The 69,079-nt window shown below is 49.2% G+C and overlaps 30 non-coding genes across 30 annotated transcripts; all 30 read left to right on the plus strand.

Annotated features, from left to right (window-relative positions):
- Window positions 1-1,581: 1,581 nt before the first annotated feature.
- On the plus strand, window positions 1,582-1,743 carry LOC124588060. The gene has a single exon (XR_006975699.1). It is a non-coding gene; the product is annotated as a U1 spliceosomal RNA (small nuclear RNA).
- Window positions 1,744-3,882: 2,139 nt separating this feature from the next.
- Window positions 3,883-4,044, plus strand: LOC124588061. The gene has a single exon (XR_006975700.1). It is a non-coding gene; the product is annotated as a U1 spliceosomal RNA (small nuclear RNA).
- Window positions 4,045-6,183: 2,139 nt separating this feature from the next.
- LOC124588062 lies at window positions 6,184-6,345 on the plus strand. Its single transcript, XR_006975701.1, has one exon. It is a non-coding gene; the product is annotated as a U1 spliceosomal RNA (small nuclear RNA).
- Window positions 6,346-8,484: 2,139 nt separating this feature from the next.
- Window positions 8,485-8,646, plus strand: LOC124588063. Its single transcript, XR_006975702.1, has one exon. It is a non-coding gene; the product is annotated as a U1 spliceosomal RNA (small nuclear RNA).
- A 2,139-nt stretch (window positions 8,647-10,785) lies between these two features.
- Window positions 10,786-10,947, plus strand: LOC124588065. Its single transcript, XR_006975704.1, has one exon. It is a non-coding gene; the product is annotated as a U1 spliceosomal RNA (small nuclear RNA).
- Window positions 10,948-13,086: 2,139 nt separating this feature from the next.
- Window positions 13,087-13,248, plus strand: LOC124588066. Its single transcript, XR_006975705.1, has one exon. It is a non-coding gene; the product is annotated as a U1 spliceosomal RNA (small nuclear RNA).
- A 2,139-nt stretch (window positions 13,249-15,387) lies between these two features.
- LOC124588067 lies at window positions 15,388-15,549 on the plus strand. The gene has a single exon (XR_006975706.1). It is a non-coding gene; the product is annotated as a U1 spliceosomal RNA (small nuclear RNA).
- Window positions 15,550-17,688: 2,139 nt separating this feature from the next.
- On the plus strand, window positions 17,689-17,850 carry LOC124588069. The gene has a single exon (XR_006975707.1). It is a non-coding gene; the product is annotated as a U1 spliceosomal RNA (small nuclear RNA).
- A 2,139-nt stretch (window positions 17,851-19,989) lies between these two features.
- On the plus strand, window positions 19,990-20,151 carry LOC124588070. Its single transcript, XR_006975708.1, has one exon. It is a non-coding gene; the product is annotated as a U1 spliceosomal RNA (small nuclear RNA).
- A 2,139-nt stretch (window positions 20,152-22,290) lies between these two features.
- LOC124588071 lies at window positions 22,291-22,452 on the plus strand. Its single transcript, XR_006975709.1, has one exon. It is a non-coding gene; the product is annotated as a U1 spliceosomal RNA (small nuclear RNA).
- A 2,139-nt stretch (window positions 22,453-24,591) lies between these two features.
- Window positions 24,592-24,753, plus strand: LOC124588072. The gene has a single exon (XR_006975710.1). It is a non-coding gene; the product is annotated as a U1 spliceosomal RNA (small nuclear RNA).
- A 2,139-nt stretch (window positions 24,754-26,892) lies between these two features.
- LOC124588073 lies at window positions 26,893-27,054 on the plus strand. Its single transcript, XR_006975711.1, has one exon. It is a non-coding gene; the product is annotated as a U1 spliceosomal RNA (small nuclear RNA).
- Window positions 27,055-29,193: 2,139 nt separating this feature from the next.
- On the plus strand, window positions 29,194-29,355 carry LOC124588074. The gene has a single exon (XR_006975712.1). It is a non-coding gene; the product is annotated as a U1 spliceosomal RNA (small nuclear RNA).
- Window positions 29,356-31,494: 2,139 nt separating this feature from the next.
- On the plus strand, window positions 31,495-31,656 carry LOC124588075. The gene has a single exon (XR_006975713.1). It is a non-coding gene; the product is annotated as a U1 spliceosomal RNA (small nuclear RNA).
- A 2,139-nt stretch (window positions 31,657-33,795) lies between these two features.
- LOC124588077 lies at window positions 33,796-33,957 on the plus strand. Its single transcript, XR_006975715.1, has one exon. It is a non-coding gene; the product is annotated as a U1 spliceosomal RNA (small nuclear RNA).
- A 2,139-nt stretch (window positions 33,958-36,096) lies between these two features.
- On the plus strand, window positions 36,097-36,258 carry LOC124588078. The gene has a single exon (XR_006975716.1). It is a non-coding gene; the product is annotated as a U1 spliceosomal RNA (small nuclear RNA).
- Window positions 36,259-38,397: 2,139 nt separating this feature from the next.
- Window positions 38,398-38,559, plus strand: LOC124588052. Its single transcript, XR_006975692.1, has one exon. It is a non-coding gene; the product is annotated as a U1 spliceosomal RNA (small nuclear RNA).
- A 2,139-nt stretch (window positions 38,560-40,698) lies between these two features.
- Window positions 40,699-40,860, plus strand: LOC124588064. The gene has a single exon (XR_006975703.1). It is a non-coding gene; the product is annotated as a U1 spliceosomal RNA (small nuclear RNA).
- A 2,139-nt stretch (window positions 40,861-42,999) lies between these two features.
- Window positions 43,000-43,161, plus strand: LOC124588076. The gene has a single exon (XR_006975714.1). It is a non-coding gene; the product is annotated as a U1 spliceosomal RNA (small nuclear RNA).
- Window positions 43,162-45,300: 2,139 nt separating this feature from the next.
- Window positions 45,301-45,462, plus strand: LOC124588086. Its single transcript, XR_006975723.1, has one exon. It is a non-coding gene; the product is annotated as a U1 spliceosomal RNA (small nuclear RNA).
- A 2,139-nt stretch (window positions 45,463-47,601) lies between these two features.
- Window positions 47,602-47,763, plus strand: LOC124588080. The gene has a single exon (XR_006975717.1). It is a non-coding gene; the product is annotated as a U1 spliceosomal RNA (small nuclear RNA).
- Window positions 47,764-49,902: 2,139 nt separating this feature from the next.
- On the plus strand, window positions 49,903-50,064 carry LOC124588081. The gene has a single exon (XR_006975718.1). It is a non-coding gene; the product is annotated as a U1 spliceosomal RNA (small nuclear RNA).
- A 2,139-nt stretch (window positions 50,065-52,203) lies between these two features.
- On the plus strand, window positions 52,204-52,365 carry LOC124588082. Its single transcript, XR_006975719.1, has one exon. It is a non-coding gene; the product is annotated as a U1 spliceosomal RNA (small nuclear RNA).
- Window positions 52,366-54,503: 2,138 nt separating this feature from the next.
- On the plus strand, window positions 54,504-54,665 carry LOC124588087. The gene has a single exon (XR_006975724.1). It is a non-coding gene; the product is annotated as a U1 spliceosomal RNA (small nuclear RNA).
- A 2,140-nt stretch (window positions 54,666-56,805) lies between these two features.
- Window positions 56,806-56,967, plus strand: LOC124588083. The gene has a single exon (XR_006975720.1). It is a non-coding gene; the product is annotated as a U1 spliceosomal RNA (small nuclear RNA).
- Window positions 56,968-59,106: 2,139 nt separating this feature from the next.
- Window positions 59,107-59,268, plus strand: LOC124588088. The gene has a single exon (XR_006975725.1). It is a non-coding gene; the product is annotated as a U1 spliceosomal RNA (small nuclear RNA).
- Window positions 59,269-61,407: 2,139 nt separating this feature from the next.
- Window positions 61,408-61,569, plus strand: LOC124588084. Its single transcript, XR_006975721.1, has one exon. It is a non-coding gene; the product is annotated as a U1 spliceosomal RNA (small nuclear RNA).
- Window positions 61,570-63,708: 2,139 nt separating this feature from the next.
- LOC124588053 lies at window positions 63,709-63,870 on the plus strand. Its single transcript, XR_006975693.1, has one exon. It is a non-coding gene; the product is annotated as a U1 spliceosomal RNA (small nuclear RNA).
- A 2,139-nt stretch (window positions 63,871-66,009) lies between these two features.
- On the plus strand, window positions 66,010-66,171 carry LOC124588054. Its single transcript, XR_006975694.1, has one exon. It is a non-coding gene; the product is annotated as a U1 spliceosomal RNA (small nuclear RNA).
- Window positions 66,172-68,310: 2,139 nt separating this feature from the next.
- LOC124588055 lies at window positions 68,311-68,472 on the plus strand. Its single transcript, XR_006975695.1, has one exon. It is a non-coding gene; the product is annotated as a U1 spliceosomal RNA (small nuclear RNA).
- Window positions 68,473-69,079: the final 607 nt, after the last annotated feature.

Consider the following 69,079-nt stretch of genomic DNA (forward strand, 5'->3'; position numbering starts at 1 on the left):
TGCTCCCAGGCGAGGCGGCCACCCATCCAAGCCCAACGTCGGTGATCGGACGAGAACCGGCGTATTTGCACCCTTTTCTTACCCCGTTGCCGTTGGCGAGTGAATGCTGCAACGTGTGCTGGCAAGTCAGCTTCGGATCCTCACTTAACTTCCACACACAGTGAATATCTTCCTGGCCACGACAGTTTCCCGCCGCAGTTGGCGTCTACCTGCTCCAAGGACTGGCCTTTCGTCGCAGTGGTTGTGTTTCATCTGACAACTTTGCAGGCAACCTAAAATAACGCTTGGAAATGAGCAATTTTTAAAGCACGAGGAGGACTGAAAACGACCGCATGAAATTATTAAGCTCGGTTTCGATTGCAACAATTCCAATGAAATACTCACGTACACTAATTGCAGAGATAGGTAGGAATAAATAAATAAATTCGTTGTTGAATCACTACATTCGGAGAAAAAAAAATTACACTGTATTATTTAATATCATTTCTTTACACTTCAGAACTGTTACTACTTCAAAAACAAGCAATTTAATTTATCCTTACTTACTCCATGTCCAAGCAAAGAGGCAGAGAGGGGTGAATGTAATGCCTGCAGCAGTTTCAAATGTTTGCACATATAAAACTACTCATAGCGTCACCATAGTCATAAGACATTAATCATTTATGAAATGCCGCAAAATTAATCTGCAGCAAGCTGTGTTGCCATTAGATGGCAATGGCATTGTTTTGACAGTGCTACCTAGTAGTGGTGCAGCCTAAACGAATTAATTACTTCCCCTAAACTTTTCCATCTAGCTTAAATAATGAAGCATTATACTTTCATATGCGTGAAGGAAATATCTCCACATTCTGAATTAAAGAGAACACAAATTTCGTCCGAGCTTTCCAGATCGTGCTCGAGATGAACAGAAAAAAGAAGTGTTACCTTACCTTCACGTGTCTTCTGTTCCATCAGCGTCCAATGGGGTAAGTTGCAGTTTTTGCTGATTATTGCCTGATGACGTGATGTTTGTCCCTCGTGTACAACACCCACGAGTGCATACAGCTTCCTTAGAACATCTGATAGTCTGAGCTTGGTCCTTCGGTTGCTCAGCGACAGACAAGGGCGATTGACAATGCTGCCGTATTTCCTAGCACTATGGGCTCCCACGGAGGGAGCAAAGGTAAGAGAAATAATTGATTTTGTGGCTTGCTCTGTGGCTGGAAGATACAGTCATTCAGCAAATCTCATTTGCCGTTTTGACACCGGCCGAGAAAGAGGGCGACTTTCAGGCGGAGAGGGTGGCTCGAAGGCGGTAACCCCGACATGGCCCGCCATCTCCCGGAGGGTGCAGTAACTTAACCCCAGCAACGGCCGGCGCCGCGAGTCGCGATGTCTTCCGCACGAAAACTGCATTGCTTTCTGCAGAAGGCCGTTATTGTGCCTGTCTGCTTGCTAACTCGACGGCCAACAGCGCGTTTCTAAGGAAGCAAGTACATTCACGGCACCATGCTCTTCGCCGAATGCGACAACGTCAAGAGTTCTCGTTCCACTACGATGGCGCGACGCATTACAAATATTCGCCTGAGGCCGAGGAGAAGCATACTTACCTGGCGTAGAGGATACCGTGATCATGAAGGCGGTTCCTCCGGGGTGAGGCTTGTCCATTGCACTTCGGTCGAGCTGACCCCCGCGATTACTCCAAATGCGAGTAACTCGGGCGCATAAATTTTGGTAGTCGGGACTGCGTTCGCGCTGTCCCGGTGCTAATCTCCACTACAATCAAAGCATCTCCTCGTGTTGGACGATAACTACTGTACTGTGAGTGATTTACCAGCTTCTCATAACCGATGATGCCTCCACTAGAAGCGACAAAATACACTAGGAAACGGCGTCGAAAGCTAGAGCCAGCGCACTGCTCTTCAACCGCGTGGCACGCGCGCTCGTAATAACAGCGGAAGCCGCGAGATGGCTCAGGCCACCTAACTTGGCTACGATTTCCGTATTAACGGTCGAACGGCCCCTTTTAGCATTCTCTGTCCATAAACGGATTGCGCGCCAAACGTTATTCGGCGGCGCGGCATTCCCTGCAAGCACAGTGACTGCTGTGGCGCGAGCGGGCGTACAGGGGCCATCGGCCAGCCGAACGCTTTGGTGCCTGTGGCATGGTACATGAGGGGCCGGAAGCAAGCGTCTAGCGTAGCGTCTCGGGACTTGCAGACTTGCGGCACTTGAGGAGCTTGTGGGGATGTGAATCGAAGGAAGTAACATGACGAGCTGCACCGAAAACGAGAAACATAGATTCTAGCCAACAGCGCCCTGTGCTCCCAGGCGAGGCGGCCACCCATCCAAGCCCAACGTCGGTGATCGGACGAGAACCGGCGTATTTGCACCCTTTTCTTACCCCGTTGCCGTTGGCGAGTGAATGCTGCAACGTGTGCTGGCAAGTCAGCTTCGGATCCTCACTTAACTTCCACACACAGTGAATATCTTCCTGGCCACGACAGTTTCCCGCCGCAGTTGGCGTCTACCTGCTCCAAGGACTGGCCTTTCGTCGCAGTGGTTGTGTTTCATCTGACAACTTTGCAGGCAACCTAAAATAACGCTTGGAAATGAGCAATTTTTAAAGCACGAGGAGGACTGAAAACGACCGCATGAAATTATTAAGCTCGGTTTCGATTGCAACAATTCCAATGAAATACTCACGTACACTAATTGCAGAGATAGGTAGGAATAAATAAATAAATTCGTTGTTGAATCACTACATTCGGAGAAAAAAAAATTACACTGTATTATTTAATATCATTTCTTTACACTTCAGAACTGTTACTACTTCAAAAACAAGCAATTTAATTTATCCTTACTTACTCCATGTCCAAGCAAAGAGGCAGAGAGGGGTGAATGTAATGCCTGCAGCAGTTTCAAATGTTTGCACATATAAAACTACTCATAGCGTCACCATAGTCATAAGACATTAATCATTTATGAAATGCCGCAAAATTAATCTGCAGCAAGCTGTGTTGCCATTAGATGGCAATGGCATTGTTTTGACAGTGCTACCTAGTAGTGGTGCAGCCTAAACGAATTAATTACTTCCCCTAAACTTTTCCATCTAGCTTAAATAATGAAGCATTATACTTTCATATGCGTGAAGGAAATATCTCCACATTCTGAATTAAAGAGAACACAAATTTCGTCCGAGCTTTCCAGATCGTGCTCGAGATGAACAGAAAAAAGAAGTGTTACCTTACCTTCACGTGTCTTCTGTTCCATCAGCGTCCAATGGGGTAAGTTGCAGTTTTTGCTGATTATTGCCTGATGACGTGATGTTTGTCCCTCGTGTACAACACCCACGAGTGCATACAGCTTCCTTAGAACATCTGATAGTCTGAGCTTGGTCCTTCGGTTGCTCAGCGACAGACAAGGGCGATTGACAATGCTGCCGTATTTCCTAGCACTATGGGCTCCCACGGAGGGAGCAAAGGTAAGAGAAATAATTGATTTTGTGGCTTGCTCTGTGGCTGGAAGATACAGTCATTCAGCAAATCTCATTTGCCGTTTTGACACCGGCCGAGAAAGAGGGCGACTTTCAGGCGGAGAGGGTGGCTCGAAGGCGGTAACCCCGACATGGCCCGCCATCTCCCGGAGGGTGCAGTAACTTAACCCCAGCAACGGCCGGCGCCGCGAGTCGCGATGTCTTCCGCACGAAAACTGCATTGCTTTCTGCAGAAGGCCGTTATTGTGCCTGTCTGCTTGCTAACTCGACGGCCAACAGCGCGTTTCTAAGGAAGCAAGTACATTCACGGCACCATGCTCTTCGCCGAATGCGACAACGTCAAGAGTTCTCGTTCCACTACGATGGCGCGACGCATTACAAATATTCGCCTGAGGCCGAGGAGAAGCATACTTACCTGGCGTAGAGGATACCGTGATCATGAAGGCGGTTCCTCCGGGGTGAGGCTTGTCCATTGCACTTCGGTCGAGCTGACCCCCGCGATTACTCCAAATGCGAGTAACTCGGGCGCATAAATTTTGGTAGTCGGGACTGCGTTCGCGCTGTCCCGGTGCTAATCTCCACTACAATCAAAGCATCTCCTCGTGTTGGACGATAACTACTGTACTGTGAGTGATTTACCAGCTTCTCATAACCGATGATGCCTCCACTAGAAGCGACAAAATACACTAGGAAACGGCGTCGAAAGCTAGAGCCAGCGCACTGCTCTTCAACCGCGTGGCACGCGCGCTCGTAATAACAGCGGAAGCCGCGAGATGGCTCAGGCCACCTAACTTGGCTACGATTTCCGTATTAACGGTCGAACGGCCCCTTTTAGCATTCTCTGTCCATAAACGGATTGCGCGCCAAACGTTATTCGGCGGCGCGGCATTCCCTGCAAGCACAGTGACTGCTGTGGCGCGAGCGGGCGTACAGGGGCCATCGGCCAGCCGAACGCTTTGGTGCCTGTGGCATGGTACATGAGGGGCCGGAAGCAAGCGTCTAGCGTAGCGTCTCGGGACTTGCAGACTTGCGGCACTTGAGGAGCTTGTGGGGATGTGAATCGAAGGAAGTAACATGACGAGCTGCACCGAAAACGAGAAACATAGATTCTAGCCAACAGCGCCCTGTGCTCCCAGGCGAGGCGGCCACCCATCCAAGCCCAACGTCGGTGATCGGACGAGAACCGGCGTATTTGCACCCTTTTCTTACCCCGTTGCCGTTGGCGAGTGAATGCTGCAACGTGTGCTGGCAAGTCAGCTTCGGATCCTCACTTAACTTCCACACACAGTGAATATCTTCCTGGCCACGACAGTTTCCCGCCGCAGTTGGCGTCTACCTGCTCCAAGGACTGGCCTTTCGTCGCAGTGGTTGTGTTTCATCTGACAACTTTGCAGGCAACCTAAAATAACGCTTGGAAATGAGCAATTTTTAAAGCACGAGGAGGACTGAAAACGACCGCATGAAATTATTAAGCTCGGTTTCGATTGCAACAATTCCAATGAAATACTCACGTACACTAATTGCAGAGATAGGTAGGAATAAATAAATAAATTCGTTGTTGAATCACTACATTCGGAGAAAAAAAAATTACACTGTATTATTTAATATCATTTCTTTACACTTCAGAACTGTTACTACTTCAAAAACAAGCAATTTAATTTATCCTTACTTACTCCATGTCCAAGCAAAGAGGCAGAGAGGGGTGAATGTAATGCCTGCAGCAGTTTCAAATGTTTGCACATATAAAACTACTCATAGCGTCACCATAGTCATAAGACATTAATCATTTATGAAATGCCGCAAAATTAATCTGCAGCAAGCTGTGTTGCCATTAGATGGCAATGGCATTGTTTTGACAGTGCTACCTAGTAGTGGTGCAGCCTAAACGAATTAATTACTTCCCCTAAACTTTTCCATCTAGCTTAAATAATGAAGCATTATACTTTCATATGCGTGAAGGAAATATCTCCACATTCTGAATTAAAGAGAACACAAATTTCGTCCGAGCTTTCCAGATCGTGCTCGAGATGAACAGAAAAAAGAAGTGTTACCTTACCTTCACGTGTCTTCTGTTCCATCAGCGTCCAATGGGGTAAGTTGCAGTTTTTGCTGATTATTGCCTGATGACGTGATGTTTGTCCCTCGTGTACAACACCCACGAGTGCATACAGCTTCCTTAGAACATCTGATAGTCTGAGCTTGGTCCTTCGGTTGCTCAGCGACAGACAAGGGCGATTGACAATGCTGCCGTATTTCCTAGCACTATGGGCTCCCACGGAGGGAGCAAAGGTAAGAGAAATAATTGATTTTGTGGCTTGCTCTGTGGCTGGAAGATACAGTCATTCAGCAAATCTCATTTGCCGTTTTGACACCGGCCGAGAAAGAGGGCGACTTTCAGGCGGAGAGGGTGGCTCGAAGGCGGTAACCCCGACATGGCCCGCCATCTCCCGGAGGGTGCAGTAACTTAACCCCAGCAACGGCCGGCGCCGCGAGTCGCGATGTCTTCCGCACGAAAACTGCATTGCTTTCTGCAGAAGGCCGTTATTGTGCCTGTCTGCTTGCTAACTCGACGGCCAACAGCGCGTTTCTAAGGAAGCAAGTACATTCACGGCACCATGCTCTTCGCCGAATGCGACAACGTCAAGAGTTCTCGTTCCACTACGATGGCGCGACGCATTACAAATATTCGCCTGAGGCCGAGGAGAAGCATACTTACCTGGCGTAGAGGATACCGTGATCATGAAGGCGGTTCCTCCGGGGTGAGGCTTGTCCATTGCACTTCGGTCGAGCTGACCCCCGCGATTACTCCAAATGCGAGTAACTCGGGCGCATAAATTTTGGTAGTCGGGACTGCGTTCGCGCTGTCCCGGTGCTAATCTCCACTACAATCAAAGCATCTCCTCGTGTTGGACGATAACTACTGTACTGTGAGTGATTTACCAGCTTCTCATAACCGATGATGCCTCCACTAGAAGCGACAAAATACACTAGGAAACGGCGTCGAAAGCTAGAGCCAGCGCACTGCTCTTCAACCGCGTGGCACGCGCGCTCGTAATAACAGCGGAAGCCGCGAGATGGCTCAGGCCACCTAACTTGGCTACGATTTCCGTATTAACGGTCGAACGGCCCCTTTTAGCATTCTCTGTCCATAAACGGATTGCGCGCCAAACGTTATTCGGCGGCGCGGCATTCCCTGCAAGCACAGTGACTGCTGTGGCGCGAGCGGGCGTACAGGGGCCATCGGCCAGCCGAACGCTTTGGTGCCTGTGGCATGGTACATGAGGGGCCGGAAGCAAGCGTCTAGCGTAGCGTCTCGGGACTTGCAGACTTGCGGCACTTGAGGAGCTTGTGGGGATGTGAATCGAAGGAAGTAACATGACGAGCTGCACCGAAAACGAGAAACATAGATTCTAGCCAACAGCGCCCTGTGCTCCCAGGCGAGGCGGCCACCCATCCAAGCCCAACGTCGGTGATCGGACGAGAACCGGCGTATTTGCACCCTTTTCTTACCCCGTTGCCGTTGGCGAGTGAATGCTGCAACGTGTGCTGGCAAGTCAGCTTCGGATCCTCACTTAACTTCCACACACAGTGAATATCTTCCTGGCCACGACAGTTTCCCGCCGCAGTTGGCGTCTACCTGCTCCAAGGACTGGCCTTTCGTCGCAGTGGTTGTGTTTCATCTGACAACTTTGCAGGCAACCTAAAATAACGCTTGGAAATGAGCAATTTTTAAAGCACGAGGAGGACTGAAAACGACCGCATGAAATTATTAAGCTCGGTTTCGATTGCAACAATTCCAATGAAATACTCACGTACACTAATTGCAGAGATAGGTAGGAATAAATAAATAAATTCGTTGTTGAATCACTACATTCGGAGAAAAAAAAATTACACTGTATTATTTAATATCATTTCTTTACACTTCAGAACTGTTACTACTTCAAAAACAAGCAATTTAATTTATCCTTACTTACTCCATGTCCAAGCAAAGAGGCAGAGAGGGGTGAATGTAATGCCTGCAGCAGTTTCAAATGTTTGCACATATAAAACTACTCATAGCGTCACCATAGTCATAAGACATTAATCATTTATGAAATGCCGCAAAATTAATCTGCAGCAAGCTGTGTTGCCATTAGATGGCAATGGCATTGTTTTGACAGTGCTACCTAGTAGTGGTGCAGCCTAAACGAATTAATTACTTCCCCTAAACTTTTCCATCTAGCTTAAATAATGAAGCATTATACTTTCATATGCGTGAAGGAAATATCTCCACATTCTGAATTAAAGAGAACACAAATTTCGTCCGAGCTTTCCAGATCGTGCTCGAGATGAACAGAAAAAAGAAGTGTTACCTTACCTTCACGTGTCTTCTGTTCCATCAGCGTCCAATGGGGTAAGTTGCAGTTTTTGCTGATTATTGCCTGATGACGTGATGTTTGTCCCTCGTGTACAACACCCACGAGTGCATACAGCTTCCTTAGAACATCTGATAGTCTGAGCTTGGTCCTTCGGTTGCTCAGCGACAGACAAGGGCGATTGACAATGCTGCCGTATTTCCTAGCACTATGGGCTCCCACGGAGGGAGCAAAGGTAAGAGAAATAATTGATTTTGTGGCTTGCTCTGTGGCTGGAAGATACAGTCATTCAGCAAATCTCATTTGCCGTTTTGACACCGGCCGAGAAAGAGGGCGACTTTCAGGCGGAGAGGGTGGCTCGAAGGCGGTAACCCCGACATGGCCCGCCATCTCCCGGAGGGTGCAGTAACTTAACCCCAGCAACGGCCGGCGCCGCGAGTCGCGATGTCTTCCGCACGAAAACTGCATTGCTTTCTGCAGAAGGCCGTTATTGTGCCTGTCTGCTTGCTAACTCGACGGCCAACAGCGCGTTTCTAAGGAAGCAAGTACATTCACGGCACCATGCTCTTCGCCGAATGCGACAACGTCAAGAGTTCTCGTTCCACTACGATGGCGCGACGCATTACAAATATTCGCCTGAGGCCGAGGAGAAGCATACTTACCTGGCGTAGAGGATACCGTGATCATGAAGGCGGTTCCTCCGGGGTGAGGCTTGTCCATTGCACTTCGGTCGAGCTGACCCCCGCGATTACTCCAAATGCGAGTAACTCGGGCGCATAAATTTTGGTAGTCGGGACTGCGTTCGCGCTGTCCCGGTGCTAATCTCCACTACAATCAAAGCATCTCCTCGTGTTGGACGATAACTACTGTACTGTGAGTGATTTACCAGCTTCTCATAACCGATGATGCCTCCACTAGAAGCGACAAAATACACTAGGAAACGGCGTCGAAAGCTAGAGCCAGCGCACTGCTCTTCAACCGCGTGGCACGCGCGCTCGTAATAACAGCGGAAGCCGCGAGATGGCTCAGGCCACCTAACTTGGCTACGATTTCCGTATTAACGGTCGAACGGCCCCTTTTAGCATTCTCTGTCCATAAACGGATTGCGCGCCAAACGTTATTCGGCGGCGCGGCATTCCCTGCAAGCACAGTGACTGCTGTGGCGCGAGCGGGCGTACAGGGGCCATCGGCCAGCCGAACGCTTTGGTGCCTGTGGCATGGTACATGAGGGGCCGGAAGCAAGCGTCTAGCGTAGCGTCTCGGGACTTGCAGACTTGCGGCACTTGAGGAGCTTGTGGGGATGTGAATCGAAGGAAGTAACATGACGAGCTGCACCGAAAACGAGAAACATAGATTCTAGCCAACAGCGCCCTGTGCTCCCAGGCGAGGCGGCCACCCATCCAAGCCCAACGTCGGTGATCGGACGAGAACCGGCGTATTTGCACCCTTTTCTTACCCCGTTGCCGTTGGCGAGTGAATGCTGCAACGTGTGCTGGCAAGTCAGCTTCGGATCCTCACTTAACTTCCACACACAGTGAATATCTTCCTGGCCACGACAGTTTCCCGCCGCAGTTGGCGTCTACCTGCTCCAAGGACTGGCCTTTCGTCGCAGTGGTTGTGTTTCATCTGACAACTTTGCAGGCAACCTAAAATAACGCTTGGAAATGAGCAATTTTTAAAGCACGAGGAGGACTGAAAACGACCGCATGAAATTATTAAGCTCGGTTTCGATTGCAACAATTCCAATGAAATACTCACGTACACTAATTGCAGAGATAGGTAGGAATAAATAAATAAATTCGTTGTTGAATCACTACATTCGGAGAAAAAAAAATTACACTGTATTATTTAATATCATTTCTTTACACTTCAGAACTGTTACTACTTCAAAAACAAGCAATTTAATTTATCCTTACTTACTCCATGTCCAAGCAAAGAGGCAGAGAGGGGTGAATGTAATGCCTGCAGCAGTTTCAAATGTTTGCACATATAAAACTACTCATAGCGTCACCATAGTCATAAGACATTAATCATTTATGAAATGCCGCAAAATTAATCTGCAGCAAGCTGTGTTGCCATTAGATGGCAATGGCATTGTTTTGACAGTGCTACCTAGTAGTGGTGCAGCCTAAACGAATTAATTACTTCCCCTAAACTTTTCCATCTAGCTTAAATAATGAAGCATTATACTTTCATATGCGTGAAGGAAATATCTCCACATTCTGAATTAAAGAGAACACAAATTTCGTCCGAGCTTTCCAGATCGTGCTCGAGATGAACAGAAAAAAGAAGTGTTACCTTACCTTCACGTGTCTTCTGTTCCATCAGCGTCCAATGGGGTAAGTTGCAGTTTTTGCTGATTATTGCCTGATGACGTGATGTTTGTCCCTCGTGTACAACACCCACGAGTGCATACAGCTTCCTTAGAACATCTGATAGTCTGAGCTTGGTCCTTCGGTTGCTCAGCGACAGACAAGGGCGATTGACAATGCTGCCGTATTTCCTAGCACTATGGGCTCCCACGGAGGGAGCAAAGGTAAGAGAAATAATTGATTTTGTGGCTTGCTCTGTGGCTGGAAGATACAGTCATTCAGCAAATCTCATTTGCCGTTTTGACACCGGCCGAGAAAGAGGGCGACTTTCAGGCGGAGAGGGTGGCTCGAAGGCGGTAACCCCGACATGGCCCGCCATCTCCCGGAGGGTGCAGTAACTTAACCCCAGCAACGGCCGGCGCCGCGAGTCGCGATGTCTTCCGCACGAAAACTGCATTGCTTTCTGCAGAAGGCCGTTATTGTGCCTGTCTGCTTGCTAACTCGACGGCCAACAGCGCGTTTCTAAGGAAGCAAGTACATTCACGGCACCATGCTCTTCGCCGAATGCGACAACGTCAAGAGTTCTCGTTCCACTACGATGGCGCGACGCATTACAAATATTCGCCTGAGGCCGAGGAGAAGCATACTTACCTGGCGTAGAGGATACCGTGATCATGAAGGCGGTTCCTCCGGGGTGAGGCTTGTCCATTGCACTTCGGTCGAGCTGACCCCCGCGATTACTCCAAATGCGAGTAACTCGGGCGCATAAATTTTGGTAGTCGGGACTGCGTTCGCGCTGTCCCGGTGCTAATCTCCACTACAATCAAAGCATCTCCTCGTGTTGGACGATAACTACTGTACTGTGAGTGATTTACCAGCTTCTCATAACCGATGATGCCTCCACTAGAAGCGACAAAATACACTAGGAAACGGCGTCGAAAGCTAGAGCCAGCGCACTGCTCTTCAACCGCGTGGCACGCGCGCTCGTAATAACAGCGGAAGCCGCGAGATGGCTCAGGCCACCTAACTTGGCTACGATTTCCGTATTAACGGTCGAACGGCCCCTTTTAGCATTCTCTGTCCATAAACGGATTGCGCGCCAAACGTTATTCGGCGGCGCGGCATTCCCTGCAAGCACAGTGACTGCTGTGGCGCGAGCGGGCGTACAGGGGCCATCGGCCAGCCGAACGCTTTGGTGCCTGTGGCATGGTACATGAGGGGCCGGAAGCAAGCGTCTAGCGTAGCGTCTCGGGACTTGCAGACTTGCGGCACTTGAGGAGCTTGTGGGGATGTGAATCGAAGGAAGTAACATGACGAGCTGCACCGAAAACGAGAAACATAGATTCTAGCCAACAGCGCCCTGTGCTCCCAGGCGAGGCGGCCACCCATCCAAGCCCAACGTCGGTGATCGGACGAGAACCGGCGTATTTGCACCCTTTTCTTACCCCGTTGCCGTTGGCGAGTGAATGCTGCAACGTGTGCTGGCAAGTCAGCTTCGGATCCTCACTTAACTTCCACACACAGTGAATATCTTCCTGGCCACGACAGTTTCCCGCCGCAGTTGGCGTCTACCTGCTCCAAGGACTGGCCTTTCGTCGCAGTGGTTGTGTTTCATCTGACAACTTTGCAGGCAACCTAAAATAACGCTTGGAAATGAGCAATTTTTAAAGCACGAGGAGGACTGAAAACGACCGCATGAAATTATTAAGCTCGGTTTCGATTGCAACAATTCCAATGAAATACTCACGTACACTAATTGCAGAGATAGGTAGGAATAAATAAATAAATTCGTTGTTGAATCACTACATTCGGAGAAAAAAAAATTACACTGTATTGTTTAATATCATTTCTTTACACTTCAGAACTGTTACTACTTCAAAAACAAGCAATTTAATTTATCCTTACTTACTCCATGTCCAAGCAAAGAGGCAGAGAGGGGTGAATGTAATGCCTGCAGCAGTTTCAAATGTTTGCACATATAAAACTACTCATAGCGTCACCATAGTCATAAGACATTAATCATTTATGAAATGCCGCAAAATTAATCTGCAGCAAGCTGTGTTGCCATTAGATGGCAATGGCATTGTTTTGACAGTGCTACCTAGTAGTGGTGCAGCCTAAACGAATTAATTACTTCCCCTAAACTTTTCCATCTAGCTTAAATAATGAAGCATTATACTTTCATATGCGTGAAGGAAATATCTCCACATTCTGAATTAAAGAGAACACAAATTTCGTCCGAGCTTTCCAGATCGTGCTCGAGATGAACAGAAAAAAGAAGTGTTACCTTACCTTCACGTGTCTTCTGTTCCATCAGCGTCCAATGGGGTAAGTTGCAGTTTTTGCTGATTATTGCCTGATGACGTGATGTTTGTCCCTCGTGTACAACACCCACGAGTGCATACAGCTTCCTTAGAACATCTGATAGTCTGAGCTTGGTCCTTCGGTTGCTCAGCGACAGACAAGGGCGATTGACAATGCTGCCGTATTTCCTAGCACTATGGGCTCCCACGGAGGGAGCAAAGGTAAGAGAAATAATTGATTTTGTGGCTTGCTCTGTGGCTGGAAGATACAGTCATTCAGCAAATCTCATTTGCCGTTTTGACACCGGCCGAGAAAGAGGGCGACTTTCAGGCGGAGAGGGTGGCTCGAAGGCGGTAACCCCGACATGGCCCGCCATCTCCCGGAGGGTGCAGTAACTTAACCCCAGCAACGGCCGGCGCCGCGAGTCGCGATGTCTTCCGCACGAAAACTGCATTGCTTTCTGCAGAAGGCCGTTATTGTGCCTGTCTGCTTGCTAACTCGACGGCCAACAGCGCGTTTCTAAGGAAGCAAGTACATTCACGGCACCATGCTCTTCGCCGAATGCGACAACGTCAAGAGTTCTCGTTCCACTACGATGGCGCGACGCATTACAAATATTCGCCTGAGGCCGAGGAGAAGCATACTTACCTGGCGTAGAGGATACCGTGATCATGAAGGCGGTTCCTCCGGGGTGAGGCTTGTCCATTGCACTTCGGTCGAGCTGACCCCCGCGATTACTCCAAATGCGAGTAACTCGGGCGCATAAATTTTGGTAGTCGGGACTGCGTTCGCGCTGTCCCGGTGCTAATCTCCACTACAATCAAAGCATCTCCTCGTGTTGGACGATAACTACTGTACTGTGAGTGATTTACCAGCTTCTCATAACCGATGATGCCTCCACTAGAAGCGACAAAATACACTAGGAAACGGCGTCGAAAGCTAGAGCCAGCGCACTGCTCTTCAACCGCGTGGCACGCGCGCTCGTAATAACAGCGGAAGCCGCGAGATGGCTCAGGCCACCTAACTTGGCTACGATTTCCGTATTAACGGTCGAACGGCCCCTTTTAGCATTCTCTGTCCATAAACGGATTGCGCGCCAAACGTTATTCGGCGGCGCGGCATTCCCTGCAAGCACAGTGACTGCTGTGGCGCGAGCGGGCGTACAGGGGCCATCGGCCAGCCGAACGCTTTGGTGCCTGTGGCATGGTACATGAGGGGCCGGAAGCAAGCGTCTAGCGTAGCGTCTCGGGACTTGCAGACTTGCGGCACTTGAGGAGCTTGTGGGGATGTGAATCGAAGGAAGTAACATGACGAGCTGCACCGAAAACGAGAAACATAGATTCTAGCCAACAGCGCCCTGTGCTCCCAGGCGAGGCGGCCACCCATCCAAGCCCAACGTCGGTGATCGGACGAGAACCGGCGTATTTGCACCCTTTTCTTACCCCGTTGCCGTTGGCGAGTGAATGCTGCAACGTGTGCTGGCAAGTCAGCTTCGGATCCTCACTTAACTTCCACACACAGTGAATATCTTCCTGGCCACGACAGTTTCCCGCCGCAGTTGGCGTCTACCTGCTCCAAGGACTGGCCTTTCGTCGCAGTGGTTGTGTTTCATCTGACAACTTTGCAGGCAACCTAAAATAACGCTTGGAAATGAGCAATTTTTAAAGCACGAGGAGGACTGAAAACGACCGCATGAAATTATTAAGCTCGGTTTCGATTGCAACAATTCCAATGAAATACTCACGTACACTAATTGCAGAGATAGGTAGGAATAAATAAATAAATTCGTTGTTGAATCACTACATTCGGAGAAAAAAAAATTACACTGTATTATTTAATATCATTTCTTTACACTTCAGAACTGTTACTACTTCAAAAACAAGCAATTTAATTTATCCTTACTTACTCCATGTCCAAGCAAAGAGGCAGAGAGGGGTGAATGTAATGCCTGCAGCAGTTTCAAATGTTTGCACATATAAAACTACTCATAGCGTCACCATAGTCATAAGACATTAATCATTTATGAAATGCCGCAAAATTAATCTGCAGCAAGCTGTGTTGCCATTAGATGGCAATGGCATTGTTTTGACAGTGCTACCTAGTAGTGGTGCAGCCTAAACGAATTAATTACTTCCCCTAAACTTTTCCATCTAGCTTAAATAATGAAGCATTATACTTTCATATGCGTGAAGGAAATATCTCCACATTCTGAATTAAAGAGAACACAAATTTCGTCCGAGCTTTCCAGATCGTGCTCGAGATGAACAGAAAAAAGAAGTGTTACCTTACCTTCACGTGTCTTCTGTTCCATCAGCGTCCAATGGGGTAAGTTGCAGTTTTTGCTGATTATTGCCTGATGACGTGATGTTTGTCCCTCGTGTACAACACCCACGAGTGCATACAGCTTCCTTAGAACATCTGATAGTCTGAGCTTGGTCCTTCGGTTGCTCAGCGACAGACAAGGGCGATTGACAATGCTGCCGTATTTCCTAGCACTATGGGCTCCCACGGAGGGAGCAAAGGTAAGAGAAATAATTGATTTTGTGGCTTGCTCTGTGGCTGGAAGATACAGTCATTCAGCAAATCTCATTTGCCGTTTTGACACCGGCCGAGAAAGAGGGCGACTTTCAGGCGGAGAGGGTGGCTCGAAGGCGGTAACCCCGACATGGCCCGCCATCTCCCGGAGGGTGCAGTAACTTAACCCCAGCAACGGCCGGCGCCGCGAGTCGCGATGTCTTCCGCACGAAAACTGCATTGCTTTCTGCAGAAGGCCGTTATTGTGCCTGTCTGCTTGCTAACTCGACGGCCAACAGCGCGTTTCTAAGGAAGCAAGTACATTCACGGCACCATGCTCTTCGCCGAATGCGACAACGTCAAGAGTTCTCGTTCCACTACGATGGCGCGACGCATTACAAATATTCGCCTGAGGCCGAGGAGAAGCATACTTACCTGGCGTAGAGGATACCGTGATCATGAAGGCGGTTCCTCCGGGGTGAGGCTTGTCCATTGCACTTCGGTCGAGCTGACCCCCGCGATTACTCCAAATGCGAGTAACTCGGGCGCATAAATTTTGGTAGTCGGGACTGCGTTCGCGCTGTCCCGGTGCTAATCTCCACTACAATCAAAGCATCTCCTCGTGTTGGACGATAACTACTGTACTGTGAGTGATTTACCAGCTTCTCATAACCGATGATGCCTCCACTAGAAGCGACAAAATACACTAGGAAACGGCGTCGAAAGCTAGAGCCAGCGCACTGCTCTTCAACCGCGTGGCACGCGCGCTCGTAATAACAGCGGAAGCCGCGAGATGGCTCAGGCCACCTAACTTGGCTACGATTTCCGTATTAACGGTCGAACGGCCCCTTTTAGCATTCTCTGTCCATAAACGGATTGCGCGCCAAACGTTATTCGGCGGCGCGGCATTCCCTGCAAGCACAGTGACTGCTGTGGCGCGAGCGGGCGTACAGGGGCCATCGGCCAGCCGAACGCTTTGGTGCCTGTGGCATGGTACATGAGGGGCCGGAAGCAAGCGTCTAGCGTAGCGTCTCGGGACTTGCAGACTTGCGGCACTTGAGGAGCTTGTGGGGATGTGAATCGAAGGAAGTAACATGACGAGCTGCACCGAAAACGAGAAACATAGATTCTAGCCAACAGCGCCCTGTGCTCCCAGGCGAGGCGGCCACCCATCCAAGCCCAACGTCGGTGATCGGACGAGAACCGGCGTATTTGCACCCTTTTCTTACCCCGTTGCCGTTGGCGAGTGAATGCTGCAACGTGTGCTGGCAAGTCAGCTTCGGATCCTCACTTAACTTCCACACACAGTGAATATCTTCCTGGCCACGACAGTTTCCCGCCGCAGTTGGCGTCTACCTGCTCCAAGGACTGGCCTTTCGTCGCAGTGGTTGTGTTTCATCTGACAACTTTGCAGGCAACCTAAAATAACGCTTGGAAATGAGCAATTTTTAAAGCACGAGGAGGACTGAAAACGACCGCATGAAATTATTAAGCTCGGTTTCGATTGCAACAATTCCAATGAAATACTCACGTACACTAATTGCAGAGATAGGTAGGAATAAATAAATAAATTCGTTGTTGAATCACTACATTCGGAGAAAAAAAAATTACACTGTATTATTTAATATCATTTCTTTACACTTCAGAACTGTTACTACTTCAAAAACAAGCAATTTAATTTATCCTTACTTACTCCATGTCCAAGCAAAGAGGCAGAGAGGGGTGAATGTAATGCCTGCAGCAGTTTCAAATGTTTGCACATATAAAACTACTCATAGCGTCACCATAGTCATAAGACATTAATCATTTATGAAATGCCGCAAAATTAATCTGCAGCAAGCTGTGTTGCCATTAGATGGCAATGGCATTGTTTTGACAGTGCTACCTAGTAGTGGTGCAGCCTAAACGAATTAATTACTTCCCCTAAACTTTTCCATCTAGCTTAAATAATGAAGCATTATACTTTCATATGCGTGAAGGAAATATCTCCACATTCTGAATTAAAGAGAACACAAATTTCGTCCGAGCTTTCCAGATCGTGCTCGAGATGAACAGAAAAAAGAAGTGTTACCTTACCTTCACGTGTCTTCTGTTCCATCAGCGTCCAATGGGGTAAGTTGCAGTTTTTGCTGATTATTGCCTGATGACGTGATGTTTGTCCCTCGTGTACAACACCCACGAGTGCATACAGCTTCCTTAGAACATCTGATAGTCTGAGCTTGGTCCTTCGGTTGCTCAGCGACAGACAAGGGCGATTGACAATGCTGCCGTATTTCCTAGCACTATGGGCTCCCACGGAGGGAGCAAAGGTAAGAGAAATAATTGATTTTGTGGCTTGCTCTGTGGCTGGAAGATACAGTCATTCAGCAAATCTCATTTGCCGTTTTGACACCGGCCGAGAAAGAGGGCGACTTTCAGGCGGAGAGGGTGGCTCGAAGGCGGTAACCCCGACATGGCCCGCCATCTCCCGGAGGGTGCAGTAACTTAACCCCAGCAACGGCCGGCGCCGCGAGTCGCGATGTCTTCCGCACGAAAACTGCATTGCTTTCTGCAGAAGGCCGTTATTGTGCCTGTCTGCTTGCTAACTCGACGGCCAACAGCGCGTTTCTAAGGAAGCAAGTACATTCACGGCACCATGCTCTTCGCCGAATGCGACAACGTCAAGAGTTCTCGTTCCACTACGATGGCGCGACGCATTACAAATATTCGCCTGAGGCCGAGGAGAAGCATACTTACCTGGCGTAGAGGATACCGTGATCATGAAGGCGGTTCCTCCGGGGTGAGGCTTGTCCATTGCACTTCGGTCGAGCTGACCCCCGCGATTACTCCAAATGCGAGTAACTCGGGCGCATAAATTTTGGTAGTCGGGACTGCGTTCGCGCTGTCCCGGTGCTAATCTCCACTACAATCAAAGCATCTCCTCGTGTTGGACGATAACTACTGTACTGTGAGTGATTTACCAGCTTCTCATAACCGATGATGCCTCCACTAGAAGCGACAAAATACACTAGGAAACGGCGTCGAAAGCTAGAGCCAGCGCACTGCTCTTCAACCGCGTGGCACGCGCGCTCGTAATAACAGCGGAAGCCGCGAGATGGCTCAGGCCACCTAACTTGGCTACGATTTCCGTATTAACGGTCGAACGGCCCCTTTTAGCATTCTCTGTCCATAAACGGATTGCGCGCCAAACGTTATTCGGCGGCGCGGCATTCCCTGCAAGCACAGTGACTGCTGTGGCGCGAGCGGGCGTACAGGGGCCATCGGCCAGCCGAACGCTTTGGTGCCTGTGGCATGGTACATGAGGGGCCGGAAGCAAGCGTCTAGCGTAGCGTCTCGGGACTTGCAGACTTGCGGCACTTGAGGAGCTTGTGGGGATGTGAATCGAAGGAAGTAACATGACGAGCTGCACCGAAAACGAGAAACATAGATTCTAGCCAACAGCGCCCTGTGCTCCCAGGCGAGGCGGCCACCCATCCAAGCCCAACGTCGGTGATCGGACGAGAACCGGCGTATTTGCACCCTTTTCTTACCCCGTTGCCGTTGGCGAGTGAATGCTGCAACGTGTGCTGGCAAGTCAGCTTCGGATCCTCACTTAACTTCCACACACAGTGAATATCTTCCTGGCCACGACAGTTTCCCGCCGCAGTTGGCGTCTACCTGCTCCAAGGACTGGCCTTTCGTCGCAGTGGTTGTGTTTCATCTGACAACTTTGCAGGCAACCTAAAATAACGCTTGGAAATGAGCAATTTTTAAAGCACGAGGAGGACTGAAAACGACCGCATGAAATTATTAAGCTCGGTTTCGATTGCAACAATTCCAATGAAATACTCACGTACACTAATTGCAGAGATAGGTAGGAATAAATAAATAAATTCGTTGTTGAATCACTACATTCGGAGAAAAAAAAATTACACTGTATTATTTAATATCATTTCTTTACACTTCAGAACTGTTACTACTTCAAAAACAAGCAATTTAATTTATCCTTACTTACTCCATGTCCAAGCAAAGAGGCAGAGAGGGGTGAATGTAATGCCTGCAGCAGTTTCAAATGTTTGCACATATAAAACTACTCATAGCGTCACCATAGTCATAAGACATTAATCATTTATGAAATGCCGCAAAATTAATCTGCAGCAAGCTGTGTTGCCATTAGATGGCAATGGCATTGTTTTGACAGTGCTACCTAGTAGTGGTGCAGCCTAAACGAATTAATTACTTCCCCTAAACTTTTCCATCTAGCTTAAATAATGAAGCATTATACTTTCATATGCGTGAAGGAAATATCTCCACATTCTGAATTAAAGAGAACACAAATTTCGTCCGAGCTTTCCAGATCGTGCTCGAGATGAACAGAAAAAAGAAGTGTTACCTTACCTTCACGTGTCTTCTGTTCCATCAGCGTCCAATGGGGTAAGTTGCAGTTTTTGCTGATTATTGCCTGATGACGTGATGTTTGTCCCTCGTGTACAACACCCACGAGTGCATACAGCTTCCTTAGAACATCTGATAGTCTGAGCTTGGTCCTTCGGTTGCTCAGCGACAGACAAGGGCGATTGACAATGCTGCCGTATTTCCTAGCACTATGGGCTCCCACGGAGGGAGCAAAGGTAAGAGAAATAATTGATTTTGTGGCTTGCTCTGTGGCTGGAAGATACAGTCATTCAGCAAATCTCATTTGCCGTTTTGACACCGGCCGAGAAAGAGGGCGACTTTCAGGCGGAGAGGGTGGCTCGAAGGCGGTAACCCCGACATGGCCCGCCATCTCCCGGAGGGTGCAGTAACTTAACCCCAGCAACGGCCGGCGCCGCGAGTCGCGATGTCTTCCGCACGAAAACTGCATTGCTTTCTGCAGAAGGCCGTTATTGTGCCTGTCTGCTTGCTAACTCGACGGCCAACAGCGCGTTTCTAAGGAAGCAAGTACATTCACGGCACCATGCTCTTCGCCGAATGCGACAACGTCAAGAGTTCTCGTTCCACTACGATGGCGCGACGCATTACAAATATTCGCCTGAGGCCGAGGAGAAGCATACTTACCTGGCGTAGAGGATACCGTGATCATGAAGGCGGTTCCTCCGGGGTGAGGCTTGTCCATTGCACTTCGGTCGAGCTGACCCCCGCGATTACTCCAAATGCGAGTAACTCGGGCGCATAAATTTTGGTAGTCGGGACTGCGTTCGCGCTGTCCCGGTGCTAATCTCCACTACAATCAAAGCATCTCCTCGTGTTGGACGATAACTACTGTACTGTGAGTGATTTACCAGCTTCTCATAACCGATGATGCCTCCACTAGAAGCGACAAAATACACTAGGAAACGGCGTCGAAAGCTAGAGCCAGCGCACTGCTCTTCAACCGCGTGGCACGCGCGCTCGTAATAACAGCGGAAGCCGCGAGATGGCTCAGGCCACCTAACTTGGCTACGATTTCCGTATTAACGGTCGAACGGCCCCTTTTAGCATTCTCTGTCCATAAACGGATTGCGCGCCAAACGTTATTCGGCGGCGCGGCATTCCCTGCAAGCACAGTGACTGCTGTGGCGCGAGCGGGCGTACAGGGGCCATCGGCCAGCCGAACGCTTTGGTGCCTGTGGCATGGTACATGAGGGGCCGGAAGCAAGCGTCTAGCGTAGCGTCTCGGGACTTGCAGACTTGCGGCACTTGAGGAGCTTGTGGGGATGTGAATCGAAGGAAGTAACATGACGAGCTGCACCGAAAACGAGAAACATAGATTCTAGCCAACAGCGCCCTGTGCTCCCAGGCGAGGCGGCCACCCATCCAAGCCCAACGTCGGTGATCGGACGAGAACCGGCGTATTTGCACCCTTTTCTTACCCCGTTGCCGTTGGCGAGTGAATGCTGCAACGTGTGCTGGCAAGTCAGCTTCGGATCCTCACTTAACTTCCACACACAGTGAATATCTTCCTGGCCACGACAGTTTCCCGCCGCAGTTGGCGTCTACCTGCTCCAAGGACTGGCCTTTCGTCGCAGTGGTTGTGTTTCATCTGACAACTTTGCAGGCAACCTAAAATAACGCTTGGAAATGAGCAATTTTTAAAGCACGAGGAGGACTGAAAACGACCGCATGAAATTATTAAGCTCGGTTTCGATTGCAACAATTCCAATGAAATACTCACGTACACTAATTGCAGAGATAGGTAGGAATAAATAAATAAATTCGTTGTTGAATCACTACATTCGGAGAAAAAAAAATTACACTGTATTGTTTAATATCATTTCTTTACACTTCAGAACTGTTACTACTTCAAAAACAAGCAATTTAATTTATCCTTACTTACTCCATGTCCAAGCAAAGAGGCAGAGAGGGGTGAATGTAATGCCTGCAGCAGTTTCAAATGTTTGCACATATAAAACTACTCATAGCGTCACCATAGTCATAAGACATTAATCATTTATGAAATGCCGCAAAATTAATCTGCAGCAAGCTGTGTTGCCATTAGATGGCAATGGCATTGTTTTGACAGTGCTACCTAGTAGTGGTGCAGCCTAAACGAATTAATTACTTCCCCTAAACTTTTCCATCTAGCTTAAATAATGAAGCATTATACTTTCATATGCGTGAAGGAAATATCTCCACATTCTGAATTAAAGAGAACACAAATTTCGTCCGAGCTTTCCAGATCGTGCTCGAGATGAACAGAAAAAAGAAGTGTTACCTTACCTTCACGTGTCTTCTGTTCCATCAGCGTCCAATGGGGTAAGTTGCAGTTTTTGCTGATTATTGCCTGATGACGTGATGTTTGTCCCTCGTGTACAACACCCACGAGTGCATACAGCTTCCTTAGAACATCTGATAGTCTGAGCTTGGTCCTTCGGTTGCTCAGCGACAGACAAGGGCGATTGACAATGCTGCCGTATTTCCTAGCACTATGGGCTCCCACGGAGGGAGCAAAGGTAAGAGAAATAATTGATTTTGTGGCTTGCTCTGTGGCTGGAAGATACAGTCATTCAGCAAATCTCATTTGCCGTTTTGACACCGGCCGAGAAAGAGGGCGACTTTCAGGCGGAGAGGGTGGCTCGAAGGCGGTAACCCCGACATGGCCCGCCATCTCCCGGAGGGTGCAGTAACTTAACCCCAGCAACGGCCGGCGCCGCGAGTCGCGATGTCTTCCGCACGAAAACTGCATTGCTTTCTGCAGAAGGCCGTTATTGTGCCTGTCTGCTTGCTAACTCGACGGCCAACAGCGCGTTTCTAAGGAAGCAAGTACATTCACGGCACCATGCTCTTCGCCGAATGCGACAACGTCAAGAGTTCTCGTTCCACTACGATGGCGCGACGCATTACAAATATTCGCCTGAGGCCGAGGAGAAGCATACTTACCTGGCGTAGAGGATACCGTGATCATGAAGGCGGTTCCTCCGGGGTGAGGCTTGTCCATTGCACTTCGGTCGAGCTGACCCCCGCGATTACTCCAAATGCGAGTAACTCGGGCGCATAAATTTTGGTAGTCGGGACTGCGTTCGCGCTGTCCCGGTGCTAATCTCCACTACAATCAAAGCATCTCCTCGTGTTGGACGATAACTACTGTACTGTGAGTGATTTACCAGCTTCTCATAACCGATGATGCCTCCACTAGAAGCGACAAAATACACTAGGAAACGGCGTCGAAAGCTAGAGCCAGCGCACTGCTCTTCAACCGCGTGGCACGCGCGCTCGTAATAACAGCGGAAGCCGCGAGATGGCTCAGGCCACCTAACTTGGCTACGATTTCCGTATTAACGGTCGAACGGCCCCTTTTAGCATTCTCTGTCCATAAACGGATTGCGCGCCAAACGTTATTCGGCGGCGCGGCATTCCCTGCAAGCACAGTGACTGCTGTGGCGCGAGCGGGCGTACAGGGGCCATCGGCCAGCCGAACGCTTTGGTGCCTGTGGCATGGTACATGAGGGGCCGGAAGCAAGCGTCTAGCGTAGCGTCTCGGGACTTGCAGACTTGCGGCACTTGAGGAGCTTGTGGGGATGTGAATCGAAGGAAGTAACATGACGAGCTGCACCGAAAACGAGAAACATAGATTCTAGCCAACAGCGCCCTGTGCTCCCAGGCGAGGCGGCCACCCATCCAAGCCCAACGTCGGTGATCGGACGAGAACCGGCGTATTTGCACCCTTTTCTTACCCCGTTGCCGTTGGCGAGTGAATGCTGCAACGTGTGCTGGCAAGTCAGCTTCGGATCCTCACTTAACTTCCACACACAGTGAATATCTTCCTGGCCACGACAGTTTCCCGCCGCAGTTGGCGTCTACCTGCTCCAAGGACTGGCCTTTCGTCGCAGTGGTTGTGTTTCATCTGACAACTTTGCAGGCAACCTAAAATAACGCTTGGAAATGAGCAATTTTTAAAGCACGAGGAGGACTGAAAACGACCGCATGAAATTATTAAGCTCGGTTTCGATTGCAACAATTCCAATGAAATACTCACGTACACTAATTGCAGAGATAGGTAGGAATAAATAAATAAATTCGTTGTTGAATCACTACATTCGGAGAAAAAAAAATTACACTGTATTGTTTAATATCATTTCTTTACACTTCAGAACTGTTACTACTTCAAAAACAAGCAATTTAATTTATCCTTACTTACTCCATGTCCAAGCAAAGAGGCAGAGAGGGGTGAATGTAATGCCTGCAGCAGTTTCAAATGTTTGCACATATAAAACTACTCATAGCGTCACCATAGTCATAAGACATTAATCATTTATGAAATGCCGCAAAATTAATCTGCAGCAAGCTGTGTTGCCATTAGATGGCAATGGCATTGTTTTGACAGTGCTACCTAGTAGTGGTGCAGCCTAAACGAATTAATTACTTCCCCTAAACTTTTCCATCTAGCTTAAATAATGAAGCATTATACTTTCATATGCGTGAAGGAAATATCTCCACATTCTGAATTAAAGAGAACACAAATTTCGTCCGAGCTTTCCAGATCGTGCTCGAGATGAACAGAAAAAAGAAGTGTTACCTTACCTTCACGTGTCTTCTGTTCCATCAGCGTCCAATGGGGTAAGTTGCAGTTTTTGCTGATTATTGCCTGATGACGTGATGTTTGTCCCTCGTGTACAACACCCACGAGTGCATACAGCTTCCTTAGAACATCTGATAGTCTGAGCTTGGTCCTTCGGTTGCTCAGCGACAGACAAGGGCGATTGACAATGCTGCCGTATTTCCTAGCACTATGGGCTCCCACGGAGGGAGCAAAGGTAAGAGAAATAATTGATTTTGTGGCTTGCTCTGTGGCTGGAAGATACAGTCATTCAGCAAATCTCATTTGCCGTTTTGACACCGGCCGAGAAAGAGGGCGACTTTCAGGCGGAGAGGGTGGCTCGAAGGCGGTAACCCCGACATGGCCCGCCATCTCCCGGAGGGTGCAGTAACTTAACCCCAGCAACGGCCGGCGCCGCGAGTCGCGATGTCTTCCGCACGAAAACTGCATTGCTTTCTGCAGAAGGCCGTTATTGTGCCTGTCTGCTTGCTAACTCGACGGCCAACAGCGCGTTTCTAAGGAAGCAAGTACATTCACGGCACCATGCTCTTCGCCGAATGCGACAACGTCAAGAGTTCTCGTTCCACTACGATGGCGCGACGCATTACAAATATTCGCCTGAGGCCGAGGAGAAGCATACTTACCTGGCGTAGAGGATACCGTGATCATGAAGGCGGTTCCTCCGGGGTGAGGCTTGTCCATTGCACTTCGGTCGAGCTGACCCCCGCGATTACTCCAAATGCGAGTAACTCGGGCGCATAAATTTTGGTAGTCGGGACTGCGTTCGCGCTGTCCCGGTGCTAATCTCCACTACAATCAAAGCATCTCCTCGTGTTGGACGATAACTACTGTACTGTGAGTGATTTACCAGCTTCTCATAACCGATGATGCCTCCACTAGAAGCGACAAAATACACTAGGAAACGGCGTCGAAAGCTAGAGCCAGCGCACTGCTCTTCAACCGCGTGGCACGCGCGCTCGTAATAACAGCGGAAGCCGCGAGATGGCTCAGGCCACCTAACTTGGCTACGATTTCCGTATTAACGGTCGAACGGCCCCTTTTAGCATTCTCTGTCCATAAACGGATTGCGCGCCAAACGTTATTCGGCGGCGCGGCATTCCCTGCAAGCACAGTGACTGCTGTGGCGCGAGCGGGCGTACAGGGGCCATCGGCCAGCCGAACGCTTTGGTGCCTGTGGCATGGTACATGAGGGGCCGGAAGCAAGCGTCTAGCGTAGCGTCTCGGGACTTGCAGACTTGCGGCACTTGAGGAGCTTGTGGGGATGTGAATCGAAGGAAGTAACATGACGAGCTGCACCGAAAACGAGAAACATAGATTCTAGCCAACAGCGCCCTGTGCTCCCAGGCGAGGCGGCCACCCATCCAAGCCCAACGTCGGTGATCGGACGAGAACCGGCGTATTTGCACCCTTTTCTTACCCCGTTGCCGTTGGCGAGTGAATGCTGCAACGTGTGCTGGCAAGTCAGCTTCGGATCCTCACTTAACTTCCACACACAGTGAATATCTTCCTGGCCACGACAGTTTCCCGCCGCAGTTGGCGTCTACCTGCTCCAAGGACTGGCCTTTCGTCGCAGTGGTTGTGTTTCATCTGACAACTTTGCAGGCAACCTAAAATAACGCTTGGAAATGAGCAATTTTTAAAGCACGAGGAGGACTGAAAACGACCGCATGAAATTATTAAGCTCGGTTTCGATTGCAACAATTCCAATGAAATACTCACGTACACTAATTGCAGAGATAGGTAGGAATAAATAAATAAATTCGTTGTTGAATCACTACATTCGGAGAAAAAAAAATTACACTGTATTGTTTAATATCATTTCTTTACACTTCAGAACTGTTACTACTTCAAAAACAAGCAATTTAATTTATCCTTACTTACTCCATGTCCAAGCAAAGAGGCAGAGAGGGGTGAATGTAATGCCTGCAGCAGTTTCAAATGTTTGCACATATAAAACTACTCATAGCGTCACCATAGTCATAAGACATTAATCATTTATGAAATGCCGCAAAATTAATCTGCAGCAAGCTGTGTTGCCATTAGATGGCAATGGCATTGTTTTGACAGTGCTACCTAGTAGTGGTGCAGCCTAAACGAATTAATTACTTCCCCTAAACTTTTCCATCTAGCTTAAATAATGAAGCATTATACTTTCATATGCGTGAAGGAAATATCTCCACATTCTGAATTAAAGAGAACACAAATTTCGTCCGAGCTTTCCAGATCGTGCTCGAGATGAACAGAAAAAAGAAGTGTTACCTTACCTTCACGTGTCTTCTGTTCCATCAGCGTCCAATGGGGTAAGTTGCAGTTTTTGCTGATTATTGCCTGATGACGTGATGTTTGTCCCTCGTGTACAACACCCACGAGTGCATACAGCTTCCTTAGAACATCTGATAGTCTGAGCTTGGTCCTTCGGTTGCTCAGCGACAGACAAGGGCGATTGACAATGCTGCCGTATTTCCTAGCACTATGGGCTCCCACGGAGGGAGCAAAGGTAAGAGAAATAATTGATTTTGTGGCTTGCTCTGTGGCTGGAAGATACAGTCATTCAGCAAATCTCATTTGCCGTTTTGACACCGGCCGAGAAAGAGGGCGACTTTCAGGCGGAGAGGGTGGCTCGAAGGCGGTAACCCCGACATGGCCCGCCATCTCCCGGAGGGTGCAGTAACTTAACCCCAGCAACGGCCGGCGCCGCGAGTCGCGATGTCTTCCGCACGAAAACTGCATTGCTTTCTGCAGAAGGCCGTTATTGTGCCTGTCTGCTTGCTAACTCGACGGCCAACAGCGCGTTTCTAAGGAAGCAAGTACATTCACGGCACCATGCTCTTCGCCGAATGCGACAACGTCAAGAGTTCTCGTTCCACTACGATGGCGCGACGCATTACAAATATTCGCCTGAGGCCGAGGAGAAGCATACTTACCTGGCGTAGAGGATACCGTGATCATGAAGGCGGTTCCTCCGGGGTGAGGCTTGTCCATTGCACTTCGGTCGAGCTGACCCCCGCGATTACTCCAAATGCGAGTAACTCGGGCGCATAAATTTTGGTAGTCGGGACTGCGTTCGCGCTGTCCCGGTGCTAATCTCCACTACAATCAAAGCATCTCCTCGTGTTGGACGATAACTACTGTACTGTGAGTGATTTACCAGCTTCTCATAACCGATGATGCCTCCACTAGAAGCGACAAAATACACTAGGAAACGGCGTCGAAAGCTAGAGCCAGCGCACTGCTCTTCAACCGCGTGGCACGCGCGCTCGTAATAACAGCGGAAGCCGCGAGATGGCTCAGGCCACCTAACTTGGCTACGATTTCCGTATTAACGGTCGAACGGCCCCTTTTAGCATTCTCTGTCCATAAACGGATTGCGCGCCAAACGTTATTCGGCGGCGCGGCATTCCCTGCAAGCACAGTGACTGCTGTGGCGCGAGCGGGCGTACAGGGGCCATCGGCCAGCCGAACGCTTTGGTGCCTGTGGCATGGTACATGAGGGGCCGGAAGCAAGCGTCTAGCGTAGCGTCTCGGGACTTGCAGACTTGCGGCACTTGAGGAGCTTGTGGGGATGTGAATCGAAGGAAGTAACATGACGAGCTGCACCGAAAACGAGAAACATAGATTCTAGCCAACAGCGCCCTGTGCTCCCAGGCGAGGCGGCCACCCATCCAAGCCCAACGTCGGTGATCGGACGAGAACCGGCGTATTTGCACCCTTTTCTTACCCCGTTGCCGTTGGCGAGTGAATGCTGCAACGTGTGCTGGCAAGTCAGCTTCGGATCCTCACTTAACTTCCACACACAGTGAATATCTTCCTGGCCACGACAGTTTCCCGCCGCAGTTGGCGTCTACCTGCTCCAAGGACTGGCCTTTCGTCGCAGTGGTTGTGTTTCATCTGACAACTTTGCAGGCAACCTAAAATAACGCTTGGAAATGAGCAATTTTTAAAGCACGAGGAGGACTGAAAACGACCGCATGAAATTATTAAGCTCGGTTTCGATTGCAACAATTCCAATGAAATACTCACGTACACTAATTGCAGAGATAGGTAGGAATAAATAAATAAATTCGTTGTTGAATCACTACATTCGGAGAAAAAAAAATTACACTGTATTATTTAATATCATTTCTTTACACTTCAGAACTGTTACTACTTCAAAAACAAGCAATTTAATTTATCCTTACTTACTCCATGTCCAAGCAAAGAGGCAGAGAGGGGTGAATGTAATGCCTGCAGCAGTTTCAAATGTTTGCACATATAAAACTACTCATAGCGTCACCATAGTCATAAGACATTAATCATTTATGAAATGCCGCAAAATTAATCTGCAGCAAGCTGTGTTGCCATTAGATGGCAATGGCATTGTTTTGACAGTGCTACCTAGTAGTGGTGCAGCCTAAACGAATTAATTACTTCCCCTAAACTTTTCCATCTAGCTTAAATAATGAAGCATTATACTTTCATATGCGTGAAGGAAATATCTCCACATTCTGAATTAAAGAGAACACAAATTTCGTCCGAGCTTTCCAGATCGTGCTCGAGATGAACAGAAAAAAGAAGTGTTACCTTACCTTCACGTGTCTTCTGTTCCATCAGCGTCCAATGGGGTAAGTTGCAGTTTTTGCTGATTATTGCCTGATGACGTGATGTTTGTCCCTCGTGTACAACACCCACGAGTGCATACAGCTTCCTTAGAACATCTGATAGTCTGAGCTTGGTCCTTCGGTTGCTCAGCGACAGACAAGGGCGATTGACAATGCTGCCGTATTTCCTAGCACTATGGGCTCCCACGGAGGGAGCAAAGGTAAGAGAAATAATTGATTTTGTGGCTTGCTCTGTGGCTGGAAGATACAGTCATTCAGCAAATCTCATTTGCCGTTTTGACACCGGCCGAGAAAGAGGGCGACTTTCAGGCGGAGAGGGTGGCTCGAAGGCGGTAACCCCGACATGGCCCGCCATCTCCCGGAGGGTGCAGTAACTTAACCCCAGCAACGGCCGGCGCCGCGAGTCGCGATGTCTTCCGCACGAAAACTGCATTGCTTTCTGCAGAAGGCCGTTATTGTGCCTGTCTGCTTGCTAACTCGACGGCCAACAGCGCGTTTCTAAGGAAGCAAGTACATTCACGGCACCATGCTCTTCGCCGAATGCGACAACGTCAAGAGTTCTCGTTCCACTACGATGGCGCGACGCATTACAAATATTCGCCTGAGGCCGAGGAGAAGCATACTTACCTGGCGTAGAGGATACCGTGATCATGAAGGCGGTTCCTCCGGGGTGAGGCTTGTCCATTGCACTTCGGTCGAGCTGACCCCCGCGATTACTCCAAATGCGAGTAACTCGGGCGCATAAATTTTGGTAGTCGGGACTGCGTTCGCGCTGTCCCGGTGCTAATCTCCACTACAATCAAAGCATCTCCTCGTGTTGGACGATAACTACTGTACTGTGAGTGATTTACCAGCTTCTCATAACCGATGATGCCTCCACTAGAAGCGACAAAATACACTAGGAAACGGCGTCGAAAGCTAGAGCCAGCGCACTGCTCTTCAACCGCGTGGCACGCGCGCTCGTAATAACAGCGGAAGCCGCGAGATGGCTCAGGCCACCTAACTTGGCTACGATTTCCGTATTAACGGTCGAACGGCCCCTTTTAGCATTCTCTGTCCATAAACGGATTGCGCGCCAAACGTTATTCGGCGGCGCGGCATTCCCTGCAAGCACAGTGACTGCTGTGGCGCGAGCGGGCGTACAGGGGCCATCGGCCAGCCGAACGCTTTGGTGCCTGTGGCATGGTACATGAGGGGCCGGAAGCAAGCGTCTAGCGTAGCGTCTCGGGACTTGCAGACTTGCGGCACTTGAGGAGCTTGTGGGGATGTGAATCGAAGGAAGTAACATGACGAGCTGCACCGAAAACGAGAAACATAGATTCTAGCCAACAGCGCCCTGTGCTCCCAGGCGAGGCGGCCACCCATCCAAGCCCAACGTCGGTGATCGGACGAGAACCGGCGTATTTGCACCCTTTTCTTACCCCGTTGCCGTTGGCGAGTGAATGCTGCAACGTGTGCTGGCAAGTCAGCTTCGGATCCTCACTTAACTTCCACACACAGTGAATATCTTCCTGGCCACGACAGTTTCCCGCCGCAGTTGGCGTCTACCTGCTCCAAGGACTGGCCTTTCGTCGCAGTGGTTGTGTTTCATCTGACAACTTTGCAGGCAACCTAAAATAACGCTTGGAAATGAGCAATTTTTAAAGCACGAGGAGGACTGAAAACGACCGCATGAAATTATTAAGCTCGGTTTCGATTGCAACAATTCCAATGAAATACTCACGTACACTAATTGCAGAGATAGGTAGGAATAAATAAATAAATTCGTTGTTGAATCACTACATTCGGAGAAAAAAAAATTACACTGTATTGTTTAATATCATTTCTTTACACTTCAGAACTGTTACTACTTCAAAAACAAGCAATTTAATTTATCCTTACTTACTCCATGTCCAAGCAAAGAGGCAGAGAGGGGTGAATGTAATGCCTGCAGCAGTTTCAAATGTTTGCACATATAAAACTACTCATAGCGTCACCATAGTCATAAGACATTAATCATTTATGAAATGCCGCAAAATTAATCTGCAGCAAGCTGTGTTGCCATTAGATGGCAATGGCATTGTTTTGACAGTGCTACCTAGTAGTGGTGCAGCCTAAACGAATTAATTACTTCCCCTAAACTTTTCCATCTAGCTTAAATAATGAAGCATTATACTTTCATATGCGTGAAGGAAATATCTCCACATTCTGAATTAAAGAGAACACAAATTTCGTCCGAGCTTTCCAGATCGTGCTCGAGATGAACAGAAAAAAGAAGTGTTACCTTACCTTCACGTGTCTTCTGTTCCATCAGCGTCCAATGGGGTAAGTTGCAGTTTTTGCTGATTATTGCCTGATGACGTGATGTTTGTCCCTCGTGTACAACACCCACGAGTGCATACAGCTTCCTTAGAACATCTGATAGTCTGAGCTTGGTCCTTCGGTTGCTCAGCGACAGACAAGGGCGATTGACAATGCTGCCGTATTTCCTAGCACTATGGGCTCCCACGGAGGGAGCAAAGGTAAGAGAAATAATTGATTTTGTGGCTTGCTCTGTGGCTGGAAGATACAGTCATTCAGCAAATCTCATTTGCCGTTTTGACACCGGCCGAGAAAGAGGGCGACTTTCAGGCGGAGAGGGTGGCTCGAAGGCGGTAACCCCGACATGGCCCGCCATCTCCCGGAGGGTGCAGTAACTTAACCCCAGCAACGGCCGGCGCCGCGAGTCGCGATGTCTTCCGCACGAAAACTGCATTGCTTTCTGCAGAAGGCCGTTATTGTGCCTGTCTGCTTGCTAACTCGACGGCCAACAGCGCGTTTCTAAGGAAGCAAGTACATTCACGGCACCATGCTCTTCGCCGAATGCGACAACGTCAAGAGTTCTCGTTCCACTACGATGGCGCGACGCATTACAAATATTCGCCTGAGGCCGAGGAGAAGCATACTTACCTGGCGTAGAGGATACCGTGATCATGAAGGCGGTTCCTCCGGGGTGAGGCTTGTCCATTGCACTTCGGTCGAGCTGACCCCCGCGATTACTCCAAATGCGAGTAACTCGGGCGCATAAATTTTGGTAGTCGGGACTGCGTTCGCGCTGTCCCGGTGCTAATCTCCATTACAATCAAAGCATCTCCTCGTGTTGGACGATAACTACTGTACTGTGAGTGATTTACCAGCTTCTCATAACCGATGATGCCTCCACTAGAAGCGACAAAATACACTAGGAAACGGCGTCGAAAGCTAGAGCCAGCGCACTGCTCTTCAACCGCGTGGCACGCGCGCTCGTAATAACAGCGGAAGCCGCGAGATGGCTCAGGCCACCTAACTTGGCTACGATTTCCGTATTAACGGTCGAACGGCCCCTTTTAGCATTCTCTGTCCATAAACGGATTGCGCGCCAAACGTTATTCGGCGGCGCGGCATTCCCTGCAAGCACAGTGACTGCTGTGGCGCGAGGCGGGCGTACAGGGGCCATCGGCCAGCCGAACGCTTTGGTGCCTGTGGCATGGTACATGAGGGGCCGGAAGCAAGCGTCCTAGCGTAGCGTCCTCGGGACTTGCAGACTTGCGGCACTTGAGGAGCTTGTGGGGATGTGAATCGAAGGAAGTAACATGACGAGCTGCACCGAAAACGAGAACATAGATTCTAGCCAACAGCGCCCTGTGCTCCCAGGCGAGGCGGCACCCATCCAAGCCCAACGTCGGTGATCGACGAGAACCGGCGTATTTGCACCCTTTTCTTACCCCGTTGCCGTTGGCGAGTGAATGCTGCAACGTGTGCTGGCAAGTCAGCTTCGGATCCTCACTTAACTTCCACACACAGTGAATATCTTCCTGGCCACGACAGTTTCCCGCCGCAGTTGGCGTCTACCTGCTCCAAGGACTGGCCTTTCGTCGCAGTGGTTGTGTTTCATCTGACAACTTTGCAGGCAACCTAAAATAACGCTTGGAAATGAGCAATTTTTAAAGCACGAGGAGGACTGAAAACGACCGCATGAAATTATTAAGCTCGGTTTCGATTGCAACAATTCCAATGAAATACTCACGTACACTAATTGCAGAGATAGGTAGGAATAAATAAATAAATTCGTTGTTGAATCACTACATTCGGAGAAAAAAAAATTACACTGTATTATTTAATATCATTTCTTTACACTTCAGAACTGTTACTACTTCAAAAACAAGCAATTTAATTTATCCTTACTTACTCCATGTCCAAGCAAAGAGGCAGAGAGGGGTGAATGTAATGCCTGCAGCAGTTTCAAATGTTTGCACATATAAAACTACTCATAGCGTCACCATAGTCATAAGACATTAATCATTTATGAAATGCCGCAAAATTAATCTGCAGCAAGCTGTGTTGCCATTAGATGGCAATGGCATTGTTTTGACAGTGCTACCTAGTAGTGGTGCAGCCTAAACGAATTAATTACTTCCCCTAAACTTTTCCATCTAGCTTAAATAATGAAGCATTATACTTTCATATGCGTGAAGGAAATATCTCCACATTCTGAATTAAAGAGAACACAAATTTCGTCCGAGCTTTCCAGATCGTGCTCGAGATGAACAGAAAAAAGAAGTGTTACCTTACCTTCACGTGTCTTCTGTTCCATCAGCGTCCAATGGGGTAAGTTGCAGTTTTTGCTGATTATTGCCTGATGACGTGATGTTTGTCCCTCGTGTACAACACCCACGAGTGCATACAGCTTCCTTAGAACATCTGATAGTCTGAGCTTGGTCCTTCGGTTGCTCAGCGACAGACAAGGGCGATTGACAATGCTGCCGTATTTCCTAGCACTATGGGCTCCCACGGAGGGAGCAAAGGTAAGAGAAATAATTGATTTTGTGGCTTGCTCTGTGGCTGGAAGATACAGTCATTCAGCAAATCTCATTTGCCGTTTTGACACCGGCCGAGAAAGAGGGCGACTTTCAGGCGGAGAGGGTGGCTCGAAGGCGGTAACCCCGACATGGCCCGCCATCTCCCGGAGGGTGCAGTAACTTAACCCCAGCAACGGCCGGCGCCGCGAGTCGCGATGTCTTCCGCACGAAAACTGCATTGCTTTCTGCAGAAGGCCGTTATTGTGCCTGTCTGCTTGCTAACTCGACGGCCAACAGCGCGTTTCTAAGGAAGCAAGTACATTCACGGCACCATGCTCTTCGCCGAATGCGACAACGTCAAGAGTTCTCGTTCCACTACGATGGCGCGACGCATTACAAATATTCGCCTGAGGCCGAGGAGAAGCATACTTACCTGGCGTAGAGGATACCGTGATCATGAAGGCGGTTCCTCCGGGGTGAGGCTTGTCCATTGCACTTCGGTCGAGCTGACCCCCGCGATTACTCCAAATGCGAGTAACTCGGGCGCATAAATTTTGGTAGTCGGGACTGCGTTCGCGCTGTCCCGGTGCTAATCTCCATTACAATCAAAGCATCTCCTCGTGTTGGACGATAACTACTGTACTGTGAGTGATTTACCAGCTTCTCATAACCGATGATGCCTCCACTAGAAGCGACAAAATACACTAGGAAACGGCGTCGAAAGCTAGAGCCAGCGCACTGCTCTTCAACCGCGTGGCACGCGCGCTCGTAATAACAGCGGAAGCCGCGAGATGGCTCAGGCCACCTAACTTGGCTACGATTTCCGTATTAACGGTCGAACGGCCCCTTTTAGCATTCTCTGTCCATAAACGGATTGCGCGCCAAACGTTATTCGGCGGCGCGGCATTCCCTGCAAGCACAGTGACTGCTGTGGCGCGAGCGGGCGTACAGGGGCCATCGGCCAGCCGAACGCTTTGGTGCCTGTGGCATGGTACATGAGGGGCCGGAAGCAAGCGTCTAGCGTAGCGTCTCGGGACTTGCAGACTTGCGGCACTTGAGGAGCTTGTGGGGATGTGAATCGAAGGAAGTAACATGACGAGCTGCACCGAAAACGAGAAACATAGATTCTAGCCAACAGCGCCCTGTGCTCCCAGGCGAGGCGGCCACCCATCCAAGCCCAACGTCGGTGATCGGACGAGAACCGGCGTATTTGCACCCTTTTCTTACCCCGTTGCCGTTGGCGAGTGAATGCTGCAACGTGTGCTGGCAAGTCAGCTTCGGATCCTCACTTAACTTCCACACACAGTGAATATCTTCCTGGCCACGACAGTTTCCCGCCGCAGTTGGCGTCTACCTGCTCCAAGGACTGGCCTTTCGTCGCAGTGGTTGTGTTTCATCTGACAACTTTGCAGGCAACCTAAAATAACGCTTGGAAATGAGCAATTTTTAAAGCACGAGGAGGACTGAAAACGACCGCATGAAATTATTAAGCTCGGTTTCGATTGCAACAATTCCAATGAAATACTCACGTACACTAATTGCAGAGATAGGTAGGAATAAATAAATAAATTCGTTGTTGAATCACTACATTCGGAGAAAAAAAAATTACACTGTATTATTTAATATCATTTCTTTACACTTCAGAACTGTTACTACTTCAAAAACAAGCAATTTAATTTATCCTTACTTACTCCATGTCCAAGCAAAGAGGCAGAGAGGGGTGAATGTAATGCCTGCAGCAGTTTCAAATGTTTGCACATATAAAACTACTCATAGCGTCACCATAGTCATAAGACATTAATCATTTATGAAATGCCGCAAAATTAATCTGCAGCAAGCTGTGTTGCCATTAGATGGCAATGGCATTGTTTTGACAGTGCTACCTAGTAGTGGTGCAGCCTAAACGAATTAATTACTTCCCCTAAACTTTTCCATCTAGCTTAAATAATGAAGCATTATACTTTCATATGCGTGAAGGAAATATCTCCACATTCTGAATTAAAGAGAACACAAATTTCGTCCGAGCTTTCCAGATCGTGCTCGAGATGAACAGAAAAAAGAAGTGTTACCTTACCTTCACGTGTCTTCTGTTCCATCAGCGTCCAATGGGGTAAGTTGCAGTTTTTGCTGATTATTGCCTGATGACGTGATGTTTGTCCCTCGTGTACAACACCCACGAGTGCATACAGCTTCCTTAGAACATCTGATAGTCTGAGCTTGGTCCTTCGGTTGCTCAGCGACAGACAAGGGCGATTGACAATGCTGCCGTATTTCCTAGCACTATGGGCTCCCACGGAGGGAGCAAAGGTAAGAGAAATAATTGATTTTGTGGCTTGCACTGTGGCTGGAAGATACAGCCATTCAGCAAATCTCATTTGCCGTTTTGACACCGGCCGAGAAAGAGGGCGACTTTCAGGCGGAGAGGGTGGCTCGAAGGCGGTAACCCCGACATGGCCCGCCATCTCCCGGAGGGTGCAGTAACTTAACCCCAGCAACGGCCGGCGCCGCGAGTCGCGATGTCTTCCGCACGAAAACTGCATTGCTTTCTGCAGAAGGCCGTTATTGTGCCTGTCTGCTTGCTAACTCGACGGCCAACAGCGCGTTTCTAAGGAAGCAAGTACATTCACGGCACCATGCTCTTCGCCGAATGCGACAACGTCAAGAGTTCTCGTTCCACTACGATGGCGCGACGCATTACAAATATTCGCCTGAGGCCGAGGAGAAGCATACTTACCTGGCGTAGAGGATACCGTGATCATGAAGGCGGTTCCTCCGGGGTGAGGCTTGTCCATTGCACTTCGGTCGAGCTGACCCCCGCGATTACTCCAAATGCGAGTAACTCGGGCGCATAAATTTTGGTAGTCGGGACTGCGTTCGCGCTGTCCCGGTGCTAATCTCCATTACAATCAAAGCATCTCCTCGTGTTGGACGATAACTACTGTACTGTGAGTGATTTACCAGCTTCTCATAACCGATGATGCCTCCACTAGAAGCGACAAAATACACTAGGAAACGGCGTCGAAAGCTAGAGCCAGCGCACTGCTCTTCAACCGCGTGGCACGCGCGCTCGTAATAACAGCGGAAGCCGCGAGATGGCTCAGGCCACCTAACTTGGCTACGATTTCCGTATTAACGGTCGAACGGCCCCTTTTAGCATTCTCTGTCCATAAACGGATTGCGCGCCAAACGTTATTCGGCGGCGCGGCATTCCCTGCAAGCACAGTGACTGCTGTGGCGCGAGCGGGCGTACAGGGGCCATCGGCCAGCCGAACGCTTTGGTGCCTGTGGCATGGTACATGAGGGGCCGGAAGCAAGCGTCTAGCGTAGCGTCTCGGGACTTGCAGACTTGCGGCACTTGAGGAGCTTGTGGGGATGTGAATCGAAGGAAGTAACATGACGAGCTGCACCGAAAACGAGAAACATAGATTCTAGCCAACAGCGCCCTGTGCTCCCAGGCGAGGCGGCCACCCATCCAAGCCCAACGTCGGTGATCGGACGAGAACCGGCGTATTTGCACCCTTTTCTTACCCCGTTGCCGTTGGCGAGTGAATGCTGCAACGTGTGCTGGCAAGTCAGCTTCGGATCCTCACTTAACTTCCACACACAGTGAATATCTTCCTGGCCACGACAGTTTCCCGCCGCAGTTGGCGTCTACCTGCTCCAAGGACTGGCCTTTCGTCGCAGTGGTTGTGTTTCATCTGACAACTTTGCAGGCAACCTAAAATAACGCTTGGAAATGAGCAATTTTTAAAGCACGAGGAGGACTGAAAACGACCGCATGAAATTATTAAGCTCGGTTTCGATTGCAACAATTCCAATGAAATACTCACGTACACTAATTGCAGAGATAGGTAGGAATAAATAAATAAATTCGTTGTTGAATCACTACATTCGGAGAAAAAAAAATTACACTGTATTATTTAATATCATTTCTTTACACTTCAGAACTGTTACTACTTCAAAAACAAGCAATTTAATTTATCCTTACTTACTCCATGTCCAAGCAAAGAGGCAGAGAGGGGTGAATGTAATGCCTGCAGCAGTTTCAAATGTTTGCACATATAAAACTACTCATAGCGTCACCATAGTCATAAGACATTAATCATTTATGAAATGCCGCAAAATTAATCTGCAGCAAGCTGTGTTGCCATTAGATGGCAATGGCATTGTTTTGACAGTGCTACCTAGTAGTGGTGCAGCCTAAACGAATTAATTACTTCCCCTAAACTTTTCCATCTAGCTTAAATAATGAAGCATTATACTTTCATATGCGTGAAGGAAATATCTCCACATTCTGAATTAAAGAGAACACAAATTTCGTCCGAGCTTTCCAGATCGTGCTCGAGATGAACAGAAAAAAGAAGTGTTACCTTACCTTCACGTGTCTTCTGTTCCATCAGCGTCCAATGGGGTAAGTTGCAGTTTTTGCTGATTATTGCCTGATGACGTGATGTTTGTCCCTCGTGTACAACACCCACGAGTGCATACAGCTTCCTTAGAACATCTGATAGTCTGAGCTTGGTCCTTCGGTTGCTCAGCGACAGACAAGGGCGATTGACAATGCTGCCGTATTTCCTAGCACTATGGGCTCCCACGGAGGGAGCAAAGGTAAGAGAAATAATTGATTTTGTGGCTTGCACTGTGGCTGGAAGATACAGCCATTCAGCAAATCTCATTTGCCGTTTTGACACCGGCCGAGAAAGAGGGCGACTTTCAGGCGGAGAGGGTGGCTCGAAGGCGGTAACCCCGACATGGCCCGCCATCTCCCGGAGGGTGCAGTAACTTAACCCCAGCAACGGCCGGCGCCGCGAGTCGCGATGTCTTCCGCACGAAAACTGCATCGCTTTCTGCAGAAGGCCGTTATTGTGCCTGTCTGCTTGCTAACACGACGGCCAACAGCGCGTTTCTAAGGAAGCAAGTACATTCACGGCACCATGCTCTTCGCCGAATGCGACAACGTCAAGAGTTCTCGTTCCACTACGATAGCGCGACGCATTACAAATATTCGCCTGAGGCCGAGGAGAAGCATACTTACCTGGCGTAGAGGATACCGTGATCATGAAGGCGGTTTCTCCGGGGTGAGGCTTGTCCATTGCACTTCGGTCGAGCTGACCCCCGCGATTACTCCAAATGCGAGTAACTCGGGCGCATAATTTTTGGTAGTCGGGACTGCGTTCGCGCTGTCCCGGTGCTAATCTCCATTACAATCAAAGCATCTCCTCGTGTTGGACGATAACTACTGTACTGTGAGTGATTTACCAGCTTCTCGTAACCGATGATGCCTCCACTAGAAGCGACAAAATACACTAGGAAACGGCGTCGAAAGCTAGAGCCAGCGCACTGCTCTTCAACCGCGTGGCACGCGCGCTCGTAATAACAGCGGAAGCCGCGAGATGGCTCAGGCCACCTAACTTGGCTACGATTTCCGTATTAACGGTCGAACGGCCCCTTTTAGCATTCTCTGTCCATAAACGGATTGCGCGCCAAACGTTATTCGGCGGCGCGGCATTCCCTGCAAGCACAGTGACTGCTGTGGCGCGAGCGGGCGTACAGGGGCCATCGGCCAGCCGAACGCTTTGGTGCCTGTGGCATGGTACATGAGGGGCCGGAAGCAAGCGTCTAGCGTAGCGTCTCGGGACTTGCAGACTTGCGGCACTTGAGGAGCTTGTGGGGATGTGAATCGAAGGAAGTAACATGACGAGCTGCACCGAAAACGAGAAACATAGATTCTAGCCAACAGCGCCCTGTGCTCCCAGGCGAGGCGGCCACCCATCCAAGCCCAACGTCGGTGATCGGACGAGAACCGGCGTATTTGCACCCTTTTCTTACCCCGTTGCCGTTGGCGAGTGAATGCTGCAACGTGTGCTGGCAAGTCAGCTTCGGATCCTCACTTAACTTCCACACGCAGTGAATATCTTCCTGGCCACGACAGTTTCCCGCCGCAGTTGGCGTCTACCTGCTCCAAGGACTGGCCTTTCGTCGCAGTGGTTGTGTTTCATCTGACAACTTTGCAGGCAACCTAAAATAACGCTTGGAAATGAGCAATTTTTAAAGCACGAGGAGGACTGAAAACGACCGCATGAAATTATTAAGCTCGGTTTCGATTGCAACAATTCCAATGAAATACTCACGTACACTAATTGCAGAGATAGGTAGGAATAAATAAATAAATTCGTTGTTGAATCACTACATTCGGAGAAAAAAAAATTACACTGTATTATTTAATATCATTTCTTTACACTTCAGAACTGTTACTACTTCAAAAACAAGCAATTTAATTTATCCTTACTTACTCCATGTCCAAGCAAAGAGGCAGAGAGGGGTGAATGTAATGCCTGCAGCAGTTTCAAATGTTTGCACATATAAAACTACTCATAGCGTCACCATAGTCATAAGACATTAATCATTTATGAAATGCCGCAAAATTAATCTGCAGCAAGCTGTGTTGCCATTAGATGGCAATGGCATTGTTTTGACAGTGCTACCTAGTAGTGGTGCAGCCTAAACGAATTAATTACTTCCCCTAAACTTTTCCATCTAGCTTAAATAATGAAGCATTATACTTTCATATGCGTGAAGGAAATATCTCCACATTCTGAATTAAAGAGAACACAAATTTCGTCCGAGCTTTCCAGATCGTGCTCGAGATGAACAGAAAAAAGAAGTGTTACCTTACCTTCACGTGTCTTCTGTTCCATCAGCGTCCAATGGGGTAAGTTGCAGTTTTTGCTGATTATTGCCTGATGACGTGATGTTTGTCCCTCGTGTACAACACCCACGAGTGCATACAGCTTCCTTAGAACATCTGATAGTCTGAGCTTGGTCCTTCGGTTGCTCAGCGACAGACAAGGGCGATTGACAATGCTGCCGTATTTCCTAGCACTATGGGCTCCCACGGAGGGAGCAAAGGTAAGAGAAATAATTGATTTTGTGGCTTGCACTGTGGCTGGAAGATACAGCCATTCAGCAAATCTCATTTGCCGTTTTGACACCGGCCGAGAAAGAGGGCGACTTTCAGGCGGAGAGGGTGGCTCGAAGGCGGTAACCCCGACATGGCCCGCCATCTCCCGGAGGGTGCAGTAACTTAACCCCAGCAACGGCCGGCGCCGCGAGTCGCGATGTCTTCCGCACGAAAACTGCATCGCTTTCTGCAGAAGGCCGTTATTGTGCCTGTCTGCTTGCTAACACGACGGCCAACAGCGCGTTTCTAAGGAAGCAAGTACATTCACGGCACCATGCTCTTCGCCGAATGCGACAACGTCAAGAGTTCTCGTTCCACTACGATAGCGCGACGCATTACAAATATTCGCCTGAGGCCGAGGAGAAGCATACTTACCTGGCGTAGAGGATACCGTGATCATGAAGGCGGTTTCTCCGGGGTGAGGCTTGTCCATTGCACTTCGGTCGAGCTGACCCCCGCGATTACTCCAAATGCGAGTAACTCGGGCGCATAATTTTTGGTAGTCGGGACTGCGTTCGCGCTGTCCCGGTGCTAATCTCCATTACAATCAAAGCATCTCCTCGTGTTGGACGATAACTACTGTACTGTGAGTGATTTACCAGCTTCTCGTAACCGATGATGCCTCCACTAGAAGCGACAAAATACACTAGGAAACGGCGTCGAAAGCTAGAGCCAGCGCACTGCTCTTCAACCGCGTGGCACGCGCGCTCGTAATAACAGCGGAAGCCGCGAGATGGCTCAGGCCACCTAACTTGGCTACGATTTCCGTATTAACGGTCGAACGGCCCCTTTTAGCATTCTCTGTCCATAAACGGATTGCGCGCCAAACGTTATTCGGCGGCGCGGCATTCCCTGCAAGCACAGTGACTGCTGTGGCGCGAGCGGGCGTACAGGGGCCATCGGCCAGCCGAACGCTTTGGTGCCTGTGGCATGGTACATGAGGGGCCGGAAGCAAGCGTCTAGCGTAGCGTCTCGGGACTTGCAGACTTGCGGCACTTGAGGAGCTTGTGGGGATGTGAATCGAAGGAAGTAACATGACGAGCTGCACCGAAAACGAGAAACATAGATTCTAGCCAACAGCGTCCTGTGCTCCCAGGCGAGGCGGCCACCCATCCAAGCCCAACGTCGGTGATCGGACGAGAACCGGCGTATTTGCACCCTTTTCTTACCCCGTTGCCGTTGGCGAGTGAATGCTGCAACGTGTGCTGGCAAGTCAGCTTCGGATCCTCACTTAACTTCCACACGCAGTGAATATCTTCCTGGCCACGACAGTTTCCCGCCGCAGTTGGCGTCTACCTGCTCCAAGGACTGGCCTTTCGTCGCAGTGGTTGTGTTTCATCTGACAACTTTGCAGGCAACCTAAAATAACGCTTGGAAATGAGCAATTTTTAAAGCACGAGGAGGACTGAAAACGACCGCATGAAATTATTAAGCTCGGTTTCGATTGCAACAATTCCAATGAAATACTCACGTACACTAATTGCAGAGATAGGTAGGAATAAATAAATAAATTCGTTGTTGAATCACTACATTCGGAGAAAAAAAAATTACACTGTATTATTTAATATCATTTCTTTACACTTCAGAACTGTTACTACTTCAAAAACAAGCAATTTAATTTATCCTTACTTACTCCATGTCCAAGCAAAGAGGCAGAGAGGGGTGAATGTAATGCCTGCAGCAGTTTCAAATGTTTGCACATATAAAACTACTCATAGCGTCACCATAGTCATAAGACATTAATCATTTATGAAATGCCGCAAAATTAATCTGCAGCAAGCTGTGTTGCCATTAGATGGCAATGGCATTGTTTTGACAGTGCTACCTAGTAGTGGTGCAGCCTAAACGAATTAATTACTTCCCCTAAACTTTTCCATCTAGCTTAAATAATGAAGCATTATACTTTCATATGCGTGAAGGAAATATCTCCACATTCTGAATTAAAGAGAACACAAATTTCGTCCGAGCTTTCCAGATCGTGCTCGAGATGAACAGAAAAAAGAAGTGTTACCTTACCTTCACGTGTCTTCTGTTCCATCAGCGTCCAATGGGGTAAGTTGCAGTTTTTGCTGATTATTGCCTGATGACGTGATGTTTGTCCCTCGTGTACAACACCCACGAGTGCATACAGCTTCCTTAGAACATCTGATAGTCTGAGCTTGGTCCTTCGGTTGCTCAGCGACAGACAAGGGCGATTGACAATGCTGCCGTATTTCCTAGCACTATGGGCTCCCACGGAGGGAGCAAAGGTAAGAGAAATAATTGATTTTGTGGCTTGCACTGTGGCTGGAAGATACAGCCATTCAGCAAATCTCATTTGCCGTTTTGACACCGGCCGAGAAAGAGGGCGACTTTCAGGCGGAGAGGGTGGCTCGAAGGCGGTAACCCCGACATGGCCCGCCATCTCCCGGAGGGTGCAGTAACTTAACCCCAGCAACGGCCGGCGCCGCGAGTCGCGATGTCTTCCGCACGAAAACTGCATCGCTTTCTGCAGAAGGCCGTTATTGTGCCTGTCTGCTTGCTAACACGACGGCCAACAGCGCGTTTCTAAGGAAGCAAGTACATTCACGGCACCATGCTCTTCGCCGAATGCGACAACGTCAAGAGTTCTCGTTCCACTACGATAGCGCGACGCATTACAAATATTCGCCTGAGGCCGAGGAGAAGCATACTTACCTGGCGTAGAGGATACCGTGATCATGAAGGCGGTTTCTCCGGGGTGAGGCTTGTCCATTGCACTTCGGTCGAGCTGACCCCCGCGATTACTCCAAATGCGAGTAACTCGGGCGCATAATTTTTGGTAGTCGGGACTGCGTTCGCGCTGTCCCGGTGCTAATCTCCATTACAATCAAAGCATCTCCTCGTGTTGGACGATAACTACTGTACTGTGAGTGATTTACCAGCTTCTCGTAACCGATGATGCCTCCACTAGAAGCGACAAAATACACTAGGAAACGGCGTCGAAAGCTAGAGCCAGCGCACTGCTCTTCAACCGCGTGGCACGCGCGCTCGTAATAACAGCGGAAGCCGCGAGATGGCTCAGGCCACCTAACTTGGCTACGATTTCCGTATTAACGGTCGAACGGCCCCTTTTAGCATTCTCTGTCCATAAACGGATTGCGCGCCAAACGTTATTCGGCGGCGCGGCATTCCCTGCAAGCACAGTGACTGCTGTGGCGCGAGCGGGCGTACAGGGGCCATCGGCCAGCCGAACGCTTTGGTGCCTGTGGCATGGTACATGAGGGGCCGGAAGCAAGCGTCTAGCGTAGCGTCTCGGGACTTGCAGACTTGCGGCACTTGAGGAGCTTGTGGGGATGTGAATCGAAGGAAGTAACATGACGAGCTGCACCGAAAACGAGAAACATAGATTCTAGCCAACAGCGCCCTGTGCTCCCAGGCGAGGCGGCCACCCATCCAAGCCCAACGTCGGTGATCGGACGAGAACCGGCGTATTTGCACCCTTTTCTTACCCCGTTGCCGTTGGCGAGTGAATGCTGCAACGTGTGCTGGCAAGTCAGCTTCGGATCCTCACTTAACTTCCACACGCAGTGAATATCTTCCTGGCCACGACAGTTTCCCGCCGCAGTTGGCGTCTACCTGCTCCAAGGACTGGCCTTTCGTCGCAGTGGTTGTGTTTCATCTGACAACTTTGCAGGCAACCTAAAATAACGCTTGGAAATGAGCAATTTTTAAAGCACGAGGAGGACTGAAAACGACCGCATGAAATTATTAAGCTCGGTTTCGATTGCAACAATTCCAATGAAATACTCACGTACACTAATTGCAGAGATAGGTAGGAATAAATAAATAAATTCGTTGTTGAATCACTACATTCGGAGAAAAAAAAATTACACTGTATTATTTAATATCATTTCTTTACACTTCAGAACTGTTACTACTTCAAAAACAAGCAATTTAATTTATCCTTACTTACTCCATGTCCAAGCAAAGAGGCAGAGAGGGGTGAATGTAATGCCTGCAGCAGTTTCAAATGTTTGCACATATAAAACTACTCATAGCGTCACCATAGTCATAAGACATTAATCATTTATGAAATGCCGCAAAATTAATCTGCAGCAAGCTGTGTTGCCATTAGATGGCAATGGCATTGTTTTGACAGTGCTACCTAGTAGTGGTGCAGCCTAAACGAATTAATTACTTCCCCTAAACTTTTCCATCTAGCTTAAATAATGAAGCATTATACTTTCATATGCGTGAAGGAAATATCTCCACATTCTGAATTAAAGAGAACACAAATTTCGTCCGAGCTTTCCAGATCGTGCTCGAGATGAACAGAAAAAAGAAGTGTTACCTTACCTTCACGTGTCTTCTGTTCCATCAGCGTCCAATGGGGTAAGTTGCAGTTTTTGCTGATTATTGCCTGATGACGTGATGTTTGTCCCTCGTGTACAACACCCACGAGTGCATACAGCTTCCTTAGAACATCTGATAGTCTGAGCTTGGTCCTTCGGTTGCTCAGCGACAGACAAGGGCGATTGACAATGCTGCCGTATTTCCTAGCACTATGGGCTCCCACGGAGGGAGCAAAGGTAAGAGAAATAATTGATTTTGTGGCTTGCTCTGTGGCTGGAAGATACAGTCATTCAGCAAATCTCATTTGCCGTTTTGACACCGGCCGAGAAAGAGGGCGACTTTCAGGCGGAGAGGGTGGCTCGAAGGCGGTAACCCCGACATGGCCCGCCATCTCCCGGAGGGTGCAGTAACTTAACCCCAGCAACGGCCGGCGCCGCGAGTCGCGATGTCTTCCGCACGAAAACTGCATTGCTTTCTGCAGAAGGCCGTTATTGTGCCTGTCTGCTTGCTAACTCGACGGCCAACAGCGCGTTTCTAAGGAAGCAAGTACATTCACGGCACCATGCTCTTCGCCGAATGCGACAACGTCAAGAGTTCTCGTTCCACTACGATGGCGCGACGCATTACAAATATTCGCCTGAGGCCGAGGAGAAGCATACTTACCTGGCGTAGAGGATACCGTGATCATGAAGGCGGTTCCTCCGGGGTGAGGCTTGTCCATTGCACTTCGGTCGAGCTGACCCCCGCGATTACTCCAAATGCGAGTAACTCGGGCACATAAATTTTGGTAGTCGGGACTGCGTTCGCGCTGTCCCGGTGCTAATCTCCACTACAATCAAAGCATCTCCTCGTGTTGGACGATAACTACTGTACTGTGAGTGATTTACCAGCTTCTCATAACCGATGATGCCTCCACTAGAAGCGACAAAATACACTAGGAAACGGCGTCGAAAGCTAGAGCCAGCGCACTGCTCTTCAACCGCGTGGCACGCGCGCTCGTAATAACAGCGGAAGCCGCGAGATGGCTCAGGCCACCTAACTTGGCTACGATTTCCGTATTAACGGTCGAACGGCCCCTTTTAGCATTCTCTGTCCATAAACGGATTGCGCGCCAAACGTTATTCGGCGGCGCGGCATTCCCTGCAAGCACAGTGACTGCTGTGGCGCGAGCGGGCGTACAGGGGCCATCGGCCAGCCGAACGCTTTGGTGCCTGTGGCATGGTACATGAGGGGCCGGAAGCAAGCGTCTAGCGTAGCGTCTCGGGACTTGCAGACTTGCGGCACTTGAGGAGCTTGTGGGGATGTGAATCGAAGGAAGTAACATGACGAGCTGCACCGAAAACGAGAAACATAGATTCTAGCCAACAGCGCCCTGTGCTCCCAGGCGAGGCGGCCACCCATCCAAGCCCAACGTCGGTGATCGGACGAGAACCGGCGTATTTGCACCCTTTTCTTACCCCGTTGCCGTTGGCGAGTGAATGCTGCAACGTGTGCTGGCAAGTCAGCTTCGGATCCTCACTTAACTTCCACACGCAGTGAATATCTTCCTGGCCACGACAGTTTCCCGCCGCAGTTGGCGTCTACCTGCTCCAAGGACTGGCCTTTCGTCGCAGTGGTTGTGTTTCATCTGACAACTTTGCAGGCAACCTAAAATAACGCTTGGAAATGAGCAATTTTTAAAGCACGAGGAGGACTGAAAACGACCGCATGAAATTATTAAGCTCGGTTTCGATTGCAACAATTCCAATGAAATACTCACGTACACTAATTGCAGAGATAGGTAGGAATAAATAAATAAATTCGTTGTTGAATCACTACATTCGGAGAAAAAAAAATTACACTGTATTATTTAATATCATTTCTTTACACTTCAGAACTGTTACTACTTCAAAAACAAGCAATTTAATTTATCCTTACTTACTCCATGTCCAAGCAAAGAGGCAGAGAGGGGTGAATGTAATGCCTGCAGCAGTTTCAAATGTTTGCACATATAAAACTACTCATAGCGTCACCATAGTCATAAGACATTAATCATTTATGAAATGCCGCAAAATTAATCTGCAGCAAGCTGTGTTGCCATTAGATGGCAATGGCATTGTTTTGACAGTGCTACCTAGTAGTGGTGCAGCCTAAACGAATTAATTACTTCCCCTAAACTTTTCCATCTAGCTTAAATAATGAAGCATTATACTTTCATATGCGTGAAGGAAATATCTCCACATTCTGAATTAAAGAGAACACAAATTTCGTCCGAGCTTTCCAGATCGTGCTCGAGATGAACAGAAAAAAGAAGTGTTACCTTACCTTCACGTGTCTTCTGTTCCATCAGCGTCCAATGGGGTAAGTTGCAGTTTTTGCTGATTATTGCCTGATGACGTGATGTTTGTCCCTCGTGTACAACACCCACGAGTGCATACAGCTTCCTTAGAACATCTGATAGTCTGAGCTTGGTCCTTCGGTTGCTCAGCGACAGACAAGGGCGATTGACAATGCTGCCGTATTTCCTAGCACTATGGGCTCCCACGGAGGGAGCAAAGGTAAGAGAAATAATTGATTTTGTGGCTTGCTCTGTGGCTGGAAGATACAGTCATTCAGCAAATCTCATTTGCCGTTTTGACACCGGCCGAGAAAGAGGGCGACTTTCAGGCGGAGAGGGTGGCTCGAAGGCGGTAACCCCGACATGGCCCGCCATCTCCCGGAGGGTGCAGTAACTTAACCCCAGCAACGGCCGGCGCCGCGAGTCGCGATGTCTTCCGCACGAAAACTGCATTGCTTTCTGCAGAAGGCCGTTATTGTGCCTGTCTGCTTGCTAACTCGACGGCCAACAGCGCGTTTCTAAGGAAGCAAGTACATTCACGGCACCATGCTCTTCGCCGAATGCGACAACGTCAAGAGTTCTCGTTCCACTACGATGGCGCGACGCATTACAAATATTCGCCTGAGGCCGAGGAGAAGCATACTTACCTGGCGTAGAGGATACCGTGATCATGAAGGCGGTTCCTCCGGGGTGAGGCTTGTCCATTGCACTTCGGTCGAGCTGACCCCCGCGATTACTCCAAATGCGAGTAACTCGGGCGCATAAATTTTGGTAGTCGGGACTGCGTTCGCGCTGTCCCGGTGCTAATCTCCACTACAATCAAAGCATCTCCTCGTGTTGGACGATAACTACTGTACTGTGAGTGATTTACCAGCTTCTCATAACCGATGATGCCTCCACTAGAAGCGACAAAATACACTAGGAAACGGCGTCGAAAGCTAGAGCCAGCGCACTGCTCTTCAACCGCGTGGCACGCGCGCTCGTAATAACAGCGGAAGCCGCGAGATGGCTCAGGCCACCTAACTTGGCTACGATTTCCGTATTAACGGTCGAACGGCCCCTTTTAGCATTCTCTGTCCATAAACGGATTGCGCGCCAAACGTTATTCGGCGGCGCGGCATTCCCTGCAAGCACAGTGACTGCTGTGGCGCGAGCGGGCGTACAGGGGCCATCGGCCAGCCGAACGCTTTGGTGCCTGTGGCATGGTACATGAGGGGCCGGAAGCAAGCGTCTAGCGTAGCGTCTCGGGACTTGCAGACTTGCGGCACTTGAGGAGCTTGTGGGGATGTGAATCGAAGGAAGTAACATGACGAGCTGCACCGAAAACGAGAAACATAGATTCTAGCCAACAGCGCCCTGTGCTCCCAGGCGAGGCGGCCACCCATCCAAGCCCAACGTCGGTGATCGGACGAGAACCGGCGTATTTGCACCCTTTTCTTACCCCGTTGCCGTTGGCGAGTGAATGCTGCAACGTGTGCTGGCAAGTCAGCTTCGGATCCTCACTTAACTTCCACACACAGTGAATATCTTCCTGGCCACGACAGTTTCCCGCCGCAGTTGGCGTCTACCTGCTCCAAGGACTGGCCTTTCGTCGCAGTGGTTGTGTTTCATCTGACAACTTTGCAGGCAACCTAAAATAACGCTTGGAAATGAGCAATTTTTAAAGCACGAGGAGGACTGAAAACGACCGCATGAAATTATTAAGCTCGGTTTCGATTGCAACAATTCCAATGAAATACTCACGTACACTAATTGCAGAGATAGGTAGGAATAAATAAATAAATTCGTTGTTGAATCACTACATTCGGAGAAAAAAAAATTACACTGTATTATTTAATATCATTTCTTTACACTTCAGAACTGTTACTACTTCAAAAACAAGCAATTTAATTTATCCTTACTTACTCCATGTCCAAGCAAAGAGGCAGAGAGGGGTGAATGTAATGCCTGCAGCAGTTTCAAATGTTTGCACATATAAAACTACTCATAGCGTCACCATAGTCATAAGACATTAATCATTTATGAAATGCCGCAAAATTAATCTGCAGCAAGCTGTGTTGCCATTAGATGGCAATGGCATTGTTTTGACAGTGCTACCTAGTAGTGGTGCAGCCTAAACGAATTAATTACTTCCCCTAAACTTTTCCATCTAGCTTAAATAATGAAGCATTATACTTTCATATGCGTGAAGGAAATATCTCCACATTCTGAATTAAAGAGAACACAAATTTCGTCCGAGCTTTCCAGATCGTGCTCGAGATGAACAGAAAAAAGAAGTGTTACCTTACCTTCACGTGTCTTCTGTTCCATCAGCGTCCAATGGGGTAAGTTGCAGTTTTTGCTGATTATTGCCTGATGACGTGATGTTTGTCCCTCGTGTACAACACCCACGAGTGCATACAGCTTCCTTAGAACATCTGATAGTCTGAGCTTGGTCCTTCGGTTGCTCAGCGACAGACAAGGGCGATTGACAATGCTGCCGTATTTCCTAGCACTATGGGCTCCCACGGAGGGAGCAAAGGTAAGAGAAATAATTGATTTTGTGGCTTGCTCTGTGGCTGGAAGATACAGTCATTCAGCAAATCTCATTTGCCGTTTTGACACCGGCCGAGAAAGAGGGCGACTTTCAGGCGGAGAGGGTGGCTCGAAGGCGGTAACCCCGACATGGCCCGCCATCTCCCGGAGGGTGCAGTAACTTAACCCCAGCAACGGCCGGCGCCGCGAGTCGCGATGTCTTCCGCACGAAAACTGCATTGCTTTCTGCAGAAGGCCGTTATTGTGCCTGTCTGCTTGCTAACTCGACGGCCAACAGCGCGTTTCTAAGGAAGCAAGTACATTCACGGCACCATGCTCTTCGCCGAATGCGACAACGTCAAGAGTTCTCGTTCCACTACGATGGCGCGACGCATTACAAATATTCGCCTGAGGCCGAGGAGAAGCATACTTACCTGGCGTAGAGGATACCGTGATCATGAAGGCGGTTCCTCCGGGGTGAGGCTTGTCCATTGCACTTCGGTCGAGCTGACCCCCGCGATTACTCCAAATGCGAGTAACTCGGGCGCATAAATTTTGGTAGTCGGGACTGCGTTCGCGCTGTCCCGGTGCTAATCTCCATTACAATCAAAGCATCTCCTCGTGTTGGACGATAACTACTGTACTGTGAGTGATTTACCAGCTTCTCATAACCGATGATGCCTCCACTAGAAGCGACAAAATACACTAGGAAACGGCGTCGAAAGCTAGAGCCAGCGCACTGCTCTTCAACCGCGTGGCACGCGCGCTCGTAATAACAGCGGAAGCCGCGAGATGGCTCAGGCCACCTAACTTGGCTACGATTTCCGTATTAACGGTCGAACGGCCCCTTTTAGCATTCTCTGTCCATAAACGGATTGCGCGCCAAACGTTATTCGGCGGCGCGGCATTCCCTGCAAGCACAGTGACTGCTGTGGCGCGAGCGGGCGTACAGGGGCCATCGGCCAGCCGAACGCTTTGGTGCCTGTGGCATGGTACATGAGGGGCCGGAAGCAAGCGTCTAGCGTAGCGTCTCGGGACTTGCAGACTTGCGGCACTTGAGGAGCTTGTGGGGATGTGAATCGAAGGAAGTAACATGACGAGCTGCACCGAAAACGAGAAACATAGATTCTAGCCAACAGCGCCCTGTGCTCCCAGGCGAGGCGGCCACCCATCCAAGCCCAACGTCGGTGATCGGACGAGAACCGGCGTATTTGCACCCTTTTCTTACCCCGTTGCCGTTGGCGAGTGAATGCTGCAACGTGTGCTGGCAAGTCAGCTTCGGATCCTCACTTAACTTCCACACACAGTGAATATCTTCCTGGCCACGACAGTTTCCCGCCGCAGTTGGCGTCTACCTGCTCCAAGGACTGGCCTTTCGTCGCAGTGGTTGTGTTTCATCTGACAACTTTGCAGGCAACCTAAAATAACGCTTGGAAATGAGCAATTTTTAAAGCACGAGGAGGACTGAAAACGACCGCATGAAATTATTAAGCTCGGTTTCGATTGCAACAATTCCAATGAAATACTCACGTACACTAATTGCAGAGATAGGTAGGAATAAATAAATAAATTCGTTGTTGAATCACTACATTCGGAGAAAAAAAAATTACACTGTATTATTTAATATCATTTCTTTACACTTCAGAACTGTTACTACTTCAAAAACAAGCAATTTAATTTATCCTTACTTACTCCATGTCCAAGCAAAGAGGCAGAGAGGGGTGAATGTAATGCCTGCAGCAGTTTCAAATGTTTGCACATATAAAACTACTCATAGCGTCACCATAGTCATAAGACATTAATCATTTATGAAATGCCGCAAAATTAATCTGCAGCAAGCTGTGTTGCCATTAGATGGCAATGGCATTGTTTTGACAGTGCTACCTAGTAGTGGTGCAGCCTAAACGAATTAATTACTTCCCCTAAACTTTTCCATCTAGCTTAAATAATGAAGCATTATACTTTCATATGCGTGAAGGAAATATCTCCACATTCTGAATTAAAGAGAACACAAATTTCGTCCGAGCTTTCCAGATCGTGCTCGAGATGAACAGAAAAAAGAAGTGTTACCTTACCTTCACGTGTCTTCTGTTCCATCAGCGTCCAATGGGGTAAGTTGCAGTTTTTGCTGATTATTGCCTGATGACGTGATGTTTGTCCCTCGTGTACAACACCCACGAGTGCATACAGCTTCCTTAGAACATCTGATAGTCTGAGCTTGGTCCTTCGGTTGCTCAGCGACAGACAAGGGCGATTGACAATGCTGCCGTATTTCCTAGCACTATGGGCTCCCACGGAGGGAGCAAAGGTAAGAGAAATAATTGATTTTGTGGCTTGCTCTGTGGCTGGAAGATACAGTCATTCAGCAAATCTCATTTGCCGTTTTGACACCGGCCGAGAAAGAGGGCGACTTTCAGGCGGAGAGGGTGGCTCGAAGGCGGTAACCCCGACATGGCCCGCCATCTCCCGGAGGGTGCAGTAACTTAACCCCAGCAACGGCCGGCGCCGCGAGTCGCGATGTCTTCCGCACGAAAACTGCATTGCTTTCTGCAGAAGGCCGTTATTGTGCCTGTCTGCTTGCTAACTCGACGGCCAACAGCGCGTTTCTAAGGAAGCAAGTACATTCACGGCACCATGCTCTTCGCCGAATGCGACAACGTCAAGAGTTCTCGTTCCACTACGATGGCGCGACGCATTACAAATATTCGCCTGAGGCCGAGGAGAAGCATACTTACCTGGCGTAGAGGATACCGTGATCATGAAGGCGGTTCCTCCGGGGTGAGGCTTGTCCATTGCACTTCGGTCGAGCTGACCCCCGCGATTACTCCAAATGCGAGTAACTCGGGCGCATAAATTTTGGTAGTCGGGACTGCGTTCGCGCTGTCCCGGTGCTAATCTCCATTACAATCAAAGCATCTCCTCGTGTTGGACGATAACTACTGTACTGTGAGTGATTTACCAGCTTCTCATAACCGATGATGCCTCCACTAGAAGCGACAAAATACACTAGGAAACGGCGTCGAAAGCTAGAGCCAGCGCACTGCTCTTCAACCGCGTGGCACGCGCGCTCGTAATAACAGCGGAAGCCGCGAGATGGCTCAGGCCACCTAACTTGGCTACGATTTCCGTATTAACGGTCGAACGGCCCCTTTTAGCATTCTCTGTCCATAAACGGATTGCGCGCCAAACGTTATTCGGCGGCGCGGCATTCCCTGCAAGCACAGTGACTGCTGTGGCGCGAGCGGGCGTACAGGGGCCATCGGCCAGCCGAACGCTTTGGTGCCTGTGGCATGGTACATGAGGGGCCGGAAGCAAGCGTCTAGCGTAGCGTCTCGGGACTTGCAGACTTGCGGCACTTGAGGAGCTTGTGGGGATGTGAATCGAAGGAAGTAACATGACGAGCTGCACCGAAAACGAGAAACATAGATTCTAGCCAACAGCGCCCTGTGCTCCCAGGCGAGGCGGCCACCCATCCAAGCCCAACGTCGGTGATCGGACGAGAACCGGCGTATTTGCACCCTTTTCTTACCCCGTTGCCGTTGGCGAGTGAATGCTGCAACGTGTGCTGGCAAGTCAGCTTCGGATCCTCACTTAACTTCCACACACAGTGAATATCTTCCTGGCCACGACAGTTTCCCGCCGCAGTTGGCGTCTACCTGCTCCAAGGACTGGCCTTTCGTCGCAGTGGTTGTGTTTCATCTGACAACTTTGCAGGCAACCTAAAATAACGCTTGGAAATGAGCAATTTTTAAAGCACGAGGAGGACTGAAAACGACCGCATGAAATTATTAAGCTCGGTTTCGATTGCAACAATTCCAATGAAATACTCACGTACACTAATTGCAGAGATAGGTAGGAATAAATAAATAAATTCGTTGTTGAATCACTACATTCGGAGAAAAAAAAATTACACTGTATTATTTAATATCATTTCTTTACACTTCAGAACTGTTACTACTTCAAAAACAAGCAATTTAATTTATCCTTACTTACTCCATGTCCAAGCAAAGAGGCAGAGAGGGGTGAATGTAATGCCTGCAGCAGTTTCAAATGTTTGCACATATAAAACTACTCATAGCGTCACCATAGTCATAAGACATTAATCATTTATGAAATGCCGCAAAATTAATCTGCAGCAAGCTGTGTTGCCATTAGATGGCAATGGCATTGTTTTGACAGTGCTACCTAGTAGTGGTGCAGCCTAAACGAATTAATTACTTCCCCTAAACTTTTCCATCTAGCTTAAATAATGAAGCATTATACTTTCATATGCGTGAAGGAAATATCTCCACATTCTGAATTAAAGAGAACACAAATTTCGTCCGAGCTTTCCAGATCGTGCTCGAGATGAACAGAAAAAAGAAGTGTTACCTTACCTTCACGTGTCTTCTGTTCCATCAGCGTCCAATGGGGTAAGTTGCAGTTTTTGCTGATTATTGCCTGATGACGTGATGTTTGTCCCTCGTGTACAACACCCACGAGTGCATACAGCTTCCTTAGAACATCTGATAGTCTGAGCTTGGTCCTTCGGTTGCTCAGCGACAGACAAGGGCGATTGACAATGCTGCCGTATTTCCTAGCACTATGGGCTCCCACGGAGGGAGCAAAGGTAAGAGAAATAATTGATTTTGTGGCTTGCACTGTGGCTGGAAGATACAGCCATTCAGCAAATCTCATTTGCCGTTTTGACACCGGCCGAGAAAGAGGGCGACTTCAGGCGGAGAGGGTGGCTCGAAGGCGGTAACCCCGACATGGCCCGCCATCTCCCGGAGGGTGCAGTAACTTAACCCCAGCAACGGCCGGCGCCGCGAGTCGCGATGTCTTCCGCACGAAAACTGCATCGCTTTCTGCAGAAGGCCGTTATTGTGCCTGTCTGCTTGCTAACACGACGGCCAACAGCGCGTTTCTAAGGAAGCAAGTACATTCACGGCACCATGCTCTTCGCCGAATGCGACAACGTCAAGAGTTCTCGTTCCACTACGATAGCGCGACGCATTACAAATATTCGCCTGAGGCCGAGGAGAAGCATACTTACCTGGCGTAGAGGATACCGTGATCATGAAGGCGGTTTCTCCGGGGTGAGGCTTGTCCATTGCACTTCGGTCGAGCTGACCCCCGCGATTACTCCAAATGCGAGTAACTCGGGCGCATAATTTTTGGTAGTCGGGACTGCGTTCGCGCTGTCCCGGTGCTAATCTCCATTACAATCAAAGCATCTCCTCGTGTTGGACGATAACTACTGTACTGTGAGTGATTTACCAGCTTCTCGTAACCGATGATGCCTCCACTAGAAGCGACAAAATACACTAGGAAACGGCGTCGAAAGCTAGAGCCAGCGCACTGCTCTTCAACCGCGTGGCACGCGCGCTCGTAATAACAGCGGAAGCCGCGAGATGGCTCAGGCCCACCTAACTTGGCTACGATTTCCGTATTAACGGTCGAACGGCCCCTTTTAGCATTCTCTGTCCATAAACGGATTGCGCGCCAAACGTTATTCGGCGGCGCGGCATTCCCTGCAAGCACAGTGACTGCTGTGGCGCGAGCGGGCGTACAGGGGCCATCGGCCAGCCGAACGCTTTGGTGCCTGTGGCATGGTACATGAGGGGCCGGAAGCAAGCGTCTAGCGTAGCGTCTCGGGACTTGCAGACTTGCGGCACTTGAGGAGCTTGTGGGGATGTGAATCGAAGGAAGTAACATGACGAGCTGCACCGAAAACGAGAAACATAGATTCTAGCCAACAGCGCCCTGTGCTCCCAGGCGAGGCGGCCACCCATCCAAGCCCAACGTCGGTGATCGGACGAGAACCGGCGTATTTGCACCCTTTTCTTACCCCGTTGCCGTTGGCGAGTGAATGCTGCAACGTGTGCTGGCAAGTCAGCTTCGGATCCTCACTTAACTTCCACACGCAGTGAATATCTTCCTGGCCACGACAGTTTCCCGCCGCAGTTGGCGTCTACCTGCTCCAAGGACTGGCCTTTCGTCGCAGTGGTTGTGTTTCATCTGACAACTTTGCAGGCAACCTAAAATAACGCTTGGAAATGAGCAATTTTTAAAGCACGAGGAGGACTGAAAACGACCGCATGAAATTATTAAGCTCGGTTTCGATTGCAACAATTCCAATGAAATACTCACGTACACTAATTGCAGAGATAGGTAGGAATAAATAAATAAATTCGTTGTTGAATCACTACATTCGGAGAAAAAAAAATTACACTGTATTATTTAATATCATTTCTTTACACTTCAGAACTGTTACTACTTCAAAAACAAGCAATTTAATTTATCCTTACTTACTCCATGTCCAAGCAAAGAGGCAGAGAGGGGTGAATGTAATGCCTGCAGCAGTTTCAAATGTTTGCACATATAAAACTACTCATAGCGTCACCATAGTCATAAGACATTAATCATTTATGAAATGCCGCAAAATTAATCTGCAGCAAGCTGTGTTGCCATTAGATGGCAATGGCATTGTTTTGACAGTGCTACCTAGTAGTGGTGCAGCCTAAACGAATTAATTACTTCCCCTAAACTTTTCCATCTAGCTTAAATAATGAAGCATTATACTTTCATATGCGTGAAGGAAATATCTCCACATTCTGAATTAAAGAGAACACAAATTTCGTCCGAGCTTTCCAGATCGTGCTCGAGATGAACAGAAAAAAGAAGTGTTACCTTACCTTCACGTGTCTTCTGTTCCATCAGCGTCCAATGGGGTAAGTTGCAGTTTTTGCTGATTATTGCCTGATGACGTGATGTTTGTCCCTCGTGTACAACACCCACGAGTGCATACAGCTTCCTTAGAACATCTGATAGTCTGAGCTTGGTCCTTCGGTTGCTCAGCGACAGACAAGGGCGATTGACAATGCTGCCGTATTTCCTAGCACTATGGGCTCCCACGGAGGGAGCAAAGGTAAGAGAAATAATTGATTTTGTGGCTTGCTCTGTGGCTGGAAGATACAGTCATTCAGCAAATCTCATTTGCCGTTTTGACACCGGCCGAGAAAGAGGGCGACTTTCAGGCGGAGAGGGTGGCTCGAAGGCGGTAACCCCGACATGGCCCGCCATCTCCCGGAGGGTGCAGTAACTTAACCCCAGCAACGGCCGGCGCCGCGAGTCGCGATGTCTTCCGCACGAAAACTGCATTGCTTTCTGCAGAAGGCCGTTATTGTGCCTGTCTGCTTGCTAACTCGACGGCCAACAGCGCGTTTCTAAGGAAGCAAGTACATTCACGGCACCATGCTCTTCGCCGAATGCGACAACGTCAAGAGTTCTCGTTCCACTACGATGGCGCGACGCATTACAAATATTCGCCTGAGGCCGAGGAGAAGCATACTTACCTGGCGTAGAGGATACCGTGATCATGAAGGCGGTTCCTCCGGGGTGAGGCTTGTCCATTGCACTTCGGTCGAGCTGACCCCCGCGATTACTCCAAATGCGAGTAACTCGGGCGCATAAATTTTGGTAGTCGGGACTGCGTTCGCGCTGTCCCGGTGCTAATCTCCATTACAATCAAAGCATCTCCTCGTGTTGGACGATAACTACTGTACTGTGAGTGATTTACCAGCTTCTCATAACCGATGATGCCTCCACTAGAAGCGACAAAATACACTAGGAAACGGCGTCGAAAGCTAGAGCCAGCGCACTGCTCTTCAACCGCGTGGCACGCGCGCTCGTAATAACAGCGGAAGCCGCGAGATGGCTCAGGCCACCTAACTTGGCTACGATTTCCGTATTAACGGTCGAACGGCCCCTTTTAGCATTCTCTGTCCATAAACGGATTGCGCGCCAAACGTTATTCGGCGGCGCGGCATTCCCTGCAAGCACAGTGACTGCTGTGGCGCGAGCGGGCGTACAGGGGCCATCGGCCAGCCGAACGCTTTGGTGCCTGTGGCATGGTACATGAGGGGCCGGAAGCAAGCGTCTAGCGTAGCGTCTCGGGACTTGCAGACTTGCGGCACTTGAGGAGCTTGTGGGGATGTGAATCGAAGGAAGTAACATGACGAGCTGCACCGAAAACGAGAAACATAGATTCTAGCCAACAGCGCCCTGTGCTCCCAGGCGAGGCGGCCACCCATCCAAGCCCAACGTCGGTGATCGGACGAGAACCGGCGTATTTGCACCCTTTTCTTACCCCGTTGCCGTTGGCGAGTGAATGCTGCAACGTGTGCTGGCAAGTCAGCTTCGGATCCTCACTTAACTTCCACACACAGTGAATATCTTCCTGGCCACGACAGTTTCCCGCCGCAGTTGGCGTCTACCTGCTCCAAGGACTGGCCTTTCGTCGCAGTGGTTGTGTTTCATCTGACAACTTTGCAGGCAACCTAAAATAACGCTTGGAAATGAGCAATTTTTAAAGCACGAGGAGGACTGAAAACGACCGCATGAAATTATTAAGCTCGGTTTCGATTGCAACAATTCCAATGAAATACTCACGTACACTAATTGCAGAGATAGGTAGGAATAAATAAATAAATTCGTTGTTGAATCACTACATTCGGAGAAAAAAAAATTACACTGTATTATTTAATATCATTTCTTTACACTTCAGAACTGTTACTACTTCAAAAACAAGCAATTTAATTTATCCTTACTTACTCCATGTCCAAGCAAAGAGGCAGAGAGGGGTGAATGTAATGCCTGCAGCAGTTTCAAATGTTTGCACATATAAAACTACTCATAGCGTCACCATAGTCATAAGACATTAATCATTTATGAAATGCCGCAAAATTAATCTGCAGCAAGCTGTGTTGCCATTAGATGGCAATGGCATTGTTTTGACAGTGCTACCTAGTAGTGGTGCAGCCTAAACGAATTAATTACTTCCCCTAAACTTTTCCATCTAGCTTAAATAATGAAGCATTATACTTTCATATGCGTGAAGGAAATATCTCCACATTCTGAATTAAAGAGAACACAAATTTCGTCCGAGCTTTCCAGATCGTGCTCGAGATGAACAGAAAAAAGAAGTGTTACCTTACCTTCACGTGTCTTCTGTTCCATCAGCGTCCAATGGGGTAAGTTGCAGTTTTTGCTGATTATTGCCTGATGACGTGATGTTTGTCCCTCGTGTACAACACCCACGAGTGCATACAGCTTCCTTAGAACATCTGATAGTCTGAGCTTGGTCCTTCGGTTGCTCAGCGACAGACAAGGGCGATTGACAATGCTGCCGTATTTCCTAGCACTATGGGCTCCCACGGAGGGAGCAAAGGTAAGAGAAATAATTGATTTTGTGGCTTGCACTGTGGCTGGAAGATACAGCCATTCAGCAAATCTCATTTGCCGTTTTGACACCGGCCGAGAAAGAGGGCGACTTTCAGGCGGAGAGGGTGGCTCGAAGGCGGTAACCCCGACATGGCCCGCCATCTCCCGGAGGGTGCAGTAACTTAACCCCAGCAACGGCCGGCGCCGCGAGTCGCGATGTCTTCCGCACGAAAACTGCATCGCTTTCTGCAGAAGGCCGTTATTGTGCCTGTCTGCTTGCTAACACGACGGCCAACAGCGCGTTTCTAAGGAAGCAAGTACATTCACGGCACCATGCTCTTCGCCGAATGCGACAACGTCAAGAGTTCTCGTTCCACTACGATAGCGCGACGCATTACAAATATTCGCCTGAGGCCGAGGAGAAGCATACTTACCTGGCGTAGAGGATACCGTGATCATGAAGGCGGTTTCTCCGGGGTGAGGCTTGTCCATTGCACTTCGGTCGAGCTGACCCCCGCGATTACTCCAAATGCGAGTAACTCGGGCGCATAATTTTTGGTAGTCGGGACTGCGTTCGCGCTGTCCCGGTGCTAATCTCCATTACAATCAAAGCATCTCCTCGTGTTGGACGATAACTACTGTACTGTGAGTGATTTACCAGCTTCTCGTAACCGATGATGCCTCCACTAGAAGCGACAAAATACACTAGGAAACGGCGTCGAAAGCTAGAGCCAGCGCACTGCTCTTCAACCGCGTGGCACGCGCGCTCGTAATAACAGCGGAAGCCGCGAGATGGCTCAGGCCACCTAACTTGGCTACGATTTCCGTATTAACGGTCGAACGGCCCCTTTTAGCATTCTCTGTCCATAAACGGATTGCGCGCCAAACGTTATTCGGCGGCGCGGCATTCCCTGCAAGCACAGTGACTGCTGTGGCGCGAGCGGGCGTACAGGGGCCATCGGCCAGCCGAACGCTTTGGTGCCTGTGGCATGGTACATGAGGGGCCGGAAGCAAGCGTCTAGCGTAGCGTCTCGGGACTTGCAGACTTGCGGCACTTGAGGAGCTTGTGGGGATGTGAATCGAAGGAAGTAACATGACGAGCTGCACCGAAAACGAGAAACATAGATTCTAGCCAACAGCGCCCTGTGCTCCCAGGCGAGGCGGCCACCCATCCAAGCCCAACGTCGGTGATCGGACGAGAACCGGCGTATTTGCACCCTTTTCTTACCCCGTTGCCGTTGGCGAGTGAATGCTGCAACGTGTGCTGGCAAGTCAGCTTCGGATCCTCACTTAACTTCCACACACAGTGAATATCTTCCTGGCCACGACAGTTTCCCGCCGCAGTTGGCGTCTACCTGCTCCAAGGACTGGCCTTTCGTCGCAGTGGTTGTGTTTCATCTGACAACTTTGCAGGCAACCTAAAATAACGCTTGGAAATGAGCAATTTTTAAAGCACGAGGAGGACTGAAAACGACCGCATGAAATTATTAAGCTCGGTTTCGATTGCAACAATTCCAATGAAATACTCACGTACACTAATTGCAGAGATAGGTAGGAATAAATAAATAAATTCGTTGTTGAATCACTACATTCGGAGAAAAAAAAATTACACTGTATTATTTAATATCATTTCTTTACACTTCAGAACTGTTACTACTTCAAAAACAAGCAATTTAATTTATCCTTACTTACTCCATGTCCAAGCAAAGAGGCAGAGAGGGGTGAATGTAATGCCTGCAGCAGTTTCAAATGTTTGCACATATAAAACTACTCATAGCGTCACCATAGTCATAAGACATTAATCATTTATGAAATGCCGCAAAATTAATCTGCAGCAAGCTGTGTTGCCATTAGATGGCAATGGCATTGTTTTGACAGTGCTACCTAGTAGTGGTGCAGCCTAAACGAATTAATTACTTCCCCTAAACTTTTCCATCTAGCTTAAATAATGAAGCATTATACTTTCATATGCGTGAAGGAAATATCTCCACATTCTGAATTAAAGAGAACACAAATTTCGTCCGAGCTTTCCAGATCGTGCTCGAGATGAACAGAAAAAAGAAGTGTTACCTTACCTTCACGTGTCTTCTGTTCCATCAGCGTCCAATGGGGTAAGTTGCAGTTTTTGCTGATTATTGCCTGATGACGTGATGTTTGTCCCTCGTGTACAACACCCACGAGTGCATACAGCTTCCTTAGAACATCTGATAGTCTGAGCTTGGTCCTTCGGTTGCTCAGCGACAGACAAGGGCGATTGACAATGCTGCCGTATTTCCTAGCACTATGGGCTCCCACGGAGGGAGCAAAGGTAAGAGAAATAATTGATTTTGTGGCTTGCTCTGTGGCTGGAAGATACAGTCATTCAGCAAATCTCATTTGCCGTTTTGACACCGGCCGAGAAAGAGGGCGACTTTCAGGCGGAGAGGGTGGCTCGAAGGCGGTAACCCCGACATGGCCCGCCATCTCCCGGAGGGTGCAGTAACTTAACCCCAGCAACGGCCGGCGCCGCGAGTCGCGATGTCTTCCGCACGAAAACTGCATTGCTTTCTGCAGAAGGCCGTTATTGTGCCTGTCTGCTTGCTAACTCGACGGCCAACAGCGCGTTTCTAAGGAAGCAAGTACATTCACGGCACCATGCTCTTCGCCGAATGCGACAACGTCAAGAGTTCTCGTTCCACTACGATGGCGCGACGCATTACAAATATTCGCCTGAGGCCGAGGAGAAGCATACTTACCTGGCGTAGAGGATACCGTGATCATGAAGGCGGTTCCTCCGGGGTGAGGCTTGTCCATTGCACTTCGGTCGAGCTGACCCCCGCGATTACTCCAAATGCGAGTAACTCGGGCGCATAAATTTTGGTAGTCGGGACTGCGTTCGCGCTGTCCCGGTGCTAATCTCCATTACAATCAAAGCATCTCCTCGTGTTGGACGATAACTACTGTACTGTGAGTGATTTACCAGCTTCTCATAACCGATGATGCCTCCACTAGAAGCGACAAAATACACTAGGAAACGGCGTCGAAAGCTAGAGCCAGCGCACTGCTCTTCAACCGCGTGGCACGCGCGCTCGTAATAACAGCGGAAGCCGCGAGATGGCTCAGGCCACCTAACTTGGCTACGATTTCCGTATTAACGGTCGAACGGCCCCTTTTAGCATTCTCTGTCCATAAACGGATTGCGCGCCAAACGTTATTCGGCGGCGCGGCATTCCCTGCAAGCACAGTGACTGCTGTGGCGCGAGCGGGCGTACAGGGGCCATCGGCCAGCCGAACGCTTTGGTGCCTGTGGCATGGTACATGAGGGGCCGGAAGCAAGCGTCTAGCGTAGCGTCTCGGGACTTGCAGACTTGCGGCACTTGAGGAGCTTGTGGGGATGTGAATCGAAGGAAGTAACATGACGAGCTGCACCGAAAACGAGAAACATAGATTCTAGCCAACAGCGCCCTGTGCTCCCAGGCGAGGCGGCCACCCATCCAAGCCCAACGTCGGTGATCGGACGAGAACCGGCGTATTTGCACCCTTTTCTTACCCCGTTGCCGTTGGCGAGTGAATGCTGCAACGTGTGCTGGCAAGTCAGCTTCGGATCCTCACTTAACTTCCACACACAGTGAATATCTTCCTGGCCACGACAGTTTCCCGCCGCAGTTGGCGTCTACCTGCTCCAAGGACTGGCCTTTCGTCGCAGTGGTTGTGTTTCATCTGACAACTTTGCAGGCAACCTAAAATAACGCTTGGAAATGAGCAATTTTTAAAGCACGAGGAGGACTGAAAACGACCGCATGAAATTATTAAGCTCGGTTTCGATTGCAACAATTCCAATGAAATACTCACGTACACTAATTGCAGAGATAGGTAGGAATAAATAAATAAATTCGTTGTTGAATCACTACATTCGGAGAAAAAAAAATTACACTGTATTATTTAATATCATTTCTTTACACTTCAGAACTGTTACTACTTCAAAAACAAGCAATTTAATTTATCCTTACTTACTCCATGTCCAAGCAAAGAGGCAGAGAGGGGTGAATGTAATGCCTGCAGCAGTTTCAAATGTTTGCACATATAAAACTACTCATAGCGTCACCATAGTCATAAGACATTAATCATTTATGAAATGCCGCAAAATTAATCTGCAGCAAGCTGTGTTGCCATTAGATGGCAATGGCATTGTTTTGACAGTGCTACCTAGTAGTGGTGCAGCCTAAACGAATTAATTACTTCCCCTAAACTTTTCCATCTAGCTTAAATAATGAAGCATTATACTTTCATATGCGTGAAGGAAATATCTCCACATTCTGAATTAAAGAGAACACAAATTTCGTCCGAGCTTTCCAGATCGTGCTCGAGATGAACAGAAAAAAGAAGTGTTACCTTACCTTCACGTGTCTTCTGTTCCATCAGCGTCCAATGGGGTAAGTTGCAGTTTTTGCTGATTATTGCCTGATGACGTGATGTTTGTCCCTCGTGTACAACACCCACGAGTGCATACAGCTTCCTTAGAACATCTGATAGTCTGAGCTTGGTCCTTCGGTTGCTCAGCGACAGACAAGGGCGATTGACAATGCTGCCGTATTTCCTAGCACTATGGGCTCCCACGGAGGGAGCAAAGGTAAGAGAAATAATTGATTTTGTGGCTTGCACTGTGGCTGGAAGATACAGCCATTCAGCAAATCTCATTTGCCGTTTTGACACCGGCCGAGAAAGAGGGCGACTTTCAGGCGGAGAGGGTGGCTCGAAGGCGGTAACCCCGACATGGCCCGCCATCTCCCGGAGGGTGCAGTAACTTAACCCCAGCAACGGCCGGCGCCGCGAGTCGCGATGTCTTCCGCACGAAAACTGCATCGCTTTCTGCAGAAGGCCGTTATTGTGCCTGTCTGCTTGCTAACACGACGGCCAACAGCGCGTTTCTAAGGAAGCAAGTACATTCACGGCACCATGCTCTTCGCCGAATGCGACAACGTCAAGAGTTCTCGTTCCACTACGATAGCGCGACGCATTACAAATATTCGCCTGAGGCCGAGGAGAAGCATACTTACCTGGCGTAGAGGATACCGTGATCATGAAGGCGGTTTCTCCGGGGTGAGGCTTGTCCATTGCACTTCGGTCGAGCTGACCCCCGCGATTACTCCAAATGCGAGTAACTCGGGCGCATAATTTTTGGTAGTCGGGACTGCGTTCGCGCTGTCCCGGTGCTAATCTCCATTACAATCAAAGCATCTCCTCGTGTTGGACGATAACTACTGTACTGTGAGTGATTTACCAGCTTCTCGTAACCGATGATGCCTCCACTAGAAGCGACAAAATACACTAGGAAACGGCGTCGAAAGCTAGAGCCAGCGCACTGCTCTTCAACCGCGTGGCACGCGCGCTCGTAATAACAGCGGAAGCCGCGAGATGGCTCAGGCCACCTAACTTGGCTACGATTTCCGTATTAACGGTCGAACGGCCCCTTTTAGCATTCTCTGTCCATAAACGGATTGCGCGCCAAACGTTATTCGGCGGCGCGGCATTCCCTGCAAGCACAGTGACTGCTGTGGCGCGAGCGGGCGTACAGGGGCCATCGGCCAGCCGAACGCTTTGGTGCCTGTGGCATGGTACATGAGGGGCCGGAAGCAAGCGTCTAGCGTAGCGTCTCGGGACTTGCAGACTTGCGGCACTTGAGGAGCTTGTGGGGATGTGAATCGAAGGAAGTAACATGACGAGCTGCACCGAAAACGAGAAACATAGATTCTAGCCAACAGCGCCCTGTGCTCCCAGGCGAGGCGGCCACCCATCCAAGCCCAACGTCGGTGATCGGACGAGAACCGGCGTATTTGCACCCTTTTCTTACCCCGTTGCCGTTGGCGAGTGAATGCTGCAACGTGTGCTGGCAAGTCAGCTTCGGATCCTCACTTAACTTCCACACGCAGTGAATATCTTCCTGGCCACGACAGTTTCCCGCCGCAGTTGGCGTCTACCTGCTCCAAGGACTGGCCTTTCGTCGCAGTGGTTGTGTTTCATCTGACAACTTTGCAGGCAACCTAAAATAACGCTTGGAAATGAGCAATTTTTAAAGCACGAGGAGGACTGAAAACGACCGCATGAAATTATTAAGCTCGGTTTCGATTGCAACAATTCCAATGAAATACTCACGTACACTAATTGCAGAGATAGGTAGGAATAAATAAATAAATTCGTTGTTGAATCACTACATTCGGAGAAAAAAAAATTACACTGTATTATTTAATATCATTTCTTTACACTTCAGAACTGTTACTACTTCAAAAACAAGCAATTTAATTTATCCTTACTTACTCCATGTCCAAGCAAAGAGGCAGAGAGGGGTGAATGTAATGCCTGCAGCAGTTTCAAATGTTTGCACATATAAAACTACTCATAGCGTCACCATAGTCATAAGACATTAATCATTTATGAAATGCCGCAAAATTAATCTGCAGCAAGCTGTGTTGCCATTAGATGGCAATGGCATTGTTTTGACAGTGCTACCTAGTAGTGGTGCAGCCTAAACGAATTAATTACTTCCCCTAAACTTTTCCATCTAGCTTAAATAATGAAGCATTATACTTTCATATGCGTGAAGGAAATATCTCCACATTCTGAATTAAAGAGAACACAAATTTCGTCCGAGCTTTCCAGATCGTGCTCGAGATGAACAGAAAAAAGAAGTGTTACCTTACCTTCACGTGTCTTCTGTTCCATCAGCGTCCAATGGGGTAAGTTGCAGTTTTTGCTGATTATTGCCTGATGACGTGATGTTTGTCCCTCGTGTACAACACCCACGAGTGCATACAGCTTCCTTAGAACATCTGATAGTCTGAGCTTGGTCCTTCGGTTGCTCAGCGACAGACAAGGGCGATTGACAATGCTGCCGTATTTCCTAGCACTATGGGCTCCCACGGAGGGAGCAAAGGTAAGAGAAATAATTGATTTTGTGGCTTGCACTGTGGCTGGAAGATACAGCCATTCAGCAAATCTCATTTGCCGTTTTGACACCGGCCGAGAAAGAGGGCGACTTTCAGGCGGAGAGGGTGGCTCGAAGGCGGTAACCCCGACATGGCCCGCCATCTCCCGGAGGGTGCAGTAACTTAACCCCAGCAACGGCCGGCGCCGCGAGTCGCGATGTCTTCCGCACGAAAACTGCATCGCTTTCTGCAGAAGGCCGTTATTGTGCCTGTCTGCTTGCTAACACGACGGCCAACAGCGCGTTTCTAAGGAAGCAAGTACATTCACGGCACCATGCTCTTCGCCGAATGCGACAACGTCAAGAGTTCTCGTTCCACTACGATAGCGCGACGCATTACAAATATTCGCCTGAGGCCGAGGAGAAGCATACTTACCTGGCGTAGAGGATACCGTGATCATGAAGGCGGTTTCTCCGGGGTGAGGCTTGTCCATTGCACTTCGGTCGAGCTGACCCCCGCGATTACTCCAAATGCGAGTAACTCGGGCGCATAATTTTTGGTAGTCGGGACTGCGTTCGCGCTGTCCCGGTGCTAATCTCCATTACAATCAAAGCATCTCCTCGTGTTGGACGATAACTACTGTACTGTGAGTGATTTACCAGCTTCTCGTAACCGATGATGCCTCCACTAGAAGCGACAAAATACACTAGGAAACGGCGTCGAAAGCTAGAGCCAGCGCACTGCTCTTCAACCGCGTGGCACGCGCGCTCGTAATAACAGCGGAAGCCGCGAGATGGCTCAGGCCACCTAACTTGGCTACGATTTCCGTATTAACGGTCGAACGGCCCCTTTTAGCATTCTCTGTCCATAAACGGATTGCGCGCCAAACGTTATTCGGCGGCGCGGCATTCCCTGCAAGCACAGTGACTGCTGTGGCGCGAGCGGGCGTACAGGGGCCATCGGCCAGCCGAACGCTTTGGTGCCTGTGGCATGGTACATGAGGGGCCGGAAGCAAGCGTCTAGCGTAGCGTCTCGGGACTTGCAGACTTGCGGCACTTGAGGAGCTTGTGGGGATGTGAATCGAAGGAAGTAACATGACGAGCTGCACCGAAAACGAGAAACATAGATTCTAGCCAACAGCGCCCTGTGCTCCCAGGCGAGGCGGCCACCCATCCAAGCCCAACGTCGGTGATCGGACGAGAACCGGCGTATTTGCACCCTTTTCTTACCCCGTTGCCGTTGGCGAGTGAATGCTGCAACGTGTGCTGGCAAGTCAGCTTCGGATCCTCACTTAACTTCCACACGCAGTGAATATCTTCCTGGCCACGACAGTTTCCCGCCGCAGTTGGCGTCTACCTGCTCCAAGGACTGGCCTTTCGTCGCAGTGGTTGTGTTTCATCTGACAACTTTGCAGGCAACCTAAAATAACGCTTGGAAATGAGCAATTTTTAAAGCACGAGGAGGACTGAAAACGACCGCATGAAATTATTAAGCTCGGTTTCGATTGCAACAATTCCAATGAAATACTCACGTACACTAATTGCAGAGATAGGTAGGAATAAATAAATAAATTCGTTGTTGAATCACTACATTCGGAGAAAAAAAAATTACACTGTATTATTTAATATCATTTCTTTACACTTCAGAACTGTTACTACTTCAAAAACAAGCAATTTAATTTATCCTTACTTACTCCATGTCCAAGCAAAGAGGCAGAGAGGGGTGAATGTAATGCCTGCAGCAGTTTCAAATGTTTGCACATATAAAACTACTCATAGCGTCACCATAGTCATAAGACATTAATCATTTATGAAATGCCGCAAAATTAATCTGCAGCAAGCTGTGTTGCCATTAGATGGCAATGGCATTGTTTTGACAGTGCTACCTAGTAGTGGTGCAGCCTAAACGAATTAATTACTTCCCCTAAACTTTTCCATCTAGCTTAAATAATGAAGCATTATACTTTCATATGCGTGAAGGAAATATCTCCACATTCTGAATTAAAGAGAACACAAATTTCGTCCGAGCTTTCCAGATCGTGCTCGAGATGAACAGAAAAAAGAAGTGTTACCTTACCTTCACGTGTCTTCTGTTCCATCAGCGTCCAATGGGGTAAGTTGCAGTTTTTGCTGATTATTGCCTGATGACGTGATGTTTGTCCCTCGTGTACAACACCCACGAGTGCATACAGCTTCCTTAGAACATCTGATAGTCTGAGCTTGGTCCTTCGGTTGCTCAGCGACAGACAAGGGCGATTGACAATGCTGCCGTATTTCCTAGCACTATGGGCTCCCACGGAGGGAGCAAAGGTAAGAGAAATAATTGATTTTGTGGCTTGCACTGTGGCTGGAAGATACAGCCATTCAGCAAATCTCATTTGCCGTTTTGACACCGGCCGAGAAAGAGGGCGACTTTCAGGCGGAGAGGGTGGCTCGAAGGCGGTAACCCCGACATGGCCCGCCATCTCCCGGAGGGTGCAGTAACTTAACCCCAGCAACGGCCGGCGCCGCGAGTCGCGATGTCTTCCGCACGAAAACTGCATCGCTTTCTGCAGAAGGCCGTTATTGTGCCTGTCTGCTTGCTAACACGACGGCCAACAGCGCGTTTCTAAGGAAGCAAGTACATTCACGGCACCATGCTCTTCGCCGAATGCGACAACGTCAAGAGTTCTCGTTCCACTACGATAGCGCGACGCATTACAAATATTCGCCTGAGGCCGAGGAGAAGCATACTTACCTGGCGTAGAGGATACCGTGATCATGAAGGCGGTTTCTCCGGGGTGAGGCTTGTCCATTGCACTTCGGTCGAGCTGACCCCCGCGATTACTCCAAATGCGAGTAACTCGGGCGCATAATTTTTGGTAGTCGGGACTGCGTTCGCGCTGTCCCGGTGCTAATCTCCATTACAATCAAAGCATCTCCTCGTGTTGGACGATAACTACTGTACTGTGAGTGATTTACCAGCTTCTCGTAACCGATGATGCCTCCACTAGAAGCGACAAAATACACTAGGAAACGGCGTCGAAAGCTAGAGCCAGCGCACTGCTCTTCAACCGCGTGGCACGCGCGCTCGTAATAACAGCGGAAGCCGCGAGATGGCTCAGGCCACCTAACTTGGCTACGATTTCCGTATTAACGGTCGAACGGCCCCTTTTAGCATTCTCTGTCCATAAACGGATTGCGCGCCAAACGTTATTCGGCGGCGCGGCATTCCCTGCAAGCACAGTGACTGCTGTGGCGCGAGCGGGCGTACAGGGGCCATCGGCCAGCCGAACGCTTTGGTGCCTGTGGCATGGTACATGAGGGGCCGGAAGCAAGCGTCTAGCGTAGCGTCTCGGGACTTGCAGACTTGCGGCACTTGAGGAGCTTGTGGGGATGTGAATCGAAGGAAGTAACATGACGAGCTGCACCGAAAACGAGAAACATAGATTCTAGCCAACAGCGCCCTGTGCTCCCAGGCGAGGCGGCCACCCATCCAAGCCCAACGTCGGTGATCGG

This window comes from Schistocerca americana, unplaced genomic scaffold (assembly GCF_021461395.2).
Source record: "Schistocerca americana isolate TAMUIC-IGC-003095 unplaced genomic scaffold, iqSchAmer2.1 HiC_scaffold_633, whole genome shotgun sequence".
Classification (NCBI taxonomy): domain Eukaryota; kingdom Metazoa; phylum Arthropoda; class Insecta; order Orthoptera; family Acrididae; genus Schistocerca; species Schistocerca americana.